This window comes from Sinohyriopsis cumingii, chromosome 1 (assembly GCF_028554795.1).
Source record: "Sinohyriopsis cumingii isolate HCF-2022 chromosome 1, ASM2855479v2, whole genome shotgun sequence".
Taxonomy (NCBI): domain Eukaryota; kingdom Metazoa; phylum Mollusca; class Bivalvia; order Unionida; family Unionidae; genus Sinohyriopsis; species Sinohyriopsis cumingii.
This window is the reverse complement of record NC_142961.1, coordinates 152,550,556-152,622,644: the sequence shown is the minus strand read 5'-3', so window position 1 is coordinate 152,622,644 and position 72,089 is coordinate 152,550,556. Positions and strand designations below refer to the sequence as shown.

Sequence of the window (72,089 nt, the reverse complement as noted above, 5' to 3'; positions counted from 1 at the left end):
ACTATATTTAATAATTCATATTTAACGATGTGAAACCGCTGGAAAATACGCTTTATTTAGCAAGTTGAGAATGAGAGGTTACAGTTTGTGTACCAGACTCAGTTGACAGAGCGGAAGCAAGATCGATTTCATTTGTCGTTTCTTGTTTGTAGGCTGAGACGTCGATAGCGCCAAGTACGAATTAGTTAATCAATTAATGTAGACACCACACTCGATGGAAACTTTTAATTATTGCAGCAATGTTAACAAAGCTTGTAAGCTTTAGTAGCAATGCGTTGATTAATCCGTTTTTAAATAACGTAATCCATCTAATAAATGACCCGGTGAGAAAATTTGCTTTGATTTTGACTTGACACATGCAATTATCCAAGATATACATTAAAGAAAAAGGCTTAACAAATCTAACAATCTATTTCCTGAGTTACAAACATCAGAGAAATATAAGAAAGTAGATAATCTGAAACAAGTTCAATATAAAAAATTTAGAACTTTGATTATTAGAAAACTACAAATTGATTTCAAATACGGTTTTATTCTACAAATATATTTGCTTAAAGAATGCAATAATCCATCAATTATTCCCCACCTTAAATATTTGACTCGAAACTAACATATTAAAATCATGATAAGGCAAATTCATTGAATGAATACTTCTTAGCAGTCTCTTCTTAAGACTACTTAAATAAAGAATTATATATTATTGAAAATGTAACACCGCTAAAATAGTATACTCTCGAAATTAATAAAAGCATGAAGGTAGATTTTTTGTTCATCGCGACAAAATATTGTTTCTGATTAGGTAAATATATGAGATCTTGAAGTACAGAATATGTGATGTTCCATTTGCAAACCTTTCTAACTTCTATAAGTTACTGCAGTTTCAATTATTAATTTCCCAGATACAGTGTAAGTGTGAACTGATTTCCCTGATATGAAGTATGTGTTGAATTAATTTCCCTGATACAGTGTATGTATTCAATTAGTTTCCCTATGTGTTGAATTAATATCCTTGATATAGTGTATGTTTTGAATTAATTTTCCTGATACTGTGCATGTTTTGAATTAATTTCCCTGATACAATGTATGTATTACATTAATTTCTCTGAGACTGTATGTGTTGAATTAATTTTCCTGATACAGTGTATGTATTACATTAATTTCTCTGAGACTGTATGTGTTGAATTAACTTTCCTGATACTATGTATGTGTTGAATTAATTCCCTGATACCGTGTTTGTGTAGAATTAATGTCTTTGATAGCGTATGTGTGTTTAATTAATTTCGATGACACAATGTATGTGTTGAATTAATTCCCTGCTCCAGTGTATGTGTTGGATTAGTTTCCCTCGTACAGTGGATGTGTAAGATCATATTTACATCTCACCTTTTCTTTCAGCAATAACAAGATACTCCCCTTTGTGCTCTTGCAGGGAACAGATAATTGTGAATATTTCTTAGGTTTTTGTGAAACTTAATTTTAACCAATGTTAAATGCCCACGCAACATTATCTTGTTCGTTTCGTCTTTTCTGTTGTCGACCAGTTTGAAATGGTTCCAATATATTATTCTCATTACCTTTTAAACTGATCGTGTAATTCAGTCACACTTTCTTAATACCTGCAACATTTGTAGAACTGATTATATCAGAAATAGACGGACTTTTAGACGGACTTCCAATATGACCTAACATGATTTGTTTTTGTTGAAAATATTATTGGAATTAGAGAACTTTGCTGGAGTGAATATCATATATTGAAAAAGAAACGAACCATTTCCACCAAATATTTAAAAAAATTAAAATGCATTTAGTATGTATTCTATACAGTCTTTTGCACTTTAAGAAGAAAACAACTGTTCTTGACAATTGTATTGACTTCATGATGAGATTTAAATGCATTCTTTTATGGCATTCCATCTTAATGAGAACGCTTTCGGTACTTGAATTCTGACTAAGTTAAGCAAATATTTTATTCCCACCAGCACCATGTTGAAGACTTCACACTTAGGTACACAACGCGCCCAGAAAATGGCTTCCATTAGGTACAATCACACTCAAAACTGTAATATCAGGTGGCGTTATTCTCGTCTACGTGCAATTCAACATATCGTTCCGCACAACATGTGTATTCAAGCAGTTATGGTTTCTGTAGACATCATGTATCACCTTTATTTAAACATTATTTGTTTTTAAGTTTATTGTTTAAAATTGCGATGGGGTCTTTTCTCGTAAAACATCGCAAACATCTCAGAAGAAACTTCTGTGTTCATCTTTTGCCGATGAAAGTTGGAAGAGGCGATTTATAAAAAAGACAGATCAATAAACGTTAAGCAGTGCTTGAACAGAAATTCGTTTTGACAAATTAAAAAGCAGTATCCTAACACACACTCCTTAAACTAATAAACAAGCAGTTCCTTTACGATAAAAGCAATTTTCAAATGTTCTTATCTTTCCACGTTTATTAATCAATTTATATGTACGACAGGAAATTAACAAGGCTTTTCGTAACCTAGAAGGATGTATGGAATATTCGCTGTTGCTTAACTGTGTAGAATTCAGTACAACAAATGTTGTTGAACTGTGTAGAATTTTGGTACAACGACATTAATAGGCGAATGCATTAAATATATTACCATTTTCTCATTTCTCATTAAATATATTACCATTTTGTCACAAGCGTTTGAACCGGAAGCATGAGAAAAAAAAACAAAGTTGACTTTAGATGAACTTTCGTTGTTGACGCCCTAATCGTTATCAGAAAGCTGGATATATTTGGAATGTATGTACTTGGAAAAGTTCATCGACTGTAGAGCTGGGTACGACCAAAACGGGATACGACCAAAACGGGATACGTACTATAGTATACCACACTTACATTTAATATTCTTAGGCAAGGGCTGAGACATTTTTTTAAAAATATCCATCTGTAAATAGCTGATAAAATACCTTGCTCTGATTTATAGCAAAGTAACACCATATTATATCCATTTTATATTATTTAAAAATATTTATCTTGAGATAACAGATAAGAAGAATGACCAGTTCTTTATTGTATACGAATTTTCTATGTTCATGTTAATTATTGTATAAGAAGTCATCTAAAAATGTAAGTAAAATTGGATGATTAAGCTTACACTATAGCTGACACCCAGTGAAAGACACTCTTCTGCCATTTGAGAGCTATTTGATAATAATGAGTAGTATCGACGCATAAGCCAACAATTTACTAGCTTCACCATTCATATTATAGGCGCGTAAACTTTGAATGGGATGGCAACAACCGGACAAGACATTTACCAGAGAGGGCTAGTAAACATAAAATCTATTACTCACCAAGAACACATTTAGCATACTTGAGAAATGACATAAAATTCAAACAGAAAACAGCTCTTGGAGTGTCGTCTGTCTCTGGGGTTTTGGCATCGTTTTCTGTGGCTGTGCAGGCCTATGCGCGAGTGACAGTCACTATTGCAGTTGGTGCAGACGTACTGGGTAGTCTGCGTTGTTGGGGTTGCTGCCGCACTCTTTTTCCCCCTCACGTTTTTCTGCTGCCAGCTGACTTATCTTCACAACAGCGACTGCTATGCCCTTGCGGACCGTCAGTCTCCAGGTGCCACGATCATCGGCCTGCACTTTCCAGTCCTTGGGTGAACCGTCGCATGCCTCTCTTGCACACATCCTTGAAACGGAGTAAGGGGCGGCCTACTCTTGCGGTGCCAGTGGCCAGCTGTCGATATAGGATGTCCTTTGGAAGCCTCCCATCCTCCAGGCATCGCAGACGGCGTTTGCTCAGCAGGGAGTACATTCTGGGGATGCTTGTACGCTGCAGGATCTCGCTGTATGGGGCGCGGTCTTGCCAGATGATTTTCAGGATGTGTTTTAGGCCCCGTATATAGAAGGAGTTGAGCCGGCGCTCTTGTCTCATGAAAGTGCTCCAGGTCTCACTTCCATATAGGAGGGTGCTGAGAACTCATCCCTGGTAGAATAGGGTCTTGGTGTGCCCTGTCAGCGCGTTGTTTTCCCACACTCTCTTCGTTAGTCGGGTCATGATGTTGTTTGCGTTTCCAAGCCTTCTGTCCAGCGAGAGAGTTTTGTTGATGATTGATCACAGGTAAGTAAAGTTGTTGACTGTTTCCAGAGTGACACCGTCGATTTTGATGGAGAGGACAGTGGTGGCATCTTGCGCATTGACGTTTGTCTTCTTCAGGCTGATAGTGCGCCAGAACTGCTTGCAGGCATCAGCGAAACGGTCTCCCAGTCTCTGGAGGACATCCTTGGTGTGAGTCAGCAGAACCACGTCATCAGCAAAGAGCATCTCCCTGATGAGCACCGACCTCACTTTGATCTTCGAGCGCATTCGTGCCAGGTTGAACAGCCTCCCATCGGACATGGTGTGCAGATATACGTTTTCAATATATGGACTTTTTTAGTTGACTGAATGCGATGTAGGTAGTCAGTTGCTCTATGTGAGGTAACTGTATATGTAGAAATTTAATTAATGGTGAAGCAATACAATTTTAGACATATAAAAAAATCTTTCTTTTTCAAGCTGCCTTATTCATGAGTACTATAATATAATTTATAAAAATTGAAGAGCAATCTGTTCTAATTCATCCAGTTGATGTATCACGTTCATGTTCAGACAGTCTGTTGGTTATAGCTTTCCGCTTTATCTTGTTCCTTCACACCAACTAATAAAAGAACTGTGTTAAAAAAATGACCGCTCCGGTGGCCTAGTTGTTAGAGCTTCGGCCCGAATGCGGGAGGTCGTGGGTTCGAACCCAGGCCGAGTCATACCAAAACTTTTAAAATGGTACTAACAGCTGCCTCGCTGGGCGCTCAGCATTAAGAGGTTAGTGTTAGGACTGGTCGGCCTGGTGTCAGGATAATGTGATTGGGTGGGGCACCATGCTACATGTCTGCGGCATGATGCCCCAGTGATAGACATCCCTTTAAATTGCCACACTGCAGACATCGTAGCGACATGACTGGAAAACTGTTAAACCTACCTTGAAAATCTAAATCACACACACACACACACACACACACACACACACACACTGTTCAAAAATAGACAACTACGCCGCCATCTAAGGACATACATCATTTGAGCTGTGAGAGTGTGATTTAAACAATCTCTCACAGCCTTTCTGTGACCTAAATGTATAAAGAAGATACAGTCTGATTTTGAGTTTACCTAATTCTTACCTACACAACTATTGTTCAAGAAACAGATTTATTATATGCTCATTTTTTTTTCTCCGTTAACTTTACATTATCTGAATCGTTCAATATTTTACGATATTGCACACCTTCATATTGCTCCCACGCGCAGGACACGTGTGCCCAATAGTTTATTAGGAACTACTTTGTAAACAAATCATGTACATTCGCATAGTAGGTGCAATACATTTTGGTTGATTAAATTTGTTTCGGAATGAACTAAAGCAGATGCTTCGTGGACTGCAACACAACAACTGCTTTGCTACATTCCACGTTAACTTTTTGATACATTGTTTCAGATTTTGCGATATACACCAGATTTCATAAAATTGCTTGGCACCTACAAATAACATGCAATCTATAAAGGCATAAACTGTCTCCTTTAGCTGATAATAAGAATGGCAAAAATATACTTACAGTTTTACATCCAGAATTTCCTCAAAATGTACTTTCTTAGTTCTGCAAATCCGAATTACAGGAGCCATGACATGAGTTCTCAAAATTGTACTGTAATTTACTTAATGACTGTTGTTCAGAGTAAAGAGTTTGTTGTGCTATATTTAGTTTTAACACAAATGTATGTAAAACTTAAGAGATACATAGCGATTGAAGTAAGTTTCTTTGGTTTTCAGTGTACATAGTAAATTATGCACAGTTGGTTTGTGTACCTTTGTAGTCAAAATTCAACTTTTCTACTGAGGAAAGAACTCATTTTATTCTGGTAATCAGTTGTCTGGAGCTAATGGGTATCCCTGAGCAAGACGTGGTATCTCGAAATTCATTTTTAAAATACAACGAATGTAAAAGTTGTCTGGTGTTGTGAGTAGATTTTCTTCTACCTACCTCATTTTATTTTGTATTGCGCATTTAAATTACTTCATTTGCATGCGCTTGACCCAACATAAAGGTACACAATGAATGACCTTGAGCTACAACTTTCGTACTCGCTATTGTTTCTTATGTAACATCTATATCCAAGTAGTACTCATAATTCGCTTCCGCATTTCGGTTGGATTGCATGCTTATTCTAACTCGTATTCCAGATAAATTTATCCGGATGAATGTCACAGTTTGTTAACATTTATTCTCCTACATTAGTGGGATTTTACTTTATTTAACTTTTACTATATTATAAACTGGGTTGTGAAGTGGCAAATTTTATGTCGAAACGCAGAAATTCTGTTACTCAAACTACCAGGGTCAAGTTGACCCTGACTTTGGCGCCTCTGGAAAAAGGTGGCAGAGATATTTGATTCTGATTGGTACGTTAAATGAGAGGGCGTGTTCCAACACAAAATTTCATAGGTTTTAATATCGCCCGCATCGAATTTTAATCAGTCTAAGCTTTTCCTACGAGAGGGGACCCAAAGGTTACGACTCCGGGAATTTGCAAGAAATTTCCGTAAAACTGTTGTCCAAAAAGGGGACGATTGTCGAAAGGAACCGACGAACTAATTTACCGATTAGAGGGAGGAACGTTGAAAGCAAAGGTAGTGTGACAATTCCATGTAATTTGTTGATGCCATATATAATGCTTTGCTGAAGTTATTACATGTATCTGCATGAATCTTTTTTCTACATTCGTGTAATAATTTGCTTTATGAAGTATAGCTGTGTTGAGTTTATGCATAGGAAGTTGTACATTAATCTTCTTTAGATAAGTTTGACGAATTTTTTGAATTTGTCGTCTTGTTTGCATAAGAATTATGTTCTAAGAATTTAATACATTACATTAGTTAATTTGACTACAAGAATCCGTGTGAATTCGCCGAATTTAGAAGATTTCACGTATGCTTAAGAATAAGGGTGTATTGACGGACATGATCTAGTAATTGATTGATGTGATGTATCCTATTTATTCGCTGTGTAAAAATTGAGGCTGGCTCAGAACCCCAGGCCTCGCGTATGTGTTAATGTGTAAGGTCAAGGCGTAACGAATTAGCCATTTGACTAAATAGGGTCATTATAGGACATGTGGAGTCCATTGATAGCCTTAGCGTCTGTTTAGCACTGATAGTGAAATCTGATAACGAGGGAGAATAATGAAGACTTAACCGTTTCATAAATAACGGGAAATTTAGGTTGTCTCTATTTATATTTATCTAAAAGGGAGAAAATAGCTCCAGAGACGTATGGAACGATTGAGGTGGTGTTATTCTGAGACCTATACGGAGAAGTATAGAGAAGAGTGCAGTGAGACGTATAATCCTGTGACGCAATCCTGCGACGTATTAATTTCTGAAGAAGTATTCTGAGAATATCCTGAGACGGGTGGTAGAAAGTTTCATCCTGAGATCCAAGGGTCTGAACAGCGACAGAGGAAGCAAAAACAGACGGAGGACGAGCAGGTTATGAAATCGTACAAGACGTTGATTTCGATTGTCCACTCGATCCTATGATGAACTAAATCTATCAGTAACAGATCGGCTATCTTATTTAGATCTATTTGCGTTTTCTTTGTATTTCGGAGAAAGTTAAATTTCTAAAAGCAGAGTACATTCCTGATGTAATGAATTTTCACAGTGTTTGTATGTAATTGATTAAATTGTTTGTTTACATGTGCGGGGGCTCGTGTTGGTTTGTTCTATATACCTGCTCAGATCTATATCTATTCCACCTATAAGTTTCACGACTTATGCTTATATTTACTCGAACCGGGCAATAACATCGAGGGCGGTCAACCCCTAGATAACGAAAACCAAATACGGAGGGACATTCACTTCCCCCGTGTAACATGGGTATATTGTCATACTGAATAGGGTAGAGGTGCACTGTAAATTACATCATTGATTTCTACAATATTATTTGATCTAAAAAATTAATCTGACTTACTTCTGTATGACATTCAACGAAGTCTTTGTGACGTGAAGTTTTCACAATATAGTCCCAACGTCGATAAATCAGCATACGTTAAGCTTGGAAGACTAAAGTTTCTTAACGCATTCAATTAGGTTTTGCTAATTTGTATGGATATAAATGGTGACTTTGAGGAAGTTCATTAGACAATCTATTCAACTTAGGCCATTGTTGAGTTCCAGTAGCCGCAAAAACAAAAATGACAGGAAAATAGATTTCAGAAGCATACACAGAATTCGTAACTGGCGACTTTATGCTCCAATGGAGAGATGAAGGTACATTTTAAAAAATTTTCATTTTGAGCAAGAGAACAAATTCCAGTCGAAATTTAAAATTCAAGGAGGACTTTTGCGATTTACAATGGCAATATTTCCCGGACTTGATGGCATGGATAATATTCGAACGCCTACATAACCATCTTTAATATGAGTTCAAAGTCCGGATAGGACGAAGAACATGGTTTGACCAGATTGAAAACTGACAAAACAGATCTCTCCAAGATAATGGGGCGCAGTTCTAATCAGCTTGAAATCAGTTGTTTGGAGCTAATGGGATATCTTTGAGCAAGCTATGGTATCTCTGTATTCATATTCATGGTAACTGAAGGTATAGTATTACACTCATTCCAAGCAGAAACAATTCCAATTGGACACCCAGTGCAAGTACAAACAGTTACCAACAGTTAGTTATATATATATATATATATATATATATATATATATATATATATATATATATATATATATATATATATATATATATACAATGCTGTCGGGCATTTCTGCGCACTTAAGGTTTCCGTCTCCAATATTGAAGCAAAACGCATACCGAATTCGACCGATTGACGAAAAAAAAATACAGCGATGCTTACCATTTAAAAAGAGGCAATTGTCACCAGAATATTCTATTCAAAATAATATTAATTTTGGACACAGGGGATACCACCCCCGTGTTTTCCTGACTCGCGATATGTCGCGATATGTCGGCCTATTCGCCGCACAGCGTTGAAAAGATGCAATATTTATTAATCGGGCTATAGAAATGAAATGCATTACTTTGAACTGTTTCTGTCATAATTTCAGTCGAGTAATTAGGTCAGGTTTATAGCTAGTTTTACAAAATCTAACGTAATATATTAGGCGAACAAAACCGATCTTGTAAAAAAAGTTAGTAACATTCAACATTTTATACAAAAACATAAGCTATTATGTGGAAGAGAAACAATAATGAATAGGATGTAATGTGTTTACAACGTCTTGCTGATGGGGAAACATTACTAAACAATTTAGAAACAGACAATATGATGGTGAATTTTTTAATAATTTATATTCTAGCGGCAAGCTGACACCTTGGGTAGCAGACGATTTTGTACGTGTGAGACAACTTACAAAACTGGAAACTTGGATTAAAATGCAGAATTGTTTTAAGGTATACATTTCCATCTTTTATATAATGTATTTATTTGTATGATTCTAATAGATACATAGTAAATCGGATTTTCTGGGTTACCGGTACGAGAAGGTCATGAAGTGGATCTTCATGTTGACATTTAGAATCACATTTTCATATGCATTTCGAGTCAAAATGCTGGATATTTTTTTTTAAACTTTATGAATATTACATTTCTTAATTAAAGTACGATCGTTCTTGTGAGAAAATGGAGTTTAGATCTAAAATAACACGTGATCCAATGTTTACAGAAATGACGTATCTTTCTTCAGAATTGGCCGACATGGTGGCATATATATATATGTGTGTGTGTGTGTGTGTGTGTGTGTGTGTGTGTGTGTTTCAAACATGGGTACTTTTAAATGGAGAGCACTACAACTTTTAATTTCCGGAAATCTGACGCAAATGTCTAGAATTATGCCTTCACGGTTTTTAAAATGTTTATACTTATGCCTTCATATTTTGTTTTAAATTATTCATTTTTCTGCCTTCACAATTTTTAAATGTTGACCGCAAAAATGGAACTTAAAGTACATCTGAAGATATACCTTTTTTAATCTTGGAAAATGTTCTAGCAACAGGGGTTGACAACCTACGGCACGCGTGCCACAATTTGGTACGTCGAAAGGTTTTGTGTGGCACGCGAAGGGCAGCCAAAATCTCGATTCTAACAGTGTTACTCTCTTTTCGTAATTAATCCGGATAAAAGTGACACGCTATGTAAACTAGGTTGCCGACCCCTGTTCTTGCAAAAAGGAGGCTGGCCTAACTGCTGTCCCCAAGTTTACGAATCCTTTGTTGTTTTCGTAATTCACTTTTGATCATGCTTTATTATTTTGAAGAACCATCCTCAATACGTTATAAAATTTTGGTGCATGATTCTTACCGGTGGCCAAAGCATATTGTATTGAACCACATGGGAAACATTGATTTGCAAACATCATGAATCCCGTTACATTCGACATATCCTGGCTAGAATACCTGGCTTACCATGACCAGAACAGCTGATCTACCTTGGCCAGAGCGGCCAACATACTTTAGAGAGAAGTAGCCGTTCTGTTATAATGAAGAACAAATTTCATCATTTGATGGAGTGACTGGTCCAACTCGAATCGTCGGCATATAGGTCTTTTCCAAATCTCTCTCTCTCTCTCTCTCTCTCTCTCTCTCTCTCTCTCTCTTCTCTTCCGTCCACCAACCGTCTTGGTTGCAGACTGTAATCTATCCCACTATGCAATACAGTATGGAGCTATAGTTTCCTTTTGTGTTTATCATCGAAGAATTCTCTGTCTCTTTTCTGGTTCAGGGTCTCACAAATTTCAAGACCCCCCCCTCCCGTGTGGCTTGGACAATTTATTTAAGGGGCAGAAGTACTTTCTACTGACGTCGGAGCTAGCTTACCGTTTCGGCAGAAAAACCCGGACTGACTACACTCGCGAGGAGAATTACGTTAAGACCTTGATTTCGTCTGGGAAACAGCCCCCTCCTTTAGCTTAGCTAATCAGGATTACTTTCTCTAGCCACCAAAAATGCTATCACTCCCATCAAAGTCAGAATAATCCTCTCTAGAACGCCTTTTATTAATAACTATTCTGAAAAATATAATCTAAAGATACCTGTTTCAAATGGCCCTAGTTTTCCTAAATGTTGCTGTTGTTTGTCTTAGCTTATGTCATTGACTGCTTCATACCTTACACTGACTTATCTGTCAGACAGTCATCGAACGTATTTATTGACTGCTTCATACCTTACACTGACCTATCTGTCGGACAGTCATCGAACGTATTTATTGACTGCTTCATACCTTACACTGACTTATTTGTCAGACAGTCATCGAACGTATTTATTGACATTGGGACCCACATAGAGCAGATTACATTCCTCGTAGTCAACAATTTTTTGCGAGCCCAGCCCATACATCAAACTTAATGTTTTATTTTGTCACGTTGACTACGACAGAATGTATTGTAAATTTATCTCTACAAAAGTTTGCACAATTACAGTCATCCCTAATATTGGTAACGTATTAACGGGGTCGGTAATTTTGTCAAAGTTTTATTTTGTGAAATAATGAAATTATTCATTGTAATGTATTTAAATACAAAATATTTAAATATATCTGGCTGCTATTCTAAGATGTGAAAAACAAATATATAATTGACTGCAATTTTTGTATATGTGTACTGATGCAACCTTTGACATTTGACGTTAAGTGAACATGTATGCTAAAGCCCATCTGCTCTCATCCATCTGTCAGTCCCTTGGGGGAGCCCTTTCTGAATCACTGGGTTCGACTGAACTCGTCAAAAGGACAGGATTCATTCCTTTTTTAAAACAAAACTTAAGAGGGTTGTCTCTGCAGCTATGTTTGAGTCCAATCAGTGATTATGTCACCGAATACCTACAATTACACAATTCAATTTTACCTTCATTGAAGCCCTATGTCTAAAAGAAAGGTTAGGAGGTCTGGAAGAAACGCTACCTTTAAAAAAAGAGAAATTATTGCATGAATTATAAGGTGAATAGTCGTTTCACATGTCTTGTAATCGAAAGCAATAACATTCACATGTCTTGTAATCGAAAGCAATAACATTCACATGTCTTGTAATCGAAAGCAATAACAGCGTATTCTCTTGACACTGATTGGATTTCGTACTCGCAAAACCTCTATTGTCAACCTAGGCACAGAGCCAGACCTGAGTATTTTTGAACAACATGGAATAGTTGTGCTCACTTATTTTAATTTCTAGTTTCCTGGTATACCTTTATAATCAGAGATAATGTAATGGTTATTTGGTTATTGTGTATATGTTGTTTGTCACCAATTAAAACCGTTTAACAAGCAAGTTATCCATTATAATAGGCACCTATTTAAATATTTTAATAAGCACGTAAGCCATTATAATAGGCAGCTATTTAAATATTTTAATAAGCAAGTAAGCCATTATAATAGGAACCTATTTAAATATTTTAATAAGCAGGTAAGCCATTATAATAGGCACCTATTTAAAATTTTTAATAAGCATGTAAACCATTATAATAGTCACCTATTTAAACATTTTAATAAGCAGGTAGTCGATTAAAATAGTCACCTATTTAAACAAGTTATAAGTAAGTGAGCCATTGTCTAAACATTTTAATAAGCAAGTTAGCCATTATAATAGGTACATATTCAAAAATTTTAACAAGCAACTAAGTCATTTTAATAGTCATATAAAATCAGTGCAGTTTAAAAGTACTGTAGTTTTGCATTACTTATAAAATGATATCATCATTTGTTTAGATTTTAGAAGATAGTAGAATTTATTTTGATTTAGTAGTTTGTGTATTGACCTTTTGACTAAAATGGTCTACATCAGAGCCCTTTGCCTGCACATTAAATTATACACCCTATTTTAGCTGTCTTTATTTACAAAGAAAAGGAAACAAATAAGGAAACAACAACAGGAATACCAACAGAAACATTAGCGTATCCGGGTTTCATTTATAGCTGAATGATCGAAGCAATGAATAGTGGTTAGGTATGCAATTGTTTGTGCATGTTATACTTATCCATGAAGCATTTGCTATGACTTAAAAGCGTTTAAAAGGTTACTCTTTTCTTATAACTATTTTTCATAATGTCGCATTTATACTACCTGTTGTGGATCTTGCAGTCAGTCATTCTCCTGCGCTGCTATGTTTTTTCTCTCTTTTTTAATCTCACTGTAACGAGAATATCTAACAAAATAAATTGGTGTTAAAAATGTATTATTACAAGCCATTTGGCCTGACGTAAATATAGATATAGAGATATCTTTATACAAATCTGTACATTTATCTGTAACTGTTTTGAAATATGTCAGAAGACAGCAGAAGCCTGCTTATGCCTTGCCAATGATGTCCAACTTGGTTCGATTAATTTTGTTCCTAATTGCAAGTAACTGATAAGGTAAACGGGAAACCTTTGACGACGTGTTAAATATACTATGAGCGAAGAAAGCAAGGCGTATAAGATCACATTTTAAAACACAATGGAAAAAAAAATATTGGGAAACATGAAATGTTTGCCAAAATTTGATGCGAATAATTAATTGTAGCTCCTGCTGTATTTAGAATTCAAGTCGTGATTCCAATTTAATACATCTCTGAACATTGTTAAAGCATGGACCACCGACACATGGTTCTACTATAATTATTATAGCCCAGAAATCCTAACTTCTTCCGGTTCGTCATGCGTGTAATCACATTAACGCACCATCCAGAATATGCCCTTCTAAATCATAATGATTGCACAGGGCACCAGGTCCCTGCAGTGAAGAACAGCATGAGAATGAGGTTAGATGTCGTGTGCATATCCAGGCTATAAGAAGTTAACATGGAACATGGTGCTCTTGGCACGGAAGATATTTCGCCATTTAATATATAACATAGATAATAATATTTACTTACAGCGACCCTTTGAACCAAGAAATTGCCAGCAAAAGTTTTATTGCAGGGTCTGGAATTTCTGTTCTCTTTGAAGTAAACGTAGTTTCCTATTACGTACGTATTGGATTTAACGGCACATTAGTGCAGTCACGTGTATTACATGGTGACCTGTTATTGTGTGTACCTAAAATGTATATACAAAAACACACAGAAAGGGTAAAATACCTAAAATGCAACATCCTACCTTCAATATATACCTCCCTTTTATCAAACAATGTAGAACCTGTATTATCTGGAGCATCATCACGTGATACATCCCAGGGCAAATGTGTTGCCTCCATTGGCTGCCCGTATTAACTGCGTCTTTCGACATGCGGGATGTTGCATCGTGCCTACTTTACATGCCGGAGCCGAGAGGGAGAAAGCAAAGTTTCAGGCAGTAATAATGTTATTATTGCAATCCTGAAAGACAAATAATTAAGATTCTGTATGTTGTGTTATGGGAGTATCGTCTTGCACGCAATGTTTCGTTATTCCATGATGTTTTAATACTTCCTGAGACGTATGGTTAACCTTGTATCAACAATCAATGCGTAAGTCTTGATCATAAAAGTTATAAACTGTATACCTTAATTATCTACACATTCAAAGGTTGATCCAGACAGAAATATTGTCATTCATTATGGCTTCTTGCAGAAAACAGTTGGAAAGAATTAAAAAAAAATGATAGGTTGCAAACAGTTTTGGGACCTGGTAAACTAACAAGATATTTTCTTCTGAGCAGCCAAAATTATAAGCTGCAATAAAATTTATGGAATAATATTGATTACTATAAAAATCACTTGTATTTTTAAGTTTGTCTTATAAATTGCAAAATACGATTTCCAGAGATGCTTTCTGAAAATAAAAACGTAAGAAAGGATTGAATGCGCAGTGGCATAATTGAAAAATAAAGGGCTAATGTTACTTCCACTAATTCAAACCAGATAGTTAAATTAGTATATATATATATATATATATATATATATATATATATATATATATATATATATATATATATATATATATATATATATATATATATATATATATATATATATATATATATATATATATATATATATTATTGCGTAACAATTACAATTTCCATTCTCCTAACCTTATAAAATCGTCATGTTTAATTCCTAAAATTGTTTTGACAAGCAATAGCATTCAGTAAATGTTAAAAAATATAAAGTTTTTCAATTTATAATTGACTATCATTTTCAAAATTCTCAGGTTTTTACGTTACATAGCTATCTTGTGACACATCCACTTGTCATAGTTGTTATAAGACACTCCTGCGTGTTCACAGTTTCGCTGCCATAACATTTTAAAATTTTATTTATTTATTTATTTATTTATTTACGGAAGAGGGGCGATCGGTAGATGGGTATATACCAAACCTCGTCATTATAATAGATGATTAGAAGGGGTTTCTTGCTCGTACATGACATTTGTTTTATGTAGTGTTTGCACATAATATAGGTCGAGTCTGATGCCGTTTTTTTGCCCAAAACATAGCAACCGAATATTTAGGCAAAACGCCATAACATGGGCTTAGCTCGAACAATACTTTGTCGTGCCTGTCTGATGCACACCAATATTTTCTTTATAAGAAATCCGGCCAATGCTGTTTTTGCGAAAAGATGACGTAAGCAATATTTTAGGAATATACGATTTATTTCGTCCTGACAAAGATCCTTAAACAAACATGGAGTCTTACACACTCGACACAGATTTATAAGGTTCACAAACAACCAGTCACATTTTAATTGAAATATCAACGCCATCATTTTGATGTGCAATGTCTTGCTGAAAAATGTTTCAATCTCAACCGTTTCTCTTTCCTTACAGCATGAAAATAACGCATAGCCGATTCTAGTTGCCGGTTGAAAAGGTATCTAACATCATGACGGCACGTGCACTGGGCGTGTAGTACAGTCATAATGAAAGAGTAAAAAGCAGGGCGCATAACGACAACATTTACGGCAGATACCAGACCATACGAGCACGAGAAATAAATTGCCGATTATCTGATAACTATTTGATTGTTTCTGGTATCAAGTGTTCCGCAGGTGCTTCGAGTTTAGATAGGGGTTTAATTAATTTCATAACGCAACCAGTCATAGTGTTTGGAAATCCATTATAACCCGATGGTTTCAACATTGTACAAAGAATTAAAAATAATTTAATTCATGTCTATATGGCAACTGAAACTGGAATAAAATGGTCTAAAATAACTAGAAAATCATGATAAAGATAACGTCTTTTAAATATTATAAATGTTGACACTGTTATTTGAGATGATTAATGCATCCTTTTCTATTAAAACACATCTATAATTTTGCCACAAATTAATCAAAAGTGTTAGGACTCTATGGTCTTAAACTAAATAACAGAATGGAGCGAAAACCATCAGATTATGTAAAATTCATCAGGTAGTCTATTTCCCTACAATACATAGTGAAAATTTAAAAGGAACTTTCAATATTGTGAATTACATCACATATAGTCATACAAGTTCTATCACCAGTCCAAATGTATGAAGTTCCAACTGAATTCCAGTGGTATTACAATTAAATTACAGTATTGAAAGAATTAGTAGTTTTTTCAAGTATACAACATTATATAAAAACTAGGGCAGTAGCAGAACCTGTATAAGGGTCGAAAATTCATATCTAGAACATTCTTAATTGTTAACAAGATAAGGTCTATTATTACTAAAACTATAATAAAGAACATGGTAAATATCAGATACAATGGGGAATACCAAGTTCCTAGACTCAGATTAAGATAAACATGTTTACCTACAGTATAATAATCCTAGTAGTTAATATATACTAGCATATAAATATTAGTTATGTGTTATGTTGTTTACAAATTCAATGTCCCTAGTCAGGTACACAGTGAATTGGATTTTGGATTAAGGTCAGTTACAAAATACAATTAAGCATAGCAAATAATCATGGGGAGGAAAGCCAGCAAACAATGCAGATTAAATATGCATAACAAAAGTATATATGACAAAAAGATTTATAAATCTTTAGACATGAGTTCTGTTTTTATTTTTATTTTATTCACTTGTCTAATTTCCTTCGATTATTTTTTCTAGAATGTGGTTTACATCTCAGTAGTTTTGTAAACAAACGTGTCTGTATAACATTGAGCAGTTGATAAAATCTAAATAAACAGAACTTTTGCTAATGTCTGATTCGTGTACATGACTTATTGATATCTTGAGTATGTATATTTGATGCGGTGCCAAGTGTGGATCGTGTACATGACTTACCTTATGTCACGTGTTTAGACTCAAAGAAACAGTAACACAAGAAAGAGTGAAAATAACAAGCTTTGAAAGATACAATAATAATTTATTTCCCTGGAAAATTCTGTAAAAATGAAGAAGAAAAAAATGAACTTCAGGTTTTAAGAATCAAATCCAAAAACAATCCAAGAATAATCCAGGAATAAAATGTTTGAAGTTCTAATAACAAAATGTTCTACTGATTTCAAGTTCGAATCCGGACGAAGAATCCAAAATGGAAGACGATAACGTATGCTGCAATCTGTAGTGTTGAAGTCTACAGTTCCTTGTAGAAACAAGAATTATCGCTCCGGTTTCGGATATTTGAATAAATTTTTATTTTAAAAATAATCTGTCCTTGTTCAACAATTTCTCATGAGCACACGTATTCTCCAGAAAAAAATAACAGAATTAATCCTTTTTGAATCCAAGTAATTTGAAATAACTCCAAACAGCACAATATACAGCTTCCAGTGTAAGAGAACACCCAACTGCAAATGAGAATAATTCTCCAAAGCATAGGTTATATCGTCTTCTAAACGTAAACAGGGGGTCACGTGATCATGTTCTGGAAGCTTGTAGAAATAAGGTACTTGTTAAAGGTCACGTACACCCAGTGTGACCCAGACGAAAAACAATCATTTTACTTTAATAAATAAAAAATTAAAAAATTGTTTACATCTTAAACACGAAGTCCCATCATGACTTCGACAACAACCAATCATTTTGAAATAAAAATAGAACTTGTTTACGTGGTTTCTATAAATTTTGAATTAAGGTCATGATCTAGATCAGCACCTGGTTTTTATAAAACAAACAGCCACGGTCAAACTTTTTTCTGAAAAAAGTATCATCTGTAGAGAATAAATTTACATCACAATATCATGTAATAAAAATATTTTAAAAATTAAAACTGGCAAACAATTAAATTGAAATAAATACTATATTAAATCAGACATAATTAAATCAAATATACATGAGACTTATTAATGTCTTGAGTAGGTATATTTGACGCTGTGCCAAGTCTGGTTCGTGTACATGACATATTAATGTCTTGTGTAGGTATATTTGACGCGGTACAAAGTCTGGTTCATGTACATGACTTATTAATGTCTTGTGTAGGTATATTTTACGCGGTGCCAAGTCTGGTTCGTGTACATGACTTATTAATGTCTTGTGTAGGTATATTTGACGCGGTGCAAAGTCTGGTTCATGTACATGACTTATTAATGTCTTGTGTAGGTATATTTTACGCGGTGCAAAGTCTGGTTCGTGTACATGACTTATTAATGTATTGAGCAGGTATATTTGACGCTGTGCCAAGTTCATCAAAGAAAACGATGCTTATTATGTTTTCTTCCTAATGTCACGTGCAATTTTGATAATTTCGGCCAAGCGTGCGTGATCTTGATTGTAGCTGGAGGCATGAGGCGACCTGCACGTTTATTTTTGGACATTTCTAATTATATATGTTTCGATAAACTGTATGGATTCTAGACTGACTGTGCACCCTCTAGACGGGAAGACATGGTTTGTTTTTGTTTCCTTTATGGAAATGTAATTTACATCTTTGTACATGTTAATATTTGGAGTAGCATTTACCTATATGTATCGTATGTTGCCCGTCCGGCGCCGTGGCTACGCCTCGGGTCCGGTTCAGAGCTGTTCTCTTAAACTCGGCCCATGTTGTCTGACAGCCTTGATATCTTCCTCAAGACACCGCGCTACGTCTTTCTTGGTCTGCCAACCGTTCACTTGCCTGTAGGGTTCTATTCTAGGGTCTGCCTAGTGGTTTTGTTTGGCGGCTTTCTCAATGTATGCCCGATCCACCTCCATTTCCTTTTGAATATTTCTTGGTGAATAGGTAGTTTGCCTGTAGTTTCCCACAAGTAGGTGTTATTGCTCCTCTCTGGCCATTTGAACATTCGGATCTTGTTCTTTGAGAGATATGATTAGCACCATGCCTCCTTCATGGTGTTTTATGCTTTCCTGGGTTTCCCATTTCTGGTTCCATATGTTTTGGTTGGTTCCTCCATCGGACGAGACATCATTACTCCCTAGGTAGGTAAACTATTTCACAACATCAAGGTCTGTTGATCTGGGGTGCTTATGTTTAATTTACATTATTTTTGTATTTCCAGTCTTTTCTGCTTATTTTGCCAAGCGGTTGCCCTTGGCTTTCATGTGGAACTGGTGTTTGTGGAACTGGCGACACCGATGATCTGCAAAGTCCAGGTCTTCTAGCTGTTTTTTTTAAAAAGTTTTGTGAAGTTCCACTGCATTCCAGTTCGCCTGTCCTTTGTGGTTGTCTTCATTGTCCGGTTTGTCACCATCAAAAAGATCATTGGCAAGACGAACCAGCACTCTCTGGCAACTGTTTGGACTTGGAAGAAATCTGAAAGTTTTCCCATTATGAATCATTTAGCAAGTACAATTTTCTATAACTGCTGTATTAAAGATAAAGACTGTATATCTGGTGAAGACTGGTAACCGCAGGTACACTGTGGCTTGGGTGTACTTTGTTTTTCGACCTCGACTTAGCTTTTGGTAATCATTTGGAATACATGCATGAGATGTGATTGCAACTTTCTTCTTGTCTAATACTCGAGTGGATCGACCCTCTTTTTCAGGGCATGCTTACATCCTTTATATGTTTCATTATATTCTTTAAATTTGCACATTCTCCACAAGATTAACATGTATATTTGTATATTTTTGTATTTTTTATTGGTTATTTAATTTTCCTAGCATGCATTTTACATAACAGTTAGTATTTAACAAGACCACTCTCGTGACTTTGTGACATCTCTTACATACCCCTGCATCAATATGGCGGAGAAATCACGGAGCCACGCGAGAGTCTGATTGAATGAGACTACATATAAGTAGAACCATCCAACTTGATAGTTTCTTTTCATTGAACTTTAATATGTTGGTAACCAGCAACATCTCTACCATTTGTATTTTCATTAAGTTTGTAATACGAGGCAGAAGAGATACGTTCAGTAAGCAATACCTTCATATTATTTTAGATCAATTGACACATAAACTGGTGGGTCCTTAAAAGTTTAATTTTATTATTTTCATAATTTTCACATAATGAAAATGTTATTATGCTTGAAAGTAAGGATGAGAATGAAACTCATGAATTATGAATGTTTATCAAAGCTAGAGAGTCTAAACAATGCTTTGGGGTTTAAAATAAACTAACAATTTATTGATAGGCTATACATGGTAGAGGAATAACTCGGGAAGATTGGGAAGAACGACCGACCAAACGGGAAGTTACTGGCAAGCTTTCGCATATACACTCATGGGTCGCTCTGTGAGCCAAACAAACGCTAACAGAGATGAGGTGTGTGCTTTATCTGTAAAGGTGAGAACATTAGACCACTCGCCCCCCACCCCCACCCCAGCGGGTTTCAGAAAACAAATAGCAAGTTAATATAATCTTAAAACTAGAAAAGGCCCGTAGGCCATTAAATGTGCAAAGTATAAAAAATATTATTCATGATTTCTTTATCTTTCTGTGTGAATATGTATAGAAAGAAAGGAACAAAGACTACATAATACCGACTGACTTGGTCTTTCATAGCTCAAAGTGATCGTAGGTAGTTTCAGTAATCGAGAAGAGTGACAAGTATGGCCAACAAATAACATCGTTCTATTCTATATTTAGCACTAAAATGAAATATGAAGAAAACCAACCATTTTTAAAGTCATATTACAAGATCGGTCCACAACAATAATAATAAGAGAGACAATTAAAAGAAGAAGACGACGATGACGATAATAATAATAATAATAATAATGTGAAAGGGTAGCAGGAAAATAAGATGCGGACGCTGCCTACCAATGCCTAGTTATACGGTTATATCGCGCATAACACCTGGTGGACTGTCAACCCAGATATTTCTCTGATTTTGTCGTTCGTCTTTTCTCTATTATGTCCCCTATTTTTATCGACAAGCTTAGATTCAAATCCGTTACCGAACCTGATTTGGGGTGTAAATATGAGCTTTCATTGCTTAATATCGTATGTAGTCATGACACGGTGAACGGTAAATTAGTTATTCCGGGTGCAAAGCGGGATCTTTCACCGTTGAACATAATAGGTATATATTTGTAGCCGGGACAAAAATATTTGCATTATTTATGTGATTTCTAAATTTTACAAGTTTTGTCCGTTTTTTAATCATTAAATATGGACGGATAATAAAGTGCAAGATATTAGGCAAAATAAATTTCAAATATTTTTTTCTCGCTAGGTTTAATAATTATAGTTCTTAACTTTTTTTCATTTCAATTCATCTATGATTTCAAAACAATTATTGATGCAGACAATTTTTTCTTCCCCATCGCTTAAAGACCTGTAGGCAAATCCAGTCCAGACGAACTAAACCATGATAATAATGTACCTGATTTACTTTACAATTGCCATTTAAATAAAAGTAGTCAATGTCAGCTTCATTAATCGGTCGTATCCACAGAAGATAGAGCATCATTCAGACGCGGCGGCACGGTCTCTCTCGCCTGAAGATAATTTTTGTGTAATAATCAACATTAACATGAACCCACTATGTTGCTTGCTAGTGGCAATATCGGTACATTTAATTCTAACATCGGGAAAAATAGTCGGGTCACCTCTCTTTAATACCCACTATTTAGTTTGAATAATTAGTTTTAAAAATACTGCACCATTAAAAGGTATGCCAGCAAAATGTAATTTCTCCATTTATGTTTATTTTAGTACCACGCCTAACGTATCGACGACTTTGAAGTTTCTATTATAATCTGCACACTATAGCGTGGCAGGGAGAGGATCGACTTGCAATGATAAGGATGCAACTATTCTTTCATGACTTGAGCAAATGTTCTTTAATTAAACCCCCACCATCCTATGACTAAGTACTAAGATCATGGAAAGTCCAGCTGCAAAGAGCATTTCAGTATTACTAACAAGCTAATGTCAAGGAACAAATGTACACCACTTCCAACTACCTTCTTTCCAGTCGACCTTCCGGACCTGTTTGCAATTTTGTTTTCGGTGACAAAGTACAAACCATTAGAGATAAGCTTGACAACACAATTTCAGTTGACTCGTCGTCACCATACAGTTGGGATACAGAATTTCAGCGACAACCATTAGCAGCATTTTAATCTGTCTCTATGGATTTAGTATGTACAATCGTGATGAAGAGTGAACCAAAGTCATGTGAACTTGATCCAATTCCAACATCGCTGCTGCTTGAGTGCTTAGATCCAGTATTACCTTCACTAACTGATGTTATTAATACCTCTCTCTCATACTGGGGATTCCCATCATTTTTCAAAACTGCCATTGTAAAGCCTCTGCTGAAGAAACCAACACTCGACCATAGCAATTGAAAGAACTACCGCCCAGTTTCTAATCTCCCATTCATATCAAAAATCTTAGAAAAGGTTGTTCTATCCGAGGTTGTATCTCATCTGAATTCAAACAGTCTTTTTAGCAATGTACAATCTGCATATCTCCCTTGCCACAGTACTGAAACTACTCTTGTAAAAGTAGTTAATGACATTCTCTCTTCTTTGGATAGCGGAAAGATTACAGTCTTCACACTCCTTGATTTGTTTGCAGCATTTGACACAATAGCCCGTGATATATTACTTCACCGCCTCCAGCATGCATTTGGCATTCATGATGCAGCCTTACTGTGGTTCAAGTCGTACTTGGTCAACAGGACACACATTGTGTCTGCAAATGGAATACACTCCAGCCCAGTTGATCTATGTTGTTGAGTTCCACAGGGGTCTGTTCTTGGACCTGTTCTCTTCATTCTATACACTCAGCCGCTCTCAAGTGCCATAGATGATCATCCAGCGTCTCACCAATTGTACGCTGATGACACCCAAATATACAAATCTAGCCACTCAACTGAAGTTGATGCTACCATCCAAGGTGGAGAGGTGCGCTTCTGATGTGAAATCATGGATGCCATGTAACAAGCTACAGATGAATGATGATAAAACGGAGGCCATTCTGATCACAACACAAAGACTTTTTCATTCACATCCTTTACATCAAACAATGAATGTCAGCAACACCAACATTAAATTTACACAATCAGTACGATACCTAGGTGTTACTCTGGATAATACTATCACATTGCACCAACATGTTATGAACATATGCAAACTGCATATTTTGAGCTGAGACCCATCTGCTCTATTCGCAGATATCTTTCAGTTGATGCCACAAAAACACTTGTGTGTTCATTAGTACTCTCAAGACTGGACTAATGTAATTCAGTTCTGTCTGGTTCATCTCAATATCTGCTCCAGAAACTTCCAAAAGTTCAAACCACAGCTGCTCGGATCACACTTAGAGTACCACGATCAGAGCACACCTCCCCGCTGCTCTGTACCCAACACTGTCTATCCATTCGATCCAGAATCGAACACAATTTCTTTTCTCTGTGCTACGATTCACTGACGGACTTTAGTCCAATATACCTATCCGACCTCACCCATGTGTACACACCAGCAAGACACTTACGCTCCTCTTCTGACAATCGTATACTCATTATTCCCACTATGAAAACAAAGTCATATGGACAAAGTTCTTTTGCATACCAAGGCCCAGCAACATGGATGAATTTCCCAGTGAACTTTGACACAAAGACACAGTGATCCCATTCGACAGTGCTCTTAAACTCACTTATTTCGACTGCAAGAACAAACTTAAAGACCTAATAATGTTTTCTACCTTAAATATTTTCAGCATGTTTTTATGTTTTCTAATTTCATGGTGTTTGTTTTTTGTAATCATATCATTATATAATCATATTATTATATATGTTTTTTATGTTATAGGTGTTGTCTAATGTTGTAAAGCGCTTAGAGCTTCTAAAGATTAGGTGCTATACAAAGTCCTCATTATTATTAGTGTTATTATTATTATTATGAAATGTTTTTGATATAAGTTGGTTATAGACAATTTATAGACACCAAAATCTAATTCTAAATGGAACGAATATACCTAATAGAATCAAATCAAAGGATCCTCTTCCAATCACCAAAACAAACCTATCACTCTATATTTAGATTGTCAATAAATACAGATTAATCAAATAAGCCTTGTTAGTTTCAAAAGAACCGTCTTAGGTCCCTCATCGGTTTCATCAGCAGCGAAAAAATGTAAACTTTAATTCCTTTTCCAAAGTAGGCCGGTTCTCTGGTGCCGAAATGTCCTGTTTTTGTTTGTTTCTTGTTCGTTTTAAATGCATTTGTAACACAATATTGGCTATGAAAACGGCAACCAGAATAATACTGAAACGTCATATTATGACTCCCTTGAATATGTTGTTTTCACGTCAGCAATAGCTACCCATACAAACACATATTCTTTATTTTAAAGGAATCATGACATATAAGCCTTTAAACGATCTTTCTCCAGGTTATATATCTAACCTATATGAACTAAGATGATCAAATACTGAGCGTAATCTCGGATCGACGACTAACAACGATCTCCAGATTCCGTGGTCGAAAACCAACCATTACAAAAGCTCATTCACTGTATCAGCACATACTGTATGGAATTCCTTACCCCTGAGGATACGTATTTCAAATTCCCTTGCTTCCTTTAAAATAGCATTAAAGAAATTCTCTCTTGACCAGCTGGAATGACATATCAAAGATTTTGAATAGAAAAAATTACCATTATGTCCATAAATAATATGTCCTGGTCTTATTCGATGTATGTATATACGACTTAGTTTAGGCTGAAATGAATGTACCTGTGTATATAATATTGTTCATATATGTGTATGTTTCCCAGTATAGTCATAAATATTCATTCGTTTTAAATATGTATGAATGAGTGTGTGAATATACCCGAGAAAGTGCAATTTTATTAAATATTTTTTTTAACTAATTACAAAATTGAGGATCAAATGTCAGATGGGTCGGTCACTACCAAATGTGTTATCCTCGTTAAAAAGTTGTTTATTATTATTATTATTATTATTATTATTATTATTATTATTATTATTATTATATCATGCTTATTAAATGAGATCAACCTGCCTTTATCAAGGACGCGCTAGGCGCCCCCTGGTGGTCGAATGGTCTAAGGCGCTCATGTTTACAGATCACTGATGTCTCATCTGTATTAACGTGAGTTTCGGCCAACGTGGATATGTGTAAAAACTTGCAATTAGCGTCACTTGGGTCGATGGTCCTTTCGGAGGTTTCCCTTGGTTATTCCTCCAAGAAATAAAAATGGCGTTAAACCCATAACAACAAACCAACCACACAAGGACACACCGAAGCAGCCAACGCGGTCTGGCTTGGATGCATTAAATCGACGACCGCTGGAATGGGAACCAGACACAGTAAATTCACAAGCTATCGCACCATTCTAGAGAATCAGACTGATTTCCAAAAACATATCTTACAATGGATAATTTTCTTCAACCTGTTATCTGTGCTAACGCCCAATATCATAATGGCTTAAACCAATTCCTTTAGAATGTAGATTTGTTTTTTAATGAATGTTAATCTAAAGACATTGATTCCATCACTCCCGAGCCCCGAGTGACCCAGTGGTCTAAATCGCTCTCCGTTAACTGATCACTGCCATCTCACCTCTGTCTGCGTGGGTTCGAGTCTCGGATTCGGCAATGTGGGTATGTGAGAAAGTTTGTCAGATGCTTCTCGTGGGTCGGTGATTCTTTCTGGGTTTTTTTTCTTCCGTCCACCGTTAAACCCTACAACAAACCATCACTCCCACCACCTTCATTCAAAACATTGATTTAGAATTCCGATAAGGAAACTAAGAGTTATACGAGGGGGTGCGTTCATGTTACATCCACTTATGTATACCTACAATGTCTGCCTACATTTCTATACTCTCCTATAGTCTCAACAATAATTTCAAGATACTTAGCTGATTTTCCGTGTCTCTGTCGATCTATATGTCTGTCGAAAACTAGCTACAAATTAACAATAGAAAATGTTATTTCACATACATGCATATTAGTTAATCAACTATTTTTATAAAAATAAAAAAGAAACAAAAGGGTTATTTACTAATCATTGTTTTTATGTAACACACAAACGCTCTTCAGAGTTTAACAAGAGACATCTGCCGTCAGCGTAATGACTTTGGCTGAAAGTAAGTATAGCAGTGTTCAGTACTACTTATGCAACACTTCACGGTAACGAAACAAAAAATATTAAATATGGAAATCTCTCTCTCTCTCTCTCTCTCTCTCTCTCTCTCTCTCTATATATATATATATATATATATATATATATATATATATATATATATATATATATATATATATATATATATATATATATATATATAAAGAATACAAATCATATGACAATAACAGTCCTTTCAAGCGCACTGGATCCAGCAAGGGATCACGTTTGTCAGGGATTGAATAAGATAAATGCAATAAACTGACAACGAACAGTGCAAAACTAGTATCTAACTAGCCGTAACTTAGTTTTGCACCGTTCTTAGTCAGTTTATTACAGATATATATATATATATATATATATATATATATATATATATATATATATATATATATATATATATATATATATATATATATATATATATATATATATATATATATATATATATATATATATATATATATATATATATATATATATATATATATATATATGTGTGTGTGTGTGTGTGTGTGTGTGTGTGTGTGTGTGTGTGTTGATGGACAAAATCGATAGCTATATTTACCACCCACCCAAACAGTCACCCCAACTAGTATTTCATACCGTGGAGATAATAAAACTACAAAATGTACTGCTGCTATACATTGCCTAATATCTCCCTAATTTAAAAAATGTTGCGGAGGGGGAAAAAAAAGACATGCCATTGTAAATGGGAAGACATAAAACCTTCGCTGATCAAACAGGGGCGTGGCTACCATATAGTAAAATTATGCAAAGAATAGGGGACCATGATGCTTTCTTTTCACACAACAGACTGGGCAGGGGCATATCGGTAAACTTTGCATAGGAGCCCGCATAGCGGCCCCAATATCCTAGCTACGCTACTTGGTTCAAGAAACCAAATGATATAAGCATTTTTAATATTGCGTAATAACTGTCTATATTATCCGTAGATTTGTGCTCTGGTAACTAGTCATACAGATCAAGTATATTGCGTGTCATATAAGAAGCATACTAATAATTAATTTAGCTCGTTAACACATTTTATCATTCATAGTTAATGTTCGATGTGTTTCTGTGAGACATTTTTCAGATTGTTTGTTTGACGTAACATGATATCCGATATAGTCCTGTTTTGTGGGTATCTTCATGATTTCGTCTGTGAGCTTTGTTTAAGAATGACCACACGCAAAAGTACATGGCTGAGAAAACACAGCGAATTTGTTGCAAAATTCTCTCTACTCCATGTATCTGAACTGAGATACAATGCCGCAGAAATCATAACCAGGTGGCGCTGTCTTCTTTTCAGACGCATGCTAACGACGAATACATCTTGTAATTACTCTGGGAAAATATACCATCGTAAACTTGTCGTATTCGAAAGGTCACGTGCCCCTGAACAGTTTGAAATACGGGCTTTCTTTGCAAATTTTCCTAGCCTTTAGTTTTTCACTTGTTAAACGTAAAATGATACATGGAATTATGGATAAGCAATAAATTAACAGATCTCTCATGAACTATCTGCAGTTGCTGCTACTTTAATGAATGTATGTCAGTTAAACAAGACCAGTTTTGAAGGTGGTACACATTTCAAAATTATTTAAAACAAAGTTCATATAATCGCATCGTATGCTACCTCCTATTCCAATCGCGTAGATCTACTTCAGCCATGTTATGATATGCGGAAAGTTTCGATAGAGTGAAGTGGTATCCAGAATTATCTAAAGACATCTCCAAGATTATTTTGTGGTTTGATTTCATAGATGAATTTATTTTCCCAAAAGGTAGCTGACATATTTCATTTCTTTTAGAGAGTGCACATTTGTATTTTAAAAACTAACAACTAAGTAAATACTCTCGGGAATATTCGACATATCATAGTTTTCAACCAAACAACGTTCTTGCCTCGATAATCAATGTTGGGAAAAAGCTGTGCGAAAGACATTGATGACAAAAAAGACCGGATTGATTTCAACCGGTTTGTTTTTCAACTAAATGTTTGGTCCATGATGTGAAGATCCATCAATACTCTCGATCCCAAACTCGAAAAAGAACCCCACAAAAACAACAACATACCAATTGAAAACCTCAAATGAATTTACGACCTTGTTATAAATTACCAAAACAATGTGTATGGCCAGTGATTTAATTACTGAGATAGAATGTGTGTGTTTTCCCTTGCAGGATGGAGAGCGAGAAGAAGCAGTAAACAAACTACTAACATCGTAGCAATGAACGGGATTCATTTCACGCCATTTGTAATTTAACATCGATATTAGAAATAAACACATTGCTGAAATGTAGCCAGTTTTAGTACAACTGTGGTTGGTAACGTCAAAAACAAGTTTGTAAACGCATTCTGTTAATTCCAGCGCTTAATTTCAAGTTGTTGAAAGAAAAGTTCAATATTTTTGTTGTATAATGATCCTTTTCATTTTACGATTTATGGTACATCCGAAAACGTAAAATGTAATGATTACATCTTTATTAACTTCTGGTCAATTTAATCAATTTTTGACTCCTTTTGCGATCATTTTAGAAAAAAAAAAACACAACACTATTTAAAAGTCCCTTTTATTAATCACAGGTCACTGTCAACTGATCTTTAATTATCTAATGAAAACAGACCTGGGTCAGTGGTCATCAACTTTATGTATCTTTTAGCTCAGTGGTCGTCAGATTGTTAGGAACAAAAACTTCTCGATCAGCATATCTGAATCTACTTACTCGTGCAGAAAGCTGTGACATTTCAGCCTTTAAAAAAAAATGCTTTGAACAAATGTTGTCATTCATAATTATTTTAAAGAGCACCCAGTATGGATAAAAATGAATATTAATATATTCTACACAAAACTTGGTCCATTTAATATTTACATATGCAACCAATTAATGTAGTACGAAAGACAGATGCAATAACAACTAGAACAACTATTATATACAACCATATACGTAATATAATGGTGTTAGAACGTCGGTTGTATAATTACCGTATGTACATTTGTACATCTAAAACTGCATAAATACTACATAAGTATTAAATAATACTCACCTTAGGATGAAATCAAAACTATATTTTTCTAATCAGTGCTGGAGAAATAATTACTATATTAATTAAATACATAAATACATAAATAATTTGTAAAGATAAACCAATTTTGGGGGCAATAAAGAAGATAAACAAAAACGCAGAGACCTATACATATTCCGTAATAAGAGACTTTTAAAAAAAAATAAAACAGTGTACTAGCACATTACATAAGCTGGTCAGGAGAAAAGATTTTCCTTTAAAAAGGTTTTCGTTAGGTCCACAGATGTTCTGTACCAGGCTGACATTGCTTCTTTATAAGCGTATAAAAAATGTTTGGGTTATATATTGATTTTGAATCTGGTGGTTATCTTTTTTAGAATACGCCTGGGCTAATACTATGTATTTAGAATAGTGAGAATTATCATAGCCCATACCTTTAGGGAATTATATAAAAATAGAATATGAACAAAACTACAACTTGATGAATGAAAACATTTTTATAACATTAAGGTCAAAATAATTACAGGAGAAAGTGTGTGTGTGTGTGTGTGTGTGTGTGAGAGAGAGAGAGAGAGAGATTTGGATTTTTAACCTAGTTTTAACAAATTTTGCAGTTATATCGCTACGATGTATGTAGTGTGGCAGTTTATAGCGAGGTCTAACACTGGGGCATCATGCCGCAGACACGTAGCATCATATCCAAGCCAGTCACTTATCCTGACCAGTCCTAACACTAATCTCTTAATGCTGAGCGATTAGCGAGGCAGCTGTTAGTATAATTTTTATAAATCTTTGGTATGACTCGGCTGGGGTTCGAACCCACAACCTCCTGCATCCGAGGCAGATTCTCTAACAAATTAGGCCACCGGAGTTCTACCCAATTACTCCACAGCAGCGGTCATCAGAGTATATATACTGAGTATTTTTCACTCACTCAGGCAAGAAAAAGCGTATTTAAGGGTGGGATTTAATTGAACTCATTACACCAGAATGGAGAGGTTTTCACTAAAAAATGAAACCAGGAAATGGAAGATATAATATAAAACCGTATTGATGGATACAAAAAATCATACCATTGATCTATGTACGTGTCGCCCATTGAAGCAAAGAAGATCGATCTAAAGTATGGATTAACGTATTCTGAAATGTTACAATAAATGCTTATGAAAGATAGATAAAATGTCAGAATCTTCAAGTAGAAGTCTTCTTTTCCCTTAAAGTCTGTCTTTTTAAAGTCATCGAATAGATTTATACAATCAGTAAGTAACTTTAGGAGACGATATAATATATAACCTTGTTAAATATAAGCATTTGCCTAATAAATGTCTAGCAACTATGCAAAATAGAAACACATTTGCGAATGAATTCTATATATCTGTCTATCTGTATGAACAAGTCGCAGCACGTATAAAGCCAGTTAGTATGACGGAATGAGAATGGGACAGGCATGTATATCGTTTAATCATATTTGCAAGAGACCATTCTAATTTTCTCCGTTATCATTACCGGAAGATACCAGAATACAAAGTATGTATCAAGATTCGAACCATCTCAAGAAAAAAATTAAATCTTAGGAGAAAAAAAATTCCTTGTAATACAAATTTGAATGTTTTACTTTTTTTTAAAGTCTGAATTAAATTTCAAGAACATACAGATTATGTAAGCAACCATCTAACAAAAAATGTAAAAACTACTAAAATGAAATAGAGGATCCATTTGTTATTTATAGGGGGTTTTAACAGTATCACTGAGTCAATAAGTACTGAAGCTGCAAACCGTTAGGACCCAAATTCATCACATATAATGACAACAGCAAAACACAAGCCAGCAATATGAGCACATAATTTGCAGAGGAGACGACCGAATAGACTGATTTGCTGAATATTTGGGATCAATTACAAAAGAAAACTGCTTATCAAGAACTATAGTATCCAGTAATAAAGATAAAAAAAAACATTATAATTCCGCTAGTATACGCCATCCAATAAAATACTGGATCCTGCACGTTGCAATTTTAATTTTAAAGATATTTAAAAAAAAAACTAATCTACCTGAGTACGATTCTCATCTAACTATTTGAGCCTTAGTAAAACTCGATGCAGATCAGTATAAATAATACCAAATAATTAGGAAATATATATTCCATTTTGTAAAGATTTCATAGTCGATATGTATGAGGAATAGGGCGACACGCCTGGATGTTCCATGAAGACTTTTGTAACATGAACAATAAGATTTAAATAACAGTTATGGTGCATCAACATATATCTTCCTTGTTGGTAATAAGAATAGTAAAAATATACTTATCGATTACTTCAATTAAAAATATACTTATCGATTACTTCAATTAAAAATATACTTATCGATTACTGCATTTGTATGGAAAAATATGAAAAAGTTTTTTTCGGATGGATACTGAATGACCTTGGGATTGCAATATCTCCATCCGAGAAAAACGAGTTCATATTTCCCAATACAAATGCAGTAACCTTTTTATTGTATGCTCATTTTCTTATTCTTCCCAAGGCATAATTATATAAACAAATATACACAACAACAAAACAAAGTAGTTGAATTTTTGATGTATTTAAAACTAAATACACAAGCGCAGATTCATCTGTACACAACAACAATATTAATGCGCATATGACTCCGCCCAGGGAAGTTTGAACTTAGTCGCGCGCTCAACATTTTTCTTAAAATTGAAATTTAGAGTCATATTGTGAATGATGCGCATTGCAACAACTTTTCCATTTGGTCTGGAATAAATGGATTTTGGTATTTTTGTCAATTATACTAAATTTCGTGATTATGGACTGGATTTAGCTGTGTCAATTCTACATGAAGTACATCTGATTTGAGCAGTCATTGAGGCATCTTGACTCATCTTCATGTGTTTTTGTTCTGTCATTGAATGTTTGGAATCACAATGTGGGAAAAATATGAATTCTTTCAATCGTAATTATCAAAAGGACGCTGTGGAATATAATGTTCAGTTCATTTTGAGTGCTGTAATTATGATGTTATTGCACTTGGAATGTAGTTGAAATTACGGTACAGTTTCGAAATCTGTAATCACGCTTTAGAACCATGACATAGCTTAGGTAATTCGAATTTGCAGAACTAAGAAAGCACATTTTGAGGAAATTCAGGATGTAAAACTGTGAATATATTTTTGCCATTCTTATTACCAGATAAAAGAAGATACATTTATGCTTTGCAACGTGCATGCAGTTTGTAGGGACCCCATCAATTTTGTGGCGTCTATTGCTAGCCTAAATCCGAAACATTGTATCAAAAACGTTAACGCAAAATACTGCAAAGCATCGGATACGTGGCAGTCCACGAAACAGCTGTTTTAGTTCATTCAGAAACAAATTTATTCAGCCAAAACTGAAGTGTCTACTACATGAGTGTACATGATTTGTTTACAAAGTAGTTCCTAATACACTAAAACATTGCACGTCTCTGACAATATAAAGTAAACGGAGACGAAAATGAGCATATAATAATTACATTTATGCATCTTGAATTGCCTGAACATGTACTTTTTTAGTTCTGCAAATCCAAATGACATGACCCATGTCGTGGAAAACCTGACGCACACCGAATTGCACTTTAATTTCGACTACATTTTCAACTGAAATCAATGGTCATTTGTGTAGCTTTAACAAACCTGTTTGTTTAGCTTCTTTTTGTTACGATTTCCCAATGTCTTAAACCTTTATTTAGCAAAGCGTGATGGATTATGCTTTTTGTGTATAGTTGAAAAATTATTACTTGATAATTGTCCGTGTTGTTCCTATAGATGTACGTTTCACAAGTTCAAAATAGCGCACAGAAAGAAATCAGTGAGACTATTAACATATACACCTTATATCCTGTAACTGCCTAAAAAGACAAGATGGTGTATAATAACGTTAGACAACACGATAAGTCTGTAACCTCTGCTATGACTAAGATGAGCACTACTGAAGGAATGAAGAGTAAGCAGCAAGCGATAATAAAAAATCCATATGAAAAAGTACGATTTAAAAGTATATGACTTAGTAAGTATCAAAGACGAACTATCTGCAGGGATATATGTGTGTATGTGTGTGTATGTGTGTGTATGTATGTGTGTGCGTGAGTGTGATGGTCACGGATTTTTATTAGAATGATGTACAACAAATTCATGATTCACATATATCTTTCAAGGAATATCATAATTGATACATTTTGTTACATATAGTCCTAAAATATAAACTGTATGATTTCAGTATTGCTTAAAGAGAATAATGTGCATGTAGGTCAAGATACTTTCCTATGTCTCACATTGGATATTATAAATTAGTATATGTTCATTCTGTCTCCCTTAACTTTACATTGTCAGAATCGTGCGGTATGTTTCCCTATTGCATGGCTTCATATTACACGACACGTGTGTCTAAAAATAGTATAGAAGCTTTTGGTGTCTTATATTTGTTTATGGATGAACTAACCAAGCTGTTTCCTCCATATGAAAGTAGAGATGATAAACTTAAAGACGTGAACAAATTTGTTCGGAGCAATACTGTACTCCCAAGATCGTACAGTATTGCTCAGGAAAAAAAACAACCAATAACTCGTTCATGTTTTCGCATACAAATGCAGTAACCTATACAAATAACACTTTCTGTATGGCGCATAGTGTATCCAGCTCGGATGCATTTATGCATGTATTTGGTTACTCATAAAGATGGAACGGAATTTTAAAAAAACTTTCCAACCTCTTCTCATTAGATATTTCTCTTAAACTTAGTACAGATTAGGTTCCCTTCAATTAAAATTTTATTTCGTTTGCAAAGGACAGGCGTCCTCATGGCGTGTACTTCAGCAATCGGAGATGAGAAACCGAAGGAATACAAATTTAAAAGCTGAGTAGTTCTCAATGATGTTGAGAAGATTTAGGAAGCTTATAACTATAATTGCTATCTTTGCATAATATTTAGGGAGGTGATAATTAGAACCAGGTGTTATATTTGCATGTTATGTAGGGATGTGATAATTAGAACCAAGTGTTATCTTTGTAGGATATTTAGGGAGGTCATAGTTAGAACCAAGCGTTATCTTTGCATGTTCTTTAGGTACAAGAGAAGTTATATATTTAAAATACAAGTTCACTGAACTGATTCTTTCCGATATAATGTCTAATGAAGCTTAAGATTACATATTACTGGTTTGCAATACTGTGTGCCAAAGCAATTATTTCAACGCAATGTATTAATTACCTATCATTCAGACACCAAAATGTATGTAACCAAGATTCTTCAACTTTTTGCTGTTTTATTTTTAACAAGTAAAATTCATAGTTCGATATACAACTTAATCCAGTTTATGTCCTGTCTTAAACCTGTATAAAATGGAACAACTTGACGGAGTTTCTCTATTCTAGACCGCATTGCCGTGTATATATTTACAAACAGAGATTTGGCTGACGATCATCTCAATGACACTTTCACTACATGTCGGAGCTTACTTTTATAGATATCAATTTCAGACAAATGCTTATTGTTATATATGAAATTTGTTCGTATGAATTATACACGAAGAACTGCAGAACATATCAGGGTGACTGGATTGCTGGATGGATGGCTAAATAATTCAGTGGAAGGGCAGATGGATGTGTGGGCGTACCACTGCCGTTTACTTGCAGGAGAAAGACATTTTTGGGACTATACAATGGTAGAGTAAGAGGAACATTAATAGAGGGTATAAGACATTATGCTTTGAATATTTTCGCTTGTGTGAAAATACACAGAGTACAACTTTGTAACTACAAGAGGCAGCAATTTATATTCGTTATTTTTTAAAGCATTTCTTATTAAACAAGAATATTACGTGTTAAATATCGCCTAAATCTGGAGGCATTTCTTATAAATATGATACAAAACATTCAGATAATTGTGCCAGTCTGCCATTTGTAAATTAGTTTTATAAACGTCATGTTTTTTGTTTTCCAATATTCAAAAAAAAAAACGTTATACTTACAAAGCACATATATTTCTTTGTAATCCTTTTGTTTATCGTTCTTTAACTTGTGTTAAGGTTAATTAATTTTCAACGGACTTGGAAATATAGAGGAATTATATATTTTTCCGTCTAATATAAATTTGTACGGAACCAAATTAAGATTATTCTCAGCTTTTTTACTACGTTAATTAGCACATAATCCCATGTACAATATAATATCAAACTTTATAAATGTTGCATGCTTGTGATTCGTTCAAGTATTTTAATAGGTCTAGTTTAAAATGATTAATTTATTAATGCAAAAACAAACAAGAATTTGACCATGTTAACAACGAACTGTTCTGACTTAGATAAGAGTCATTGTATTAAGTCCATAAATGAAAAGCACCCCCACATTTTCATTATGTTTAAATTAGGTCCAAATATTAATCATTGTTAGAGGTGACATAAAGAAAGTTTTACAACATGGAACATTTATTATAGCATTGTAAATTATGTTAAAAACAGTTTAGTAGAAATCCTGGCTCAACAGTTTGATCGAAGTTAATTTACTTATAAATGCCATTTTATTGGAATACCTATATATTAAAATACCTATATATTAAAAACACCAACGCAATTACAATTCTAACAATCCGCAATGCATCGATTTTGCTATATGTATAATCCAAATGTTCGTTCCAATAATTACATTTGTAGACTTAACCGCGCAGAGATCTGGGTCTCTGTGGTTTGCAGTTATACTCGTCTTATAAGCTGGTACATACGGTGCACATGTGTGTGTGTGTGTGTGTGTTAGATTTTTAACGTAACTTTTAATTTTGTATTAGTCATATCGCTACGATGTCTGCAGTGTGGCAGTTTATAGTGATGTCTAGCACTGGGGCATCATGGCGCACACATGTAGCGTAATGTCCCACCCAGTCACATTATCCTGACACCAGGCCGACCAGTCCTAACACTAACCTCTTAATGCTGAACGCCAAGCGATGCAGATGTTAGTACCATTTTTGTAAGTCTTTGGTATGACTCGGCCTGGGATAGAACTCACGACCTCTCGCATCAGAGGAGGACGCTCTACCCACTAGGCCACCGGATCGGTTGATCTTCATTTAAAGCACTCTAGCAGGTTAGTGCGTTTTTTAATTGATTACTTTTTATTATCAAAATCATGTTGTTTTAGGATTTTTTTAACCACGCATAGCATCAATACCATGATAATTTTCACACATGTCATGCAGTTTCCTAAGAATAAAGAAATTGCACAGATATGAAATATGTATTCGTAACTTAATCTTATTACACACTTTTGCTGTTCATTTTTTCTTCGTGATATAACGATACTCGCTTAATGGAAAATGAACTCTTGAACTTTTAAAAGGCTCATATTCAGTTTGTATACACGGACAAATGTCAGCTCCAGTCCCTAATTGTTTCAACCTGATAAAGGCTGATTGGATCTCTTACCTTTAAAAATATTAAAGACAATGTCGCTTTTTGTATTTTTTTAATTTAAATAAGATCTATTAAGGGCATCATGAATATTACGTGAGAATGTATAGTTTTAAGGCATTCTGGAAGGAATGGCGGTGCTCAGTAGCAAATATAGGAGGTCTTTAAAATATAATTTGAATAAAACTCAGATGTCTGAACAACATGAATCTTGATTGAGACTTGCTAGTTTCCAGACTAGAGATCTATTAATATATTTGCTTTTTAAAAAAATCTAGAATAGCAGTACATTAGACGTTCTTTCTATACAATCTCGAAAATAGGTGATCGCATTAACTGAATTGAAACTTAAGATAAGACAGCCATAATACTGCTTCATAACACTGCTTGATACCACTTCTTGATAACACTGCTTGATAACACTGCTTGATGACAGTGCTTGATAACACTGCTTGATGTTTAGGATCAGTCTGTTGTGTAATTACATTTGCGACAAACAGAATACATTTTGTTTATATTATAATACTGTATACACATCATCACTATAGCTGGGGAACGCTGTTTTTCCCAGTAGACTCAAGGAGTACAGTAGGACTTAGTTTTGTGTAATTTTATTTAATTGTTAGGAGTAAAATGCCATGGAATTCGACAAAACCTATGACTACTTACAATGACATGTATCTACTTGATAATCAAAATGAAAATAATTTATCTACGTGACGTAACGTACGAAACATAATAACTTATTTATGGAAAACACACAGAGAAGAGAGAGAGAGAATATGGGCAGCAGAAAACTGCTCAAACAACTGTTGGTCTCTCGTACAGACTTTTAAAAATACAACAATAATGTTTAAGTGTATACTGGATTGTCATTACCCCAAGATGGCTTTGTACAGAAATATAAGGGATACTAGACTGTCTTTTCCACGAGTTCTTGCTTTTAAGCCAAGTATTTTTGAAAATGAAAGAAGAAATTTTAGACATTTTTATTTCTAGCACGTGTGCAAAAAAGAGGATGCTACAAGCTGAAGTGTACACAGCTTGGCTCTTAGAACTCTAACTCCGTGTCGAAGCCTTCTGTCTATGACATCAAGGTGAGCAACGTTAACCAGCATTCATTACTGCTTTGCTTTCATATTGAACGTCAGGACACTAAAAAACTGAATTAGATTATTAATGTGTGAATTCCAAACATGAGCATTCTAATCTGGTGACGAAAGAACTTTCTTTTAAAGGTAAGAGTGTACAGTTTTAGGAATAATGGACATGTACATTGCTGAGACTTTAACAAGAGATAGGATTCTTAGGCGATAAAATTACTATTTAATAACCAAAATATGTACAAGTGTTGGTCGCTAAAGGCAAGTACTATTATTGACCACTCGGTCCCGTCCCTCCCCAGCCCCAGCCCCGACCCACATACTTTCAAATGACATAAGTTACATAAGGAGCAAATATATTTCCATTCCAAAATTATATTTGTAAGTTACTGCATTTGTATGGGAAAATGTGAATGAGTTTTTCGGATGGAATACTGCACCTCCTTGGGAGTTTAGTATATCCATCCGACAAAACGAGTTCATATTTTCCCATACAAATGAAGCAACCTTTTTATTATATGCTCATTTTTCTTTTCTACCTAAGGCTTAATTATATAAACAAAATACACTACAAGAAACAAACTAACTGAATGTATGCTGTATTCCAAAACTAAATACACAAACGCAGATTCATCCTTACACGATAATAGCAGTATTAATGCACACATAACTTCACCCAGATAAATTTGAACTTAGTCTCGCGCTAGACATAACTTTTGAAAGAAAATGGCGTTTTGGTCTACATAAAATTTAAATTTAGATTCATACTATGAATGAATGCGCATTGCAACAAATTTTCCATTTGATCTGGAATGAATAGAATTTGGAATTTTGGTCGATTCATCGAAACTTTTATGATTATGGACTGGATTCATCTGTCCAAATTCTACATGAAATATATCGGATTGAAATAGTGAGGGAGAAGCGTGTTGACATCTGCAAGTGTGTTTTTGTTCTGTTATTGAATATTTGAAATCATAATGTGGGAAAAATATGAAGTCTTTCAACTGCAATTATCAAAAAGACGCTGTGGAATTTAATGTTTATTTCATTTTAAGTACAGTAAGGAGGATGTAATCGCACTTGGAATATATTCGAAATTACAGTACAATATCGAAATGTGTAATCAAGACTGAGAACATATGACATGGCTCATGTAATTCGGATTTGTAGAACTGAGAATGGAAATTCAGGATGTAAAACTGTAAGTATATTTTTGGCCATTCTTATTACCCGCTAAAAAAGACAGTGTATGCCTTGTCACTTCCATGATATTTGTAGGTACCCAGCAATTTCATGAAATTTTGCATCTCCTGCCTACATCCGAAACACTGTATCAAAAAAGTGAATGCCGAATGTAGCAAAGCAGCTGGTATGTGGCAGTCCACGAAACATCTAAACATCTACTTTAGTTCATTCAGAAACAAATGTAATTATCCAAAACGTAAACAGCCTACTATGTGAGTGTACATGATTTATTTACAAAAAGTGATGGCCATCTGTGTCCATTGTTTGTTTACAATAAAAAATAGGGGCCCCGAGTGACCGAGTGGTCTAAAGCGCTCACCGTTACGGATAACTGCCATCTCACCTCTGCCTGCGTGAGTTCGAGTCTCAGGCTCAGCTAACGTTGGTACGTGAGAAAGCCTGCCAGTAGCTTCTCGTGGGTCGGTGGTTCTTCCCGGGGTTTTCCAGGGTTCTTCCTCCACCACTTATACTGGCCGCCACGTATAGCCTGTATTGTGCTGAAAAATGGTGTTAAACCCTACAACAGCAGAAACAGTTGCGCGCGAGTTCAGTATCGTAAAATACTGAACGATTTTGACAATGGAAAGTTAACGGAGAAAAAAAATGATCATATAATAATAATGCTTATGGTGAGGAAAAAATACAATTTTTAAGAAAGCAGAAGTTATCTGCCTTGGATAATGATGGTGGAATAATTTTGGTTCATTAGCTTTTGTTTCGTAGCAGCGAGTTTCTCATGATTAGAATTATTTCAACTGCTTGATAAGGGAGGTAAATCTTGTTTCACGTATACATTAGGAGTGAAAGAGTACATAACCATCTGGAACGATCACTGGTCAGAAAATGTCACTATTATTATTGTTTCCAATCTGTTACATGAATCTTAGTTTTCATCATAGAAGCGAAAATTCAAATGTTTGATATATTCAAGTTGAAGAAGCAAAGTAAATTGCTTTCATGCTCTCAAATTCTTAAATTGAATGTAGGTGTAACGAACCAATAAAATGAATACACTCGTCACTAATCAATTAATTTAATACAGTCGTTACCAACCAATGCACTCGTCGATATAATCTGATTTTACGGAAAGAAACGTCTTATCCTCTCTGTATCGATAACACAGCGGATAGAACGGTATAAAAAAAAGGCTGGTTTCACATTCGTATTTACATGTAAGTATGTTGAATAGCAATGCTATCACGTGACTTATCTTAGACCAATACACTTTACATCACTGGGATCATCAGTAATTAAGTTACATGTGTTGTTGTGCCGTAAAACAGCATATAAGACAAATGCCATTAACTTACAAGACAACTAAAATTTGCTTAATATCATCATTTTTTAGAAGATGCAAGAATTTGAATTTTACAATCAACCATACGTGCATTTTGGGAATGACAATCTTGAATGATATGCGTAAATGTTAAAGTATTTACGTGTTTCATGAAGCATAACGCGCATGACAAGTAAAGAAAATCAGATTTAAAAACAAATTAAATATCCAGTATGACATGCTCTTTTCCATATTTTTTCATGCATATATCAACCAATGCATGCACGGTGTGAAGTCTTCGATGAATGGCCAAAACGTCCTGATGTAGTAGTACTGGGTTCAATGGATCACTCAGGGTGGCTCTTTTAAACGCTTCTGTAAGATTCCACTCGAAACGCAAGAAGCTTTCGTACATTTTGCGTCTGATACTTTGAAAGAGAAATTATAGTGAACAAAGATCGCTTGACGTTCATAAACGTTGTCAACTTGAGAACGTACTCAAGTAAAAATTGCGTTCCTTAGTTTAAAAAAATGCAGTCAAATAAAGGTTATTGTAGTTATGTTGAGCCCACAAATAACCAATCTGATTTTGTTTCCAAACATAGGCTTGGTGCAGTTATCATTTTATCGTTTATACTAAAATAAATATGCAATATTTAAACTGAGTGTTCGCTCAAAGTTGAGAAGTTTTATTAAAGTGTGACCTGATCTTTGATGAATTTAATGTTTGTCTTCGTGACACATAATTTAACATCGATTTGAAAACTCAGTAGAAACAGAAGACTGGTAAAACTTTAACACTTAAATTATTATTGAAGTCATACCATTGATCCTATTTTTAAGAATGTAAATTCTCTTTGCAGACACAAATATACTGGCGAATTACTTCGTAATCTTAACATTATACACATTTGCGCTTGCTAATGTGATGAAATAAGGATTGCAAAAGGTATTAACGTATATAATTTTTTCACATTCTGCATAAATTTCTTAAATTATAATTCTAAGCGTCTAAAAATATTTTATATTATTTAATTCAATATATTTGAAATTGTGTTTTCAGCTCTCATTTCTTAAATTAAAAAGAAACATTTTCCAAGGACTGGTTACATACTTGCAGCATTGGTATACTGGAGCTAGGAGAATAGAATCCTCTACTGAACACAGTCTGTAAAACACATAATTAGATTATAATTTATGATTAGGTACTGACTAGTTGTATTGTCAAATCTTTCAGCTCGAATGGCTAGACTTTAATTATGTTGGAGTTCTTTCCCTATGTGGAGTTCTTTCCCTTTGAATGATTCTGAATAGAAGGCACGATTTCCACAATGCAAGCTATATTTTACTCCATCACCAAAAACGGAGTAGTGTCCTAATTTGTTAAAGTTGTATTGTTTTTATTTTTTTATTTAGTTATTCTTTGAATAGGACATGCAAAACAAATACAAAAAGAATAACTAAATAAAAAAATAAAAACAATACAACTTTAACAAATTAGGACACTACTCCGTTTTTGGTGATGGAGTAAAATATAGCTTGCATTGTGGAAATCGTGCCTGCTCCGTATTATCTAAGGTATATGAACCCAATATTAAGGAAACATACAACTATATTCTAAACATTCCCTCATTTACTAACCGGCCATGCAATTGTTGTAATAAAATGGTCAGCAAAATACAATCTTTATGACACGTGACTAGAACAGATTATGCTGCTTGTAGTATTTTGTAATTTTTTCACGTCAAAATCTTCAACAAAATGTTCCAGAGCATATGATTAAAATTCAGTTTAAATATATAAAATCTATTATTTTAATGTAGTGCAATTTTAAAAACTAAAAAAGCAAAACAAATACAAAATTCAAACAATAAAAGATATCCGATTGAGTCATACTTATAACTTAGCGAAGATTTGTTTGCATTAATTAATTATTTTCCTAAGTACTATAAAACACGTAATAAATCTTATGCTAGCAAGAAATATGGAAGTTCGGTTATATACTCCCTTATAAGTCGAATTATTGGAACCTCGGTTATATACTCCCTTATAAGTCGAATTAAGAATAAGTTGCAAATTGTATATATCTCAATCTGCCAGTGCATCATGTATAATAATCAGGCAGATCTGTGTCTATTCATTGTGTTAGGACTAATCAGTAGAACAAACAGGCGGCATAAAAGGGTCTATGTTGTTTGCAGTCGGATCCAACTTATAAACGAATGCATACGGTATATAGTAGAATAAACAGGCGGCATAAAAGGGTCTATGTTGTTTGCAGTCGGATCCAACTTATAAACGAATGCATACGGTATATTTTGGGTTACGGGTGGGGGTGGGATATGGGTAATGAGAATCAAACTTCGTACAAGTTTATATTCTCAAAGCAAATGGATCATAATAAATTTTACCTCAGTGTGAATTAATTGTGGAATAAATGCCTCATATTGAAGCGTACCTCAAAGTGGATTAATTTTGGAAAAACACCTTACAAGGAATCGTGCTTCAAAGTGAATTAATGGTGGAAAAAAGCCTTATAATGAATCGTGCCTCAAAGTGAATTAACTGTGGAAAAATGACTCATATTAAATCGTGTCTGAAATTTAGAGATGAGGGTACTGCCATACTGGTCTAACATAGTATGTTGTTCTGGTTGTACTTACCACAGAATGTTGTTCTGGTTGTACTTACCAGAATGTTGTTCTGGTTGTACTTACCAGAGTATTTTGTTATGGTTGTACTTACCACAGAATGTTGTTCTGGTTGTACTTAGCTCAGTATTTTGTTCTGGTTGTACTTACCACAGAATGTTGTTCTGGTTGTACTTACCACAGAATGTTGTTCTGGTTGTACTTACCACAGTATTTTGTTCTGGCTGTACTTACCACAGAATGTTGTTCTGGTTGTACTTACCACAGTAATTTGTTCTGGGTGTACTTACCACAATATTTTGTTCTGGCTGTACTTACCACAGTATTTTGTTCTGGTTGTACTTACCACAGTATTTTGTTCTGGTTGTACTTACCACAGAATGTTGTTCTGGTTGTACTTAGCACAGTATTTTGTTCTGGTTATACTTACCACAGAATGTTGTTCTGGGTGTACTTACCACAGTAGGTTGTTCTGGCTGTACTTACCACAGTATTTTGTTCCTGTTGTACTTACCACAGTATTTTGTTATGGTTGTACTTACCAAAATATTTAGTTCTGGTTGCATTTACCAGAGTATTTTGTTCTGGTTGTATTTACCAGAGTATTTTGTTCTGGTTGTATTTACCAGAGTATTTTGTTCTGGTTGTATTTACCAGAGTATTTTGTTCTGGTTGTACTTAACAAAATATTTTGTTCTGGTTGTATTTACCAGAGTATTTTGTTCTGTGTGTACTTACCACAGTATTTTGTTCTGGTTGTAGTTACCACAGTACTTTATTCTAGTTGTACTTACCACATTATTTTGTGCTGGTTGTACTTACCACAGTATTTTGTGCTGGTTGTAGTTACCACAGTACTTTATTCTAGTTGTACTTACCACATTATTTTGTGCTGGTTGTACTTACCACAGTATTTTGTGCTGGTTGTAGTTACCACAGTACTTTATTCTAGTTGTACTTACCACATTATTTTGTGCTGGTTGTACTTACCACAGTATTTTGTGCTGGTTGTACTTACCACAGTACTTTATTCTAGTTGTACTTACCACATTATTTTGTGCTGGTTGTACTTACCACAGTATTTTGTGCTGGTTGTAGTTACCACAGTACTTTATTCTAGTTGTACTTACCACATTATTTTGTGCTGGTTGTACTTACCACAGTATTTTGTGCTGGTTGTACTTACCACAGTACTTTATTCTAGTTGTACTTACCACATTATTTTGTGCTGGTTGTACTTACCACAGTATTTTGTGCTGGTTGTAGTTACCACAGTACTTTATTCTAGTTGTACTTACCACAGTATTTTGTGCTGGTTGTAGTTACCACAGTACTTTATTCTAGTTGTACTTACCACATTATTTTGTGCTGGTTGTACTTACCACAGTATTTTGTGCTGGTTGTACTTACCACAGTACTTTATTCTAGTTGTACTTACCACATTATTTTGTGCTGGTTGTACTTACCACAGTATTTTGTTTTAGCTTTACCGATACTTCGATAGTTTCCCTCAGTAAGGCTCGTACGGAAATTCCCGAGAACTCATGTTACGAATTTAATGACATTACAGCATATTTTCACTTCTCATCACAAAATAACAAAACAGTATTATTACTTTTAGTATAAACCAGTTGTATCTGTGACAAATTTATTTTGAATATCACATAAATAATTGTATTTATGATTTTTCAATCACATATCTAACACGTGTCACGTGTGTGAACATGGGCGCCATGTTCGGATTAAAGAGAAAAGAGACGTCATATTTTACTTATTTACTAGCGTACGGTAATATGTTAACTAGCATACTGTAATGTGTTAACTAGCATACGATAATATGTTAACTAGCATACTGTAATATGTTAACTAACATACTGTAATATGTTAACTAGCATACGGTAATATGAACACTAGCATACTGTAATATGTTAACTAGCTGTACTCCTTTATGCAAAAAAGAGGAAATATTTAGTGGAATTGTGAAATTACGTAACATTCAAACAGAAAACAGCTTCTCTCCGGACAATCTTAGGATAAGTGTGTTATATGTTTACTAGCCCTCTCTGATAAATATCTTTCACAACTCTTGGCATCCCACTCAAAGTTTCCTTGCTTATTATGTCATTTGTCTAGCTAGTACAGTGTGGGCTTAAGTGTCAATGCTTTCTATTTTTATCAGCCTGCTATCTGGTGTCAATAAAATGTATTTCATAGGGCGTCATTTATAGAGTAAAAATCCCAGTCTAGTTACAATGATACAACTTTCACAAATTTAGCATACACGCAACAAATTCATCTTTTGCCCTTTTAATTTCCCCCTGGAGGGCTGCCATTTTCTTTTCAGCCGAGCTTTTTCATTATCATATTACATACATACATACATACATACATACATACATACATACATACATACATACATACATACATACATACATACATACGTACGTACGTACGTACGTACGTACATACATACATATATACATACATACATACATACATACATACATACATACATACATACATACATACATACATACATACATACATACATGCTTCATGTACGTCAAAAATATTTACTCACGACAATCCATAATCAATGAAAATGCTCAAAGAGATGTCCGACTTCTGAAGAATGAAGTCGTGTTTTCCATCGTAGTTCAACATCAGATAGTCCATAACTGCCATGTCCAACACGTGTCCAAATGTTTTATTACTCCGGTAAAAGGGTGTTTCTCGGAAGACATTGCAGAACTTTTGTTCTCCTGGCATTAAGTTTAAGAATCTGCAAAGAAATGAAGAAAACGTTCTTTATGATTGTCATGAATCATCGCACAGTGTGGAATTACTTCAAAGTTTAATATGTAAGAAATTTAATTTAATACTGGAAAATCATAACTAGTTTAGTGAATTCATTTTTATATTTTGTTACTAAAAAGACTATTTCGTGGACAAAAGTCTGTATTGGGTAAAACTGTTTACCGTCATAATCATTGTTATTATAAGTTTTTCATTGTATATTTTAATTTTGTAGATATTCGTTAACACCTACCCACCCATGAATTTAATCCGTCACGAATATTTATTCAGTGATGCCATGTTTTACTAGATTCAACCAATTTTTATTCTTGCAAAGCAAAACAACCCCCACCAAAAAAAAAAAAAAAAAAAAAAAACACTGTCCCAAAGCATATATGTTTCTTCCAAAGAAAGGAAATCCGACAGAATAGGCCGTATAGTTAGTTTACTCACGGGGACACGGGTGGCCCAGTGTCTTAGGCACTCACCTGGACAGATCACTGGCATCTTACCTCTGTCCGCGTGTGTTAGAGTCCCGGTATCTGAAAGCGGTATGCCGCGCAGTATAAACTCTTTTTCATGGATCTAAACCTTGCTAATAAAATGTAAAGGAAAGATAATTCCTACAACCAAAATTAAATGATACAAATTTCAGAGATAAATGCCAAAAGTTTGATGAGACGCGAAAACGTAATTTTCTACTGAAATCTGAAGACAAACGAAGATCATTTCAGAACACCATCAAGGGAAATATGTCAATGCAAAGTTTTGGTTCGTTTTTTTTAAAAAATTTATTTACTTATTTATTTATTTATCTATCTTTCTATCTATCTATCTATCTATCTATCTATCTATCTATCTACCTATCTTGTGTGTTTTTCTGCAACAACAAAAAATTATTAAAAATTGATATTTAATGCGGACACTCCGAACAACCTTCGTATCATAAATAGTCCAGTCCCCTCTGCTGACCCAGCGGAGTTTGACACAGATACTGTGGTCAGTACTTTTTTCAAAGAACAAACTTGGGGTTGATGTGCCACTTGATAATATGATCGCTCTCATATTCTTGGATCAGTTGATTAGGATTCGCGCAGGGCAAAACTGATTGTAAAGTTTGTGTCGTGTCCTACACGAGGTATTATTATGCAGGAGAAAAAGAAATGTAAAAACAATGAAAATGGAACCTTCACTACTGAAGATTTAACCAAGACTGGGAATTACCAAATAAGAAAACTGAGAGGACTTAAGGAAAAGAATAAAATCTATTTTTTCTGGAAAAGGAATCGGAATATCTCATTCAGAGAAGCAGAAGGATGTGAGATATTTTATGTAAAGTCAGAATCAGATATCACAGTATCTTCCCAATTCACATTAATTAACTAAAATCTTTCACCTCCAATTCATAAATTGTGCACATAAGTTATATATTTTTAATAATTGTGTACACTTTGCAATGTCTGTGAACTCCTTATCAATTTCAACCGTCACTTTGCTTAATCTGCACGTGCGGTTAATTATGTTTAACTTGTATCATTCATTTTGATCGGCTCTTTCTTAGCATTGTTCACACAGTGTGTATTATATTTGTGTTTAGCTCTATACCTTTTTGGAGTAATACTCTATTAATATTCAACTGACAAAAGTATCATTCAACTACGTTACTGGTATATGTATATTTAAGACCAATAAGTTTATGTGTATATGTATGTACAAATATATATGAAGTCTATATATATATGTATGTATGTATGTATGTATGTATGTATGTATGCATGTCGACCTTCCGGACATGTTTGCAAATTTCTTCCGTGACAAAGTACAAACCATTAGAGATAAGCTTGACACCACAGTTTCAATTGACTCATCGTCACCATACACTTGGGATACAGAATTTGAGCGGCAACCATTAGCAGCATTTGAAACGGCCTCTATGGATTTCGTACGTACAATCTTGATGAAGAGTGCACCAAAGTCATGTGAACTTGATCCAATTCCAACATCACCGCTGCTTGAGTGATTAGATCCAGCATTGCCTTCACTAACTGATGTTATTAATACCTCTCTCTCATCAGAGGAATTCCCATCATTTTTTAAAACTGCCATTGTAAAGCATCTGCTGAAGAAACCAACACTCGACCATAACGATTAAAAGAACTACCGCCCAGTTTCTAATCTCCCATTCATATAAAAAATCTTAGAAAAGGTTGTTCTATCCCAGCTTGTATCTCATCTGAATTCAAACAGTCTTTTTAGCAATGCACAATCTGCATATCGCCCTTGCCACAGTACTGAAACTATTATTCTAAAAGTAGTTAATGACATTCTCTCTTCTTTGGATAGCGGAAAGATTACAGTCCTCATCCTCCTTGATCTGTCTGCAGCATTTGACACAATAGACCATGATATATTACTTCACCGTCTCCAGCATGTATTTGACATTCATGATACAGCCTTTCTGTGGTTCAAGTCCTACTTGGTCAACAAGACACAAATTGTGTCTGCAAATGGAATACACTCCAGCCCAGTTGATCAATGTTGTGGTGTTCCACAGGGATCTGTTCTTGGACCTGTTCTCTTCATTCTATACACTCAGCCGCTCTCAAGTGTCATAGATCATCATCCATTGTACGCTGATGACACCCAAATATACAAATCTAGCCACTCAACTGAAGTTGATGCTACCATCCAAGGTGTAGAGAGATGCATTTCTGATGTGAAATCATGGATGACATATAACAAGCTGCAGATGAATGATGATAAAACTGAGGCCATTCTGATCACAACACAAAGACTTTCTCATTCACATCCTTTACCTCAAGCAATAAATATCAGCAACACCAACATTAAATTCACACAATCAGTACAAAACCTAGGTGTTACTCTGGACAGTACTCTCACATTGCACCAACATACCATGAACATATGCAAAGCTGCATTTCTTGAGCTGAGACGCATCAGCTCCATTCGCAGATATCTTTCAGTTGATGCCACTAAAACACTTGTGTGTTCATTAGTGCTTTCAAGACTGGACTATTGTAACTCAATTCTGTCTGGTTCATCTCAATATCTACTCCAAAAACTTCAAAAAGTTCAAAACACAGCTGTTCGGATCATACTTAGAGTACCACGATCAGAGCACACCTCCCCGCTGCTCTGTACCCTACACTGGCTATCCATTCGATCCAGAATCAAACACAAAATTTGTTCTCTGTGCTACATTTCACTGTCGGACTCTAGTCCAACATACCTATCCGACCTCAACCATGTGTACACACCAGCAAGATACTTACGCTCCTCTTCTGACAATCGTATACTCATTATTCCCACTATGAAAACAAAGTCATATGGACAGCGTTCTTTTGCATACCAGGGCCCAGCAACGTGGAATGAATTGCCCACTGAACTTAGACACAAAGACACAGTGATCCCATTCAAGAGTGCTCTCAAAACTCACTTATGTCGACTCCAAGAACAAACTTAAAGACCTAATAATGTTTCCTACCTTAAATATTCTCAGCATGTTTTTTCTATGTTTTCTAATTTCATGGTGTTTATGTTTGTAATCATATCATTATATATGTTTTTATCTTATAGGTGTTGTCTAATGTTGCAAAGCGCTTAGAGCTTCTAAAGATTATGCGCTATACAAAGTCCTCATTATTATTATTATTATTATCATGTATGCATGTATGTATGTATGTTCTAACATATTCAAGATGACGACATAATTATGAAAGATAATTGGTTGGAGAGAGAGAGAGAGAGAGAGAGAGAGAGAGAATGACAGCAATCACGATTTGAATAAGTTATTGAAATTGTCCAGTAGCGGTTATATATTTGCATACATGATACAAAATTCTAGATTTTTCATTTGCATTGTCGTTTCCCCAAAGCAGTAAATCTAAGCTAATAGTTGCATATGACATTGAAAGTAAAATTCTCATCAACTCAGCTCGTTGTCTACCGTACTTGGGATAGAGCATGAAAAAATGCGTGGTGTTTTCGATCCCACCACGTGAACAAAATGGAGTGTCAACAAGTTGAACACGGTAAAGATCAGCTTTTAATGAATTTGCATTGTGTCGTACTCTAGTATGGATAATATCCAGTGTTCGAGTAATAAAACTTGGCAGTTTGCTAGATACGATTTTTGGACATAAACACGTTTTCAAAGCACTATAAGACATAGTACGTTGAGTATCCTGTTCGAGATTTGTCCACAAAGATACCATTGAAGGTATAAAAGGTGATTTGGTAGAATTTAGCCTGAAACTGCAAATGACCATATTGTTTGAACGTCGAAGATCATAATTTGTTTGCTCGGACACCGAGGTGGGGGGAGTAATTCAAATATAAGGTCTGGAGTTTGGTTCATTTTAATGTTGAAGATTGTTAGTAGTTTCTGTCTTTTTAGCCTAGAGTGCAGAAGTTTCCACCCTGTTTCAAAAAGAGAGATTGCCTACTACTGTATTTTGGAAAATCCTGTAACTTTTCTTGCCGCTTCGAGCTGTAGTTTTTCGAATTTTTCTGAATCGATGAACGAGCAACCCTCACAGACTACACTGGCATATTGCAAGATAAGCCCGATATAAATTATATACAGTTTTGATAATATTTGCCTACTTAGTTTTTGTTTAAGTTTTAAAAAAACTAGTACTATCAATATGACAAGACCATTTGGTATTGGATGAAAGTATCAATCCTAGGTGGCCATGAGAATCCACTTATTTAAGTTCGATATTAACAAAAACAAGTTCAGGATTGTTTATTAAGCTTTAATTTGTGAAAAAACATAGCCACTGTTTATGTTTCTGGATTAAATTTTAAGAGCTACTTTTTGGACCTGTTATGCCGTTTTATTAGATCATTATTCATGACAAGCTCTATTTCAGCACAAAAAGGAGACGAATAATGCAGAGAGGAGTCATCTGCAAATAGACGAGCGAGAGAGCTCATACCATCGGCAATATCATTTACATAGATTAAAAACAAGATTGGCCCAAGCACGGATCCTTGCGGCACACCAGCATTTATAATCATTTTCAGTGAATAAGTCGCATACAAAACTACCGTTTGTTTTCTATTACTTAAATATTTTAGAAACGATTTCATCAGACTACCCGAAACTATGCATTCCTTCAGTTTAAATAATAAGCCTATGTGCCAGACCGGATCGAAAGTTCTTGATAGATCACAAAATACAATTAAAAACATTAGGAATTGTTCTAATGAACTGCAAATACTATGATACATTTCAATAAGCTGAAATACAGTGCAGAGACCAGGAAGGAATCCTGATTAATACTTGTAAAAAGACGGTTTGTATGAAAGTAATTATATACATGTTTAAAAATACATCTTTCGCAGATTTTTGCGACACAGCTAATTAGAGAGATTTGTCTATAATTGGCAATCTCTTGTAAATCACCTTTTTGAGGAATAGGAAGAATGTGCGCAAGTTTCCATTCATCTGGAAATTCGTTTTCCTTCAATGATCGATTGAAGAGCATTGTTAGTGGTGCTGCAATTGTTTCGCTAAGGCCTTAAAGCAATATATGACTTACACCATTAGGACCAGTGTCTTTCTTGACAGAAATGAAATGAATACTATCTTTACTTTCTTTTTCAGTAAAAGTAATTTCGTTTAGATTATCAGAATTTTTTCTGAAAGGTAGGGAGAGGAGCGGTACTTTCATCAACAGTTGAAACGGAGGCAAAATAATGATTTAATAAGTTTGCGTTTTCTCTTTCATCATGGATGCAAACCGAAGCATTATTTCTTGTATCTTTAAGTGGAGGAATATAATTTGAAGGATTGATCTCATTTAAAAAGAATTTTGTAATTTTCCAAAAATGCTTTTGGAACGTTTCATTCAGAGTCTGAAAGATGCGCATCAATATTTTCCATATATTGCGGTTTAGCAGACCTTTTCATGTTGTTTACTTTATTCTTGATTTGTTTGAATTTGTTCCAGTCGATTGGCCTATCCCGTTTGATGGCAGACGTGCGTGCTCTATCCCTTTCCTTGTCATTTTTTCTTTATTGGCAGTCAACCACATATTGTTTTGTATTTTAATTTGCACATATTTGTTAGGTTTTTATTCAGTTTATGCTGTGATTTATGTAAAATTGTGTCTTATAGCTGACTTTGTCCAAAAGAAAGTGAATTTGTACCTTAGCAAAATCATTGATTTTTTAAAATTCTGAACAACTAATATATAGACAATATTTTATATATGAGTATGGGTTTAATATTAGCATCAGTATCGATAGAAGTAAACATATTTATCCTGGTCTGAGTGAAGGATATTGCGTCTACCACAATCTGTATTTTAATTTTAGTTATAGATTTTATCTTGCAAACATTTGGAATCTTCTAGAGTGAAATTTTGCATTAGGTGATATTTTTTAAAATATGAAAATGCTTATTCTGACCTAAGTCAGGTAGAGGACTATAAAATCTCGTTTACTGGACAAAAATTATTCCAGCAATAACATCTGAGCAGAAATTATTTAAATTGTTATATTTTGATTTTGATTTGCTTGAAATTATGTGATTTTTTTTGTAAATACAAAGTGCTCTATAATATTATTGGAAAGAGACATTAACTGGGAATTATAGTCAATTCAAACAGGGAAACCTTGGTTTATATAACATTCATTCAACAAAAGACTGTTGGCGCAGCAATACAATTCAGACGTATCCAGTACGCTAGAGACAACCGGCCACTACAGGCACATCAACACATTCCACGTTGGAGATTATTTCGAATACCACTTAAGATTATTTAGAATTTTATTCTTTACTCGTGTTAGTAAATCTAGGATTATTTTTATTTAATAAGCTCTTTTATACATTTTCACTTTGTTTTCTATGGAAATAAATTCTTTACAAAACTTATTATATCTTATTACAAGCAGGGGTATTTGCTTGACCGAGCGGTGTCAAACCCTGGTGCGATTCCCGCTAGACGTCACAGGTTTACCCCAGATTTCCAAAGACTTCTATACAACTTCAGTTGTAAATTAATAAGCCCGACGTGTCCATTCTATACATAAATTGTACTCTCATCAATGCAAGACAACATATCTCACAATCTGCCAATTTGTTTCTCTTCATCAGGTTTCCGTACCGTTAGCAGTTCACGCCGTAAAAACTATACAACCACCCATAGCAAAGGGAACTGTTTTAACTACTCCATCGTTTCAAGGCACATTTCGCCAGTTCAACTGCATCACATTTGCCATCGTGGCGACATAAACGGTATCTGTCGAGTCAGTTCTTATTGATTCCATAAATACTAACACTGCAGTCACACTACCAATGTAAACAATTAGATTTTAATGGGGACTATGGTATTCCACGGACGCTCTAATGCGGTTTTGACATGAATTCCGACTCTTTTTCAATAGGGCAGTTGATATATGTCGTATCTGGTAAAGAGATGGCGATTTCCATGAAGTAAATGAACAACTCTACACGTTTCTATGTATGAAAAGGGAAGAAAAAATGTTACAAGAAATTTTAATCTTCTAATGAAGATATAATTTATAAACAAAGATAAAGCCTAACTTGGAAAGACGGTTGCCTCGAAGATGAAACTCGTGGTGCGAACTGGCAGGGAAGCCTTGAGCGCGTTGTTCTATCTTCCTGCGCTCTATCCAGTAACTAACAGCACCTTCAATGATGCCATTTTTAAAGCAGTACGTTTTCTCCATCATCATGTAGCAAGCCCATTTGACACATACGTCACCATCTATAATTGAATTTGAAAAGAAGAGAAAATACTTCTAAAAAAAATGCAGTTGATTTGCACATTGTTGAGAAAGGTTTTAAGATTTAGATAAGCTCAGAATTATTTTCCATGGTTTCAAAAGCGTTGATGACTATAAAAAACAACAACAAAGACGCAGACTTTCACATACTCGTAAATTCAGGGTATTTCTTCATAAAGTCTATATTAATTATGTCATTAACATTTCAAAAGCTTAACCTTATGCAGCTTTATGAAAACGGTACTTTGCTAACGTGCCATTAGACCACACACACACACATACACACACACGGTAAGAATACACTGTATCCTATTCATATATTTATTACATACATTCTACGTAGTCTCGAGAGTCAGTGCCGTGCAATTGTATCAATTACCCAGTTTTACATGAAAACCAGCTCCATCTCTTTTTCGATAGTTTCCTGTTTAAGTCGTGCCCGATAAACTAGATTCCATGATAAATGTTTGGCGAAAAACAAAAAATTACCATAAGGGACAGATTAAATCATGCAATATATGGATGTAATATTAATTTTAAGAACCACACATAAAAGCGTTATTTTTCTTGGTCTCCGGTTTGTCGAATTAAATTATCACAACATAATCATGTCTGGAAATATCTCTCTCTCTCTCTCTTTATATATATATATATATATATATATATATATATATATATATATATATATATATATATATATATATATATATATATATATATATATATATATATATATATATATATATATATATATATATATATATATATATATATATATATATATATATATACATACATGCATGCATGCATATATATATATATATATATATATATATATATATATATATATATATATATATATATATATATATATATAGAGAGAGAGAGAGAGAGAGAGAGAGAGAGAGAGAGAGAGAGAGAGCTTTCAAACCGTACTTAAGCTCTCTAAACAATAGATATAATCATATATACAGAATGGTTACGCTACAGAAAAGAAGAAAACGTGGATTCTCGCAAACCTTAATGTGCACATATACCTACAGATATCCGCCTATTGGTTAATGAGTTGTTTTATTTTAAATTCCCTATATGCGTAAAATGTATGACGGCTTTAACTGTATTTGTAGCAATGTACTGGCATATTTTTCTTTGCATAATGAGAAAACTACTTTCTGATTCTTCCTTTAACATAGTTATTTCAACTCAAAGTACGCAAATAAAATATGCACTATGTACTTAGAACTTATTTCATTTGCGTGTTAGATATTTTACCTGGCAAAATATTTACAGATTCTAATAAGGTGTCTGATGCCACGGGTTCTATTTCATTTCTCCACGAAAAACGTCTTCCGGTTGTGTAGGGCATGTTCTTTAGATCGAATAACCTATTATAAAAGACAAAATGTGTCCTTTGATAACAATATGGCAATTGTATGAAAATACCACGGATTATTAAAGCATATAATAATATTCTGTTACATTTTGGCCCATTTCAAGTTTGTAATAAATATGCCGAATTCATTTAAAAAGGGCACCGATGTAATAAACATATAAATATGCAGAATATCTAGATAAAAGGCATCGATGTCTAAAAACATACATATCCAGAATACCTAGCAAAAGGGCATCGATGTCTTTGACACATAACTATACATAACACCTAGAAAAAGGGCATCAATTTATTAAACACATACATATGCAGAATACCTTGAAAAAGAGCTTCGATGTATTAGACACATAACTATACATAACACCTAGAAAAAGGGCATCAATTTATTAAACACATACATATGCAGAATACCTTGGAAAAGAGCTTCGATGTATTAGACACATAAATATGCAGAATACCTAGAAAAATGGCATCGATGTATTAGACACATAAATATGCAAAATACCTTGAAAAAGGGCATCAATCTTTCAAACACATAAATATGCAGAATACCTTGAAAAAGGGTACCGAGTATTAGATCAGTGCTGTCCAACCCGTGGTCCGCGGGGCGTATGCGGCCCGCGGGCTGATTTTAAATCGTTCGCCAGAGCTCGAGCATCTTTATAGTCGCTGCTTTTCAGTTTCCTGCTGCGGCCCTCGGCTTCAAGAAAAACATTTTTCAGTGGCCCATGGTGTCAAAAAGGCTGGACAGCACTGTATTAGATACACCAATAAGCAGAATGCCTAGCAAAAGGGAATCGATGTATTAGACACATAAATATGCAAAATACCTTGAAAAAGGGCAACAAGGTATCAAACACATAAATATGCAGAATACCTAGAAAAAGGACACCGATGTATTAGACACATACATATGCAGAATACCTAGAAAAAGGGCATCAATGTATCAAACACATAAATATGCAGAATACATAGAAAAAGGGCATCAATGTATTAGACACATAAATATGCAAAATACCTTGGAAAAGAGCATCAATGCATCAAACACATAAATATGCAGAATACCTAGAAAAAGGACATAGATGTATTAGACACATAAATATGCAAAATACCTTGAAAAAGGGCAACAATGTATCAAACGCATAAATATGCAGAATACCTAGGAAAAGGGAATCTATGTATCAAACACATAAATATGCAAAACACCTTGAAAAAGGGCAACAATGCATCAAACACATAAATATGCAGAATACCTAGAAAAAGGACATAGATATATTAGACACATAAATATGCAAAATACCTTGAAAAAGGGCAACAATGTATCAAACGCATAAATATGCAGAATACCTAGAAAAAGGACATCGATGTATTAGACACATAAATATGCAAAATACCTTGAAAAAGGGCAACAATGTATCAAACAGATAAATATGCAGAATACGTAGAAAAAGGACACCGATGTATTAGACACATAAATATGCAGAATACCTAGAAAAAGGGCATAAATGTATCAAACACATAAATGTGCAGAATACCTAGAAAAAGGACACCGATGTATTAGACACATAAATATGCAGAATACCTAGAAAAAGGGCATCAATGTATTAAACACATAAATATGCAACTCTGTAACCGTTATTTTTTCTATCAATATTACAACAAAAAATATTTAATTTCCAACAGTTGAATTTATATTACAAACACCTAATGGCTAGACATTTTCGCTGATGCGAATTATTATTATTATTATTATTATTATTATTATTATTATTATTATTATTATTATTTCTACTACTACTACTACCGCAGGTGTTACTTTTTCTACTACTAGCACACAGCTTCTTATATTATTATTATTATTATTATTATTATTATTATTATTATTATTGCGCCTCGGCAAGTTGTATGACTGGAAGGGAAGATATAAATTATTACACCTTTATAGAGACGGCAGAAACAGTGAATTAAAGTTTGAGAAATTTAAGCTAGAGATAAGAAATAAAGTAAGGAAACTTAATGAAAGATTTATCTCTATTGCATGTTCCTCCAGATATCTTGAAAAATAAAAATGAATTGTTGACAGATCAGAATATGGTCCTGTGCAAGACGTTTGAGAACCAGACGGAAAAGAAAATGAAATGGAAACACGATTGCTGGCAAATGAACAAAAACTTGAGCAACAAGAGACGTATTTCCGTCAAGATAATCTGGTGTGAGTTTGATACCCGCGAAACGAAGTGGAAGGATACAGAAAAATCGATCATAGTGTATATGAGGGATGCACTTGATTTAGATTAGGAGAGGATGTAAGTTGAAAGAGCCCATCGGCTGAGATCAAATGAAAAATATAAAGACAAAGACAAAGTGTTGAGACGCTCTAGAGAGTCAAGGAAAGAAGCCCGCGAAGCAGCCACCAAGACCCCGGCTGACATTGAAGATACAGCAGCAGTATTACGTCTGCAACGTGATATGAATATATTTCAGACTAATTTAATTTGTCCGTTTCTGTTGCCCTTATACAGGAAAATGAAAACATTAAACTAATTAAAGAAAACGCAGGGGTAGATTCTATGCAGTATTTATAGATTATGAAAAAGCCTATGATATGATAGAGAAACGCACCAAAAACTAGTTAGTGAAACCATTAGTGGGAACATGTTAAGAATCATAAAGTCCAATAATCTTACTACCGATGTGTAAAGTTGTGTTTTATCGCCTCTACTCATTTTCTTTATTTTTGAACGATTTGAAGCCCATTTAGTTGAAGGAAATCGGGGAGTGTCGATAGAAACCTGAGCACTAGTTTTACTGTTGTATGCAGATGATTGCAAACACTACTCACCAGTTGCAAAGTATGCTCAGTAGGATCAGGGGCGTATTAACCATTAAGCAGACTAAGCACGTGCTTAGGGCACCAGGGCCAAAGGGGGCACCACAAAGTTGAGAAAAGGGTGAAAAGAAAAGAGAAAAAAACGAATGAAGATTTGTAAAAACAAATTGATAAAACTCGAGCAAACTGATCATAATGTTCTGTTTCTTGATCATGGTGCACCCTAGGGTTATCTTCCCAGGTGTACGTGGAAAGGAGGGGGGCACCAAGATTTGTCAGTGCTTAGGGCACCAGTGAGCCTTAATCCGCCCCTGAGTAGGATGTATACATATTGCCTAAAGTGGAAATTAAAAGTGAAAATTGAAAGAAGAAAAAACAAGAGTGATTGTATTTCGCAGAGATGGTTATCTCAGAAGTTACGAAAAGTGGTATTATGGCCATACAAAGGGAAAGAGTGAAACATAATATAATTATCAAGGATGCACATATTCTTCCAGAAGAACCCAAACTCCTGGTATATGTGCAAAAAACTCTGCCCTTGCAGGCACTGAAGGCTTTGCATATATCGGTGTGTTCCTTTATTTCACAAATACAGTTTTTACATATTATTTTATTTCAAAAACGTTTATTTATTGACTGAATATAGGCGGGTGGTAGCGGTGAAGTTGTCGGGGTAAATCTCTGGACTCCGGCACATAATGACATCTCTGATATATTAGAGCAGTCTTTTAAATTTTGGCCTAACCGGATAGCTTCGTTGTTTGACTAGAAGATGGCTCCCATCCTTAACTAAGGGACTGAGGTTTGGGAGTTTTACGGTGCCTATGATATTGAAAAAGTTAATTTGTCATTATATAAATATATTCTTTGCACATCAAAGTATACTCCCAATGAAATCGAATATAATGAATTAGTAAGAATTAATATGCAGAGTATAAGATATAAGGGTATTTTGAACTATTTCTTAAGAATTCTAAAAATGCCAGAAAACAGATATTTCACAATTTACAATTAAGAGGGCGGAAAATTGCGTTTGCTGGAATAACAATGTTAAAAAGCTTCTATTTACATTTGGACTTGGCAATGTTTGGTATACTCAGGGCATAAACGATGAAAATACATTTCTTAGAGTATTCAGTCAGAGATGAGAAGATATTTTTGGCACACGCTGCAAAATAAGATAAAGTTGATGGAAAGACTGCCTTTTTTAAGTCATTGGAAGTAGAATTCACTTGTCAAAGATATCTAGAAATGTTTGTATATAGCAAGTTTTGTTATATAGTCACTATTCTCTGTGCTTGGAGTTGGGAACTTGACAATCAAACGTAACACAGAAAGATAAGAAAAGATTTGTTTTGAATAAAAAAAATTGGTCAAATTTGTAATGTTGACATCGAAAATGAATTCCGTTTTATTACTGCTTGTACGCTATATCGCTGTATGGAGAATTACGAAGAAAATATTTACCCATCTTTGTTTATAAAAAATTCGACTTTAGACAAATTTAGGAATTTTAAAAACATTATATTAGTAAAACTCTGATGGCTAAATTAGCAAAGTTTCCTATAAAGCCTTGAAGATTAAAGAAACCTTTTTATCATCGACTACTGCTACATAGTACTCTAGCTTAATATCACAAACCTTGTTGGTTTTAGGGTTATCTTTAAATTAGTTGGTGTGATTACTTTGTAGTATATATTCGTATTTCACCGATTCTAAAAAAATGTAATAATCATTACTTTAATGTATAACAGTTTCCACAGATACGATATTTTTTGTTACGCACTAAAACATCTTTTTGTACTGCATGATGTATGGATATGTATCATGGGCCAGTGGCCTGTATTACAAATAAGCACCATTATTATTATTATTATTATTATTATTGTTATTGTTGTTGTTGTTGTGGCCCATCCGGAATAAAATGTATACAGATACAAATCTATAGTCCTCAATAGATTGCGCTCATAATCGGAATTGTAATTCAGGCAAATTCCTGTTGTCTGACAATTCGGAATCCTTGTCTCTTATTTAGGCAAATTCCTGTTGTTGGAACATTCGGAATCCTTCCCTTTTATGTAGGCAAATTCCTGTTGTTGGAACATTCGGAATCCTTCCCTTTTATGTAGGCAAATTCCTGTTGTTGGAACATTCGGAATCCTTCCCTTTTATGTAGGCAAATTCCTCTTGTGTGACAACCGGATCACTGCATCAACAAGTCAGACAGTTTATTTCAACTTTTCATTTCACTTTTGCATAGGGACTAAATACATTATGTAGAGTTATTGTGTGTGTGTGAGAGAGAGAGAGAGAGAGAGAGAGAGAGAGAGAGAGAGAGAGAGAGAGAGAGAGAGAGAGAATGAGATATTAAGACCCGAGAGCGATCATGATGAGCTAGTTTACATCTAAACATTTACAAAAATATTTTTGTAACGAATGATTAAAATTGTTAACTTTCAAGTACAAGAAAATATTACCGCAGTTATATTTGTAAAGCAATTACATGATCGATTGTTAGAGCAGTAATTTTTTGCAAATAATTATTAAATTTGTGTATTGTTTCTTTTCCAGCTGCTGTCCATTATCTTCTCTGGTTTCTTTCCAAATTTGTATGCACGACATTTGTAAACTATTCAATATTTCAAATATTTATTCTGTGCGTAACACATGTTTATCAATATAAGTCACTGAATTGAATTTAATTATCAGTTTTAATAATATTACATGATGATTTGCTACTAACGGTTGAATCGGTAATCGGCAATTCATCGCAATTTCATACACGACAGATGGGTTAATTAACCAACTGCTAACAAAATAAATCCCCTCAACCTTGGCCTGGTTGCAATATTTATCGAATAAATTTGAAATACGTGTACATGCTACTATTTGAGAAAGAAAATCTACACCAATTTTTCTATGATGTGCAGGTTTTCTTTTTATAGTATAATGTATACGATTGTTGCAATAATTTTTAGATGAATATTGATCAGTGTTATCGAATATGTATATGTTTCTATGGAAATGGTGGTTTTGAAAATGCTTTGAGGAGGGGGAGAGTATATCTAGTTGGTTATTATACTGTTTCAGAACGAATATTCTTGGCTATAATACCGCATTACTATCGATGCGATCGATTTAGAAAGGCACAACCAATCTTTTGTCCTTTCTAGACACAAAGTCCCAAAGTACCAACAGACTTTTACCTGTTCAATGTAAATCCTGCGATCTCATACTGTGGGTGTTCACATCCGCTAACACAATCCGATGTTCGTTCATTGGTTGTCAGGTTCCTAAAAGAGTGATGAAAATGGAAACACTCATCAATGAACACATGATTAACATTTGTTGCTTAAATAATTAAGAAATAAATATGGATTTTTCCTGCACAATAATCCTGCAGATGGCGTGTGGGCACCAACGAGATTTATATTACTTGCCCAAAGTGTTACCCTTCTGTAATGTAGCAATGACGAGGCAAAATTAAATTTAAAAAGTTACATTCAGGGCAAGAAAGGGAATTTAACATTTTGGGTGGGTGGGTGGGTCTCTCGGTCTGGACACATACGATACTTTAACATCTGGACGGTATGGAAATAGATGGCGTGTTGGATAAGATGGCGGTACTTGGGAACCATGGTGAAAATGATACACAGGTATGCAAGCATATAAAGAGATAACTATTCAATCAAGCTCCAAGTGAGAAAGGGGAATGTTCTGTTTTTATGTAGTCATACAAACATACTGTGCATACTGTACATACCCATGGTTGTGAGAGCATGGGTAAGACACTTCATATACAGACTATGAAACCGTAGAAACTTACCATCATAAATCCGTACATACTTCATGAGTTTTTGAGGTGATGGGTGTGAGTCCCCTCCCCCCCCCCTTTCTCTCACACACACACACACACACATGTGTTGTGTGTGTTTGCATCCGTTAGTCTCGAGAGACGATGGAAGTTCGCCCATGAGATATGTCCAGGTTGATGGTTGTGCAGCGTCTGCTGTGGCTATGTAGCCCAACACGGGAATGGCAGTCCTTGCTGCACTTGCTGCACTTGAAGGTTGAGTCTGGTGTGAATTGGAGATGCTTCTTCTTCCTCTGCGATCGCTTTTCGTTAGCTAGCAAGCGTAGCTTGTCCTCGCCGGCTTTCAGACCAGTGATTAGAGCATGTCGCCAGCTTTTCCCAGGTGCTGATATCTATGTCAAGGGCTTTCATGTCACGCTTGCAGACATCCTTGATGCGGGGATGTGGCCGTCCGATAGACCTTTTGCCAGAGGCAAGTTGAGAATAAAGAATGTCTTTGAGGATCCGTCAGTCATCCATCCGACGTACATGGCCCAGCCATCTGATGCGACGTTGGCGGAGGAGTCCCCCCCACACACACACACACATGCCATTACGCATACTAGCACATCTACCAAGGGTGGAAGGCAGATAACGTTTAGCTTTAAGAAGACAAGCAAATGCAAACATAAATAAACTAACAAGCGAAAACACACAAAAAAGTAGACACAAGGCATAAAACAGAAACAAAAATTGTTTGGCAATGTTGAATTAATATATATTTTGTAAAAGCCTGGGTGGTCCCGAAATGTGCACTTGGGGCAGCCCTGAGATGTGTATAGTGGTCACACCGGTCTTAGTGACCATTCTTCCCAGTTCCCCCAGTCCCAGCTTCACAGACAGCAGGTATGTTCCTCGATTGCGTTTCTGTGCAGAAAGGTCGAAAGAGATTGATAGACCAAAGAGAGGCCGATCAGTCAATTCTTCCAGCCCTGTACGGTCCATGTTCAGGTGACTGTTGCAGCCACTCTTTGAAACAAGAGTCATTATTACTTACAGAGTTACCACAATTTCGCCTACTGCTGTTATGTTTATTGCTGACGAAGCTGAGCATGCCACTCCCCTTTGCTCTTCTGTTTTTTCCCTTCATAATGGTAATCACTCTTAATATATCTCACATCGAGTTGTAATTTTAACTATTCAGCTCGGTCCAGAAGGTTTTATTCATAACCCATTTGTAACAAAAGTTTACCAAATCGGTTACTATACTTCTTTCTTCTGTCTTTTCCTCACATGATCGACGATAAATGGTACGACAGGTGAGCACGCTGCCTTATATGCTCTAATAGCGGACGTGACAAAAACATCACTAAGAATCGGTACGCGGTCGTGACAGAAAATATTCGTGACGTAACACGCAGAAGTGAAGAAAAACATAGAACAGCCGAGAGTAATAATGAAAGATCCCCAGAAATTCAAACGTAATCTCTAAAATAGCAGTATTTGAATAAATCAATAAAATCATTATCAACAAAGAAAGGTGACATATAATTAGGTCACTCTAGCTTCTATATGTACACTTGTTCAGTTCTAAAAGGGAGAGGAGAAACATATACAATGCAAATGCTAGTTCAAAAATTAAAATAGGAACATCGTTATACTGTTAACAAAGTGGGTACGTCTTGTGTGAGTTCTGATGATCGATCACGGTTTCTTCTTGCCACATTAATAATGTGATATCTATAATGATCACGAAAACAGCATTCTATCTTTTCATTGTTTCAAGGGACATTGAATCCCAAAACAAGACAGCAAAAGTTATAAAGGAAACACAATACATTACTGATGAAAAAAATAGATGCAATTTTCCGCTCGCAGTCGAATCGGATCTGTGTAATCTCAGCTTACTGAACTGTTCCTAAATAGCATTTCTTCTCATAAAGTCTTAGAAGGGAGATAATCCAAACAAATCATACTATTTCATCCAGTGGTCGCTGGAAAAGCAGACAGCAACCCAGTTTATTACTGAACGAGGGTCGAGACTTATTTTTCCCGGTGTTGATGACATAGGCTCGAAAGTATTTGGGTTTTAGATGCGGTAGTTCATCTTTGTCAAAGAAGACAGATTTCCATAATCCTATGCACGATCACTGTGTCAGGAGGTAGTGAAGTTCCGGATATTCATTCTTTTAATTCTACCATCAGACTTCGCAGGTAATGATAACTGATACTTTCAACTTTGACCTTTCTTCGATTTGACTGTCAGTTATGCTGGAGTGTGGAAGTATGGATACTTTGATATAAGAGACCTTCGAAGTATTTCGTCCCGTTGCAAATGTCCATAGTGATTTCTATTGGTCTATCAAATTCTTATCCCGTTCAATGAAGATTTTTACTTCTGGGATCAGAGTTCATTCTACTTATACATTGATTCCAGCGCAAATTCCCACTAAAGATAAAAGCCCTGTAGGACAGAAACCCCCTGACAGGGGAAGAACAAAAGCTACTTAGGGCAAAGCCACCTTGGGGTAGGACAAAAGTCCCTTGATATTTGATATTTACAGTATTTTTTATTCTTATAGAATTTTTTATGTATTCAACTGAGATTTTTGTTTATTATTGTTACTATATTTACTGTTATACAAGTGTCACCCTTGAACCCTTTAGTAATATTCTGTCAGTTGTCCTACTTGGAGCAAATCATTATCCCCTCTCGTTATGTCAGATATCATTCTATCGGAATTCAAAACAGACCAAAGACTATCTGGTCAAGCTAAACATGGCAGACCATAAACAAACCTAGTTTCATAAGATTAATGTACTTCCTAACGGCTGTTTCATCACTGATTCTCATTTGCGTTACACCAGACATAACAGTTCCTTTCTTGTCTCAATTACACAAATGAATGAATGAAATTCTTTACATGTTTAACTACGTTATTTTCAGAGAATACACACATTCGAGTCTTTAGCATACATAAAATCATCTAAGATCGGTGAATTCTAACGGATTATCGTAATTCATATCAACTAAAGTAATGCATGAAATTCTTAGATTCCTATATCAATCAAGACTTATTCAAACCATTCGTCAAACTTATATAAAGAAGAACAGTGTATGAATTCAGATAGATGAACTCAACACAGCTATATTCATATCAAGAATATTGATCTATGTATTTAAAAAATAAATTCATGCAAATATAAGCAAATTAATTCGAGCAAATCATTATACTGGTATCAACGTATTCCAGGAGATTGACGCAAATACCTTGTGCTTTCAAGCTTTGTTCGCTTGTACCGCCAGAATTGTGTCCGTTGACTTTACAGACATCCGGTCCCTTTGACCAATGTTTTACAAGAGAATTTCTTCTAAATTCAATCTCGGAGTCCCTTTATATTTTCACTTTTGCAGGAAAAACGCAGACTGATTAGATTTTATCGATGAGGGCAATTTAACCCCAACAAATTTCGTATGGGAACCATGCCCTTTATTTAGCGTAACCAATCAGGATTACATATATTTACAGCCTTTTATATCTAGCCGCCAAAATTGCGGTAAGCATGACTTATAGATTTCCAAACATGATTCTAGAAAAACTCAGTTTCTGACAGTTCCGATATAAAATCGAAGTTAACCTTCCCTTTTCTAATGGTTTAATGGTTAAGTAAACGAAGGCTTAATTAAGAATCACTTCCTCTCCCGACACAGACGTTAGAAATCATTGCAGTATAGCGATTAAACAAGCCCCTGTCCCCATCAATCTAATTAATTGTTCTCTGACCCCAAGTTATTGCGCTCTTCATAGATCGACATAAATTTGCATCCTTACAGATACATTTACCCATTTCAATTTGAAGAACTGTAAACATTCCTTAGTGTAGAATTATATTATTAAACGTATCAAGCATGTAATAAAAGATTCTATTGTAACAATTATGTTACTTCAAAATTTAAAAAAAATCTTTTTAAAATGAAACGCTCACAGAGATTGAGCATTGAAATTACTGTGATTCTTAGCAAACAATTAAAACAATCAAAACCATGATACAATTACGTTATTTTAAGAAACGTAAAATGGGGAGGGGACTTTTGTCCCAGGGATATTTTGTCCTACCACTGTCAGGAGGCTTATCTCCTACAGTGGCTTTCGTCCGTTTCCCTTCCATATTAGACTGCAATTTTTCTCTTTGACACATCATCCAGACTAGGAGAATGAATTTGACAACAGTGTTAAATGGCCAGGAACGTAAATCTCTTCGTCAAGAGGAAAGTCAACATTTCTTCAAGGCTTTTTTACTCAGATCATCGTGTCCATGTTATTTCTTTTTTCATTCTTTTTCTACTTCGTCTTCTGTTTTAAGTCCTTTACAAACACTGTGATTGGGTGGTTATGGCTGCTGTGGGGTTTTTCTTTTTATTGTTTATATCTATGACAACTGTTTCCGTACAAGAATTTAAAATAGTACAAGATCATGTGCATGAGAATGTTAATTTTAATCGGATTATCAAATTGACCAATCTTCTTTTTGGATTGAAATAATAAGGATTAAACGTTTTTATGTCGTATTGGATGCGATTGTTCTTTGCCGAATAATTGTAAATGTGTTCTCCAATGATAAACCATGAATTTACTATTCCAAATTATCCACCATGAGAGTCCTTAGACACCGTCTAGAGTATACATATCAAATGAAGGCATTGACAATTCGTAGACCATTTGACATGCTCATGGTATGCTATGTCATTATGTTCACGTGCATTATGTTTCAGGCCATAAAGTGAAACAATTTTTGTATCATTTTCCCATGTGCACACGTACATCTCTAGCTAATGATCTGAGACTGGGTCCTTCTATAGATTCTGATAATGTCCTTTTGAGCGTGTTCAATCGATAAGCAAATTCAGTCCGAGAAGAAACTCGGACTAATGTTGAACAAAAGTGGCTTCTTTTGACTGGCCTTGAATAACTTTCTCTAACTCGTCTTAATGCTTTTAAACTGTTATCTGTGTGTACACTCTGAAATTCATGTGTCGAGAAAATATCAGAAAGTGTAGAATCTAATAAATCAATTGAATAAAGGATGCTCTTAGAAAAAGGAGAGAAGCATCATCGATATCTATCTCATGAAAAGACATACAGATCTGCTATTGAAGATCTACTCTAACACCATGTTTTGGTCTTCGAATTGTACACTGTACGTCACTGTAAAGTGCTCGAACGTGTATCATATTGCTAGATACTTTTTCCCGTTTTATATATTGTAGATATGGTTTTATATCTATGTTGATGCTTGCCTTATGTTATCTTCCAATAACTAAACTCAACTACCCCCACCACTCTCACTACTTTTCAGCTTTTGGTGTGTGTGTGTGGGTCAGATAGTATGTACGATATTGTTATGAGAGTGCATATCATTGTGAAGTCCCGTGCTTTATCCGTACCCTGCCTAGGTTTGGTAGTATGTTTGCATATGTGAGGGTTCGTTCCCTACATCCTCTTGTGCACGTGTGTTTGTTTTGTTGTCTTAAAACAAAATGAAACATCACTTTCCTATATTCCCTTGTGTGATGGACTGTATAACTGAAAGAAAACAAAATAAAATGCCCTTACCCCCTACTGTCTTGGATTTAGTGTGATGGTATGATTTGCATGTTGATATGTGCGTCTGTACATATCGTCACATATAAACAAAATGAGAAATAAGAGACTCTTAACCAGTACTCCCCTGGTGTTCGTATGATGGTACGGTTGTATTTTTGCATGTATGTTGTATATACGTAAGAAAACAAAATTAAGAGCAAGTTTTCTTTACTCCTTTGGTGTCTATTTGATGGTAATGTTTTTTTTTGTATGGTTGTATTATATTTTCATAGATTTCCTCTGTTCAATCCTCCTATTCTATTATCTATCTCTTCATCTTACCGCCGCTCCCAATATTATTTGTTTGCCTGTGCCCATAACACCCCTAATGTTAAATTTTCATTTATTCCCAGACTATCTTTTAACCTTGATTTATCCTATGCGCCCAGATCGCAGCCCAGTGTTAAATTTTCGTTTGTACCTAAGCCGTATTTAATGTTAAATTCTCGTCTAAGACAGCAAAATATATTTTGATTGAATAAACTATGATAAATAATTCATTAAAACTATAAGTTGATAAAGATGAAAAAACCGTTTGAGCCTCTTAATTTTGTTGAATTGGTTCCTATCATCTCCTTTGGAAGAAAAATCTTATTATATTTTTTGACGTTGCGATGGACGAAATAGTTTGCATTGAATGCTTATTTTTCTTGAATTCGTATTGAAAGCAAGCGGAATTAATACATCGAATACATAACATTTATTTGTATAGGTTGCTCAAAGATATGTTATCATTTAAGACATCTGCAACTTCTAAAATATTATTTAAACGTGTCACATTTCCTTTTGGTATATAATGAATGTAAAGAAATATTTACTTTTAAGTATTTTAATAGCATTCTGTAAATTCAATCGCAATGAGCACAGTGTGACTGATAATTATTTATACCATATATGAGTTACTTTGTGCATGCTTAACTATATAAACAACCATGTAATATAAATGTGAATCCATGTGAAACAAGCAAACGACCGTACTAAATATATAACATAAAATACGGCAAAACAGATATTCAAAATAAACGTCGTTCGTAATGAAGAATCTACACCTGCCAGCATATGAACTTGCGAACATTTTAGTAACCGGTTTCGCTAGTCAAAGATAGTTGATTCACTTCGTATCTAAACTGACCCTTGATCGATGTGCACAACCTAATCCATAAGTTAGCATTGCCGTACTTACACAAGAGCTGGTTTGAATAAAACGCTTTGACCACCATCCAAAGTCAGTCTCCATTTATACGAACTTCCTTCTCTCACCATATCCGCCTTTATAACTTTGGCTCTCCTCAAGGCATCTAAAGCGTCATCTACAAAACTACTTTCGGTATATATGGATAGATTATTGATCATCTCGTTCATTGATAGCCAAACTGAAGAATAATTCTTGTCATTGTCAAAAGCTTTCTTTGATATTGTAGCTGCAGCTGACGCTGTTCGGGTATATGAGAGATTCGGAAATCCAAATTCCGTAACCTTTTTGTTAAGGATTAAAAGCAGACAAGTTAGGACAGCCACCGCAGCATAGAAATACCTGTGAAAAATAAATTAACAAGGTCTAAGTAAATCTAGCCAATATAAAGAGGTATTATTTTTTCATTTTTGTTACAAAGAAAGCTAGAGGAAAATAATAAGTAGATTCTGATTTAAGGAGCATGTTTAAAGAGAATGTGTGCGGAAACCACATGAACATCTAATATGCATGTGACCACCGTCTAGTCCATTTTCATGAAACGTTAAAGAATGACACTCTTTTTAACTAGTCTCATAAAACGATTAAACTTCAAATCATTCTTGTTTTCAAATCTACTTACCTTATATTAGACATTATCTGTTGTATCCAAGGACAGGTAAACGTATTGCAAATTACGTACTATGGCTCGAATGCGTTATAACTGTCGTAGAGCGGAATAAATATAATGACTGGCACAATCGATTTCCAAGCCTTGAAATTTACTGTACAACTGTTCGGCGTGGAGTTTGCTCATCGTCGAGCAGATAACCGTCACAGACTAGAGAATAATACGATGGCCGATAGCGGCCGACAGAATACAACATCAAAGTAACATGAATTTATATATGTGCACATTTTAGACGTGACGGATCTACATACTAAAGTAAGAGATATGTGTACATGTACACATTTTGCTAAATTGTGTACATGTACAACTCTATTACTTCACAAGTAAAACCAATTAACATTCCTTGCGCAGTAATAAATTAGGAAGAACAATTCGCCTTTCTGATAACCTCTCGGCTTATTTATTTGTTCGTCTGAACCCAATTACACTAGTCTCTATGTTAGCAAGAAAGCGGAAGAAAACCTACATCACAGTTATTACAAAGTTGTTCTCAGTTATAAGTAATCATGTGAATACACCCATCTTTCTCTCCCTCTCTGACTGTACACACATACATACATACATACATACATACATACATACATACATACTGTACTGTAATTGTATGATGTTTTGTTTCCTTGTTTGTTTTTGTTTCTCCATCCGATGTAAGCCCTTGTGTTGCTGCAGAATGACGTCATGGCCATGGTAACCTGAAGGGCTTTCATGAGTGGGAATGGGCCCAACACGCACTCATGTTAACAATGAGTTGATTTCAGTCCGTATTTTCTGTACTAGATGTATGTAAGTAGTATGTAACGCCCTTTGCGATTGGTCGCAACGATTACGTCACATCGGGTCACAATCTAGTCTAGTTGTACTAATGGACTATAAAAAATGCCAATAATGTGTTAGCCACCTGTGCAATTGGGACAAATCAAAACAAGTTGTAAAATTTTCCTATGTCCTAACAATCGTAAAATTCTAGTACATAGTGTACGTTGTAGATGACCTACACATTTTTAATAACTAATATGTCTGAGCGACATATAAAAAGTTTGGTCTCTGTTAGGTCATAAAAGGTTTGAATTTTGAACCGGTGGATTGATGGATCAAGTTAGTGTACATAATAGTTTTATCGAAACGGGATACCAAGCCAAAATGGTTCCCCGGATAAGAGTCAGTATTAGTAGCCCTTAGAATTTATTTTTTTTAGCAGAAGTTCCCCGTTTTTCTTCTGCTTCTTTACATTTCTCCACAGTTCTTTTTCCTCTAAGGTAATTTCGGGGAAATGGTAGCTGTGTAGCGTAAAATTGTAGTTAGCTGCTTCTACTAGCTGCTGGACAGGGTAGTTTTTGTTGGCCTCTTGATAGAATTGTGTAAGGATTCTGACACCATAGTCCCACTCGCTATTCATTTATTTTTGCTTTTATTTATGCTAGGTGTTTCATGCGCGCGTTGCACGCTGATTTGTATCCGACTGAGGCAAAGGAGGTAGTGACCAGGAAGGCAGGTGGGTTATGAATGTTTTACAAATTGTTATTTTTAAGCTAGAGGACACCCTTGCTGTGTACTCAGGTCCCCCAGGACCTGTCAAAGGTGCCCATCTGCAAGTGGAAATTTATTTTTAAGTGAGGTCGGGTTGTTTATTTTACGATTTTAGGGTGTTTTATATTTTTTCTTTTAGCTTGGATGTGTCTGGGAATTTAAATATGTTTTGGTAGGTCATATTTATGTTGGGGTAGTTATTTTTAAGGAAATCTGGGTAAGTGGTAGAGGATCCAATTTTGTTTTGAGCTTTTTGAAATTCCATTCTAGCTTCCTGATATTTTGAGCAGCTATTGAATATATGTGACAGGTCTTCAATGGTTTTGCAGTGATAGCAATTGATATTAGCAGGCTTGGGTTCTAGATGTTTGCCAAAACTTCCTGCTAATTTTGTTTTTCAGGTTACGATGCGATTGATAATTGTTTGGTCCAGGCTGTTCACTTTGGGTGGTTTGATGGACCTATTGGTTTCTTTTATAATGGAGTAGAGTACTTACAATCGTGATAAAATTAATACCTTTGCATCAATGACTTATATCTTTACAGCGTCAGCTTTAAGATCACAAAAATATTACTTTTTGTGAATATGTTTAATCTTAAATTTTTATTCTTTTTGCATAAAATAAATTAAAATAAAATAAAATGTTTATCATCTTGAACTGGACCATATGCCAAACCTTTTTATCTATATGGAGACTTCTTGGCTTATTATTATATACCTCTTTGACTTTTAAGTCATGCACTGTTGATAGCTTCATATTGTTATTATTATTATTATTATTATTATTATTATTATATTTTAGGCCGCGTATACCAATATAAAATTCCAAATAAATAGACGACACGGTGATATATTTGCCCATCCCTGATGGAGAACTGTTATTGGATGATTTACGTAAGAAATCTTTTTCTGTTAATGTTGTTAATGTATAGATAGCACTAAAATTATATTATATATATATATATATATATATATATATATATATATATATATATATATATATATATATATATATATATATATATATATATATATATATATATATATATATATATATATATATATATATATATATATATATATATATATATATTGTTACACGGGGGGGGAGTGGATGTCCCTCCGTATTTGGTTTTCGTTATCTAGGGGTTGACCGCCCTCGATGTTATTGCCCGGTTCGAGTAAATATAAATATAAGGGGTGAAACTTATAGGTGGGATAGATAGAGATCTGAGCA

General features: G+C 34.8%; 1 protein-coding gene across 1 annotated transcript; it reads right to left on the bottom strand.

Annotated features, from left to right (window-relative positions):
* Positions 1-39,083: 39,083 nt before the first annotated feature.
* On the bottom strand, positions 39,084-69,358 carry LOC149808173 (glycosaminoglycan xylosylkinase-like). Its single transcript, XM_089974131.1, has 8 exons — positions 69,277-69,358; positions 68,646-68,996; positions 61,231-61,317; positions 55,077-55,189; positions 53,602-53,785; positions 45,810-46,010; positions 41,692-41,745; positions 39,084-41,005 (listed from the first exon to the last, which is right to left on the bottom strand). The coding sequence occupies exons 1-8, from the start codon at positions 69,288-69,290 to the stop codon at positions 40,798-40,800; spliced, it is 1,212 nt and encodes a 403-aa protein (XP_089830257.1). The 5' UTR covers positions 69,291-69,358; the 3' UTR covers positions 39,084-40,797.
* Positions 69,359-72,089: the final 2,731 nt, after the last annotated feature.

Excerpts from the sequence above, each read along its gene's own strand:
- LOC149808173 (XM_089974131.1), bottom strand. Across the intron at positions 53,786-55,076 it reads ATCTGTAAATATTTTGCCAG|ATGGTGACGTATGTGTCAAA; the intron begins GTAAAATATCTA and ends ATTCAATTATAG. Across the intron at positions 41,006-41,691 it reads CCAGTATACCAATGCTGCAA|TATCAGACGCAAAATGTACG; the intron begins GTATGTAACCAG and ends TCTCTTTCAAAG.